The 72,089-nt window shown below is 33.4% G+C and overlaps 1 protein-coding gene across 1 annotated transcript; it reads right to left on the reverse strand.

Annotated features, from left to right (window-relative positions):
* Positions 1 to 23,335: 23,335 nt before the first annotated feature.
* Positions 23,336 to 31,050, reverse strand: LOC116422544 (dolichyl-diphosphooligosaccharide--protein glycosyltransferase subunit 1-like; the record flags this gene model as incomplete). Its single annotated transcript, XM_031961244.1, is given in 2 exon segments — positions 23,336 to 23,418; positions 29,316 to 31,050. Coding segments are annotated over 2 exon segments (1,818 nt in total), but the record flags the coding sequence as incomplete, so codon positions are not given.
* Between the last annotated feature and the right edge of the window lie 41,039 nt (positions 31,051 to 72,089).

The raw sequence follows: 72,089 nt of genomic DNA on the forward strand, positions 1-72,089 counted from the left end.
TTATTACATTACAAGGATGATATATTGGGGTGTGCAACTGAGGAGCAAATGTTAGAAGCATGTCTACAAAAGACCATGGAAACACTAAGGTACTACAAATTGCACATAGTTCCAGAAAAAATTCAAAGACATGTTCCTTTTCAATATTTAGGATATGAAACATATCCTAAGGTGCTCATAGTATAAAAACTTTTTTTAAGAACAGAGAAGTTAAACAACTTAACTACCTATAAATTACAACCTTTATATGACATTTTAAGGGGGACTCAGTGCTTTAAACTCATCATGACAGCTAACAAAACAAGCTCAAGAGGCTTTGAGAGAAGTTGAACTGGCTTAATCCAATGTGGTTGAAAGGGTCACTCAAAAACCCTTGGAAATATCAGTTTTTGCTACACAAGAGACACCCACAGTAGGCCTTCATCAAGGAGACAGTGTGATGGAGTGGGTGAACCTCCCGGCATAACCAGAACAAAGTCTTACTTCTTACCCAGTGCTTGTGGCTAGAATTTTATTAAAGGCCATTAAGTGAGCAGTGCAATTATCTGGGATAAGACCTGACAAGATATACACCTTTTATACTAATGCACAAATTAATGTATGCTGTGAAACCATCCCAGAGTGGAAAAATTTATTAGCCGTGGCTCCAAATTTTACACATGGGTCTCCATTAAAGATAACCAGACTGTTACATAATTGGTGATGGATTCCTGAAGAGAAGGTTTCTAAAGTTCCTCTTAAAGGACTAACTATCTTTTTTTTCCCCAAGACTGCAAGGAGTGTGCCCGGTGCATATTAGAGCTTTAATAAATGCTTTTTTTTTGTAACTTTTTATTGACAGAATCCATGCCAGGGTAATTTTTACAACATTATCCCTTGCACTCACTTCTGTTCCGATTTTTCCTTCCTACCCTCCACCCCTCCCCAGATGGCAAGAAGTCCTATATATATTGAATATAGGACTAACTATCTTTACAGATGCATCCAAACATAATATTTGCACTGTATACTTTTGTGACTTAACTATAAAGAGAGTAGTCAGAACTCCTTTTCAGTCCATTCAGCAAAATGAATTGTATGCAATGATTCTAGATCTTACTTATTATCCAGGAGATATAAATATAATATCTGATTCGGCCTATTCAGTAGGTGTGGTACAAAGAATTGCCACGGCCCAAATTATATTTGTAGCCTCTAATATATATCAGCTCTTCAAGGAACTTCAAGAGCAAATGAGAAAGCATCCAGGGAAGATTTATATCTTGCATGTCCACTTCCATAGTGGACTTCCAGGTCCTATTTTTGATGGCAATTCAAAGGCAGATAGCCTTCTAACTATGCTGGCCAATACTCCCTTATTTCAAGAAGCCCAAGAATCTCATTTTAAATATCATCAGGCTGCTCGAGCTTTATGTGGAATAACAAGAGAGGAAGCAAGGAGTATAGTAAAGACCTGTACAGATTGCCTTCCTTTCCATGCTCCTATACTGCCTCCAGTGAAAAACCCTACTGGTTTGAGACCCAATAAAAGTTGGCAAATGGATGTGACCCATTATAAATCCTTTGGTCGTTTTTCTTTTATCCATGTTGTGGTAGACACTTTTTCAGGATTAACTTTTGCAATACCAGCAGCAAAAGAGGCAGCCCGAGTGGTCACTGAATTCCTTATACAAGCATTTGCAATGTGGGTGTGCCACAAGCAATAAAAACAGACAATGAACCTTCATATACTTCTAAACACTTTGCACATTTTTGTGCACAGTATAAGATTTTACACACCACTGGCATACCTTTAAATCCTCAAGGACAGGCAATAGTAGAGAGGAGAAATAGAGACATTAAGACACTCTTCCAAAAACAAAAGAAAGGAGGAGCCACAGGTAACCCTAGAGAACTTCTAAAGCTCTTTATACTATTAATTTATTGATTTTTGGCAAAGATGTACTGGCTCCAGCCGACAGGTTTTATAATCCACTGGAAGGGCAGTGTCAAGTGCGAGCAGCTCCACTATCTTTAGATAATCACCAGCTGATGTGGAGAGACCCAGAAAGTGGTGAATGCAAGGGACCAGATAGGTTAACTGCTTGGGGGAGAGGGTTTGCTTGTATCTCCACAGGTACAAAAGGAATCAGATGGGTGCCAACCAGCCATATTTGCCTTGTCCATTGAAGAGAGACAGAGCAGACCTTTGAAACGAAGGAGAAGACCCAAGAAACACCAGGTGTTTCCATTGCTGACTGTGTCCACCACTGAAAGAGCATTTCAGTTATGGTGTTTGACTCATGGACATCAAAATTTGTTAGATTTCAAAACCCTCAGGAATCATTGGATTCTCTGAAACATGATAAGATTGTTGTAGGACTTCAAAACCCTCAGGAATCATTGGATTTTCTGAAAAATGATTAGACTGTTTCAGGACTTTGAAACCCTCAGGAATCTTTGGATTTTCTGAGAAACGATAAGACTGTTGCGGGACTTAAAAAACTTGCGGTGATCATTGGATTCCCTAACACATGAAAAGACTGTTGTAGGACTTCAAAAACTTGCAGGGATCGTTGGATTCCCTGACACATGAAGCAATGGACAATAGATTGGTTTTGGACTATTTCTTGGCTGCTGAAGAAAGCATATGTGTGTCTGTTGTTTACATACCCTCCTTCTAGGACTTCTAGAAATCTCTTATAATACCATATTGATTTATATTGTTTGTTATATCCCTACTTGCATATACAATTCATGTTTGTTGCACTACATTGAACCTGCACTGCTTGTGGGGAGAGTCATCACTAATAGCCTGTGCATTATTGCCATGTGCTTGTGTAATACTTCTCATGCTGATGGATTTGTGCATACCTGTTTCTAATAATACTCTTCAGCCCAGAAACCTGCTAGTAATCCCCACTTCCCTTTAGTGCTTTTCATCTCACTTCCTGAGATGTCAGGGATGGAGTGATCATCTCCTTTTTAGTGCTTTCACTTCCCTTCCTGAGAAGTCGGGGGAGGAGGGGTGATCACTTCCTTTTCGGTGTTTTCACCTCCTTTACTGAGAAGTCAGGGATGGTGTGACCACCTGGGTTCTAAAACAAAAGAAAGGGAGAGATGTAGAGGGCTGAAACTCTTGAGTTGTTGCACTGAGGTTGGTTCAAGCACTTAGGGCTAATTACTGATTGGATAATACTCTATAAGCATATGCTTGGAAAATGGTTCTTCCCACTATCCTGTGCTTGGAATAGAGCAGACTGTATACAGAGGATTGTAGGAGGGACCAGGGGGTGGAGTAAGATGAGCCAGGGTCACTTTTTGCAGTGGACACGGAGATTCTGCTTCCATCCTGTTCAATCCAACATCTAAAGACCAAGAATAAAGACTAAGGACTTTTGCTTATCCTGACTCTAGCTGATTCTGGAGTGTCCTGGGTGCTAGCGTGGTCGTCACATATAAACACTAACATGTACATGTAAATATATGTGTAACTATGTATGTTGGCTATACAAGTTAATATTGAAACATAAACACATATTGGCTATCTATGAATTCATATAAAATGGAAGTCATGTTATCAGATATCTTGAGAGGATATGATGGTACTAAAGTGTCATGCATTCTGATTAAATCAAAACTGAGCACTCACCTCAACTCTAAATAAGATAGAAAATTAAAATAAAAGCAAAGCACTGAATTCATAAGAATTGAGCAACTAGCTTATACGAGACCACCACATATTTCTGAACATCTTATTTTTTCAAGGCCAATTTACTGAGCTTGTAGCCATTGAATATCTATAGAAATCAGAAGAACCTTTGGGAAGCTGTGGAGTGAAAAGAATTTAGTATATTTGGTTAGAAATTGAAAAATAGATGGTCTAGCTCCTATTTTGTTGTATTTATTGGCATGCACTTGGGTATTTCACTGAACTTTTGAGTGTATATTTCCTCTTCTAAAATAAGATAGGTTGACATGATTCAATTTAAGGTCCACTGAGCTATTATATTCTGTGAGTCTTGCTCCTAATTCTCTAAGAAGAGATGTGTTTTCTGTAATATCAGTAGTGGTTATTAGGACAAAGATTTTTTCTTGGATTAATACCTACATTTTTAAACTTCTGAACTATCTATATTTCAGACACCAGAAATTCATGTAGAATTCTTTCGACCTTCTGTCTCATCTAGCAGATATGGAAGAGTTAATGATTTTAAATGATTTTGAAACTCATAATTAATCACTCATTTTTGTTTTTAGAAGATATGCCTCTAGATTCCAGTTCTTTGGTCAGTAGAAAGAGCATAAGGATTGAAATCATATTTGATTTCCAAGAGAAATACTAGCAATAATTTAGATGATGTAAAAATCAAAAGACATAAATAAAAACTTATTAAAAAACAAAAGGGAAAAAAAATAAATGTGGTTACCAATCTTCTCAAGGATTTAATGTCATAGGAAGAGTGAAACCAGTGTTTCTATTGCCAGATTTGTACTATATAGGTTCACAGCAGTAAATCAAACTGACCAGGTTTTGTGGTGCAGAATTGTGTTTGCCTCAGATAGATCGTGTTTAGAATTTTTTAGATTATGTAACTTCTGAATGCATTAATTGGAAATAGGGGATTTTTAAAGACATTTTAGAAAAGTAAAAGGGACAACAACATTTTTACAGTCTATATCGAGATATTGTAGAACTACATATTCTGAGCAGCAGTACCAAATTATTTTATGAAAGATTTAATGCATTAATTTATGGACTTTAAAAGTAGTTTTTCTGTTACTGTCAAGACAAAGTATGAAAAAGTTTAAAAACAAGAAAGTGAATGAAAGTTTTACATCATCTGAAAAGCAATTTGATCAATTTCCAAAAATATACACAAAATAGAGAAAGAGAGAAAAAGAGTTGCATTTGCAATTTAATGCTATCGGACAGGTGTGTGATGCCACATGTCTGCAGAATCCTATTTATAAATGCACATTTTAATATCAACTCATTGGCCCTATTCATTAAGAGGGAAAGTGCTGATTAGAAACAATTTGGATTTTTCAGTGCACCCCAAGAGTTCTACTGAAAAAATTAATTTTAATTAGTAGATTTGGGGAAGCAGTTTAGCAATGTATTCATAGGTATACTTTTTTTCTAAACTTGGAGCTTAAAGAATAAAAACATCTAGTTGGAAAAAGGTAATGTTTCATTTTCTGTAGAAAGGATTAAAACAAAAATGACAAGGAACTTGGTATCAAGTTCTTCATTCCTTTAAAGTAAGCTATTTGGTTTTCTTTATAAAGTTATGGGGTCCAATAACTAGGCTAGGACAAAAAATATTTTTTGTGAAGAACATTGTGCCTATAAGTAATCAACTTTTTTCCTAAATGTAATTTGATTTTGATTTCACATATTATTTTCCTCATTTTTATGACTGATGATCATAATAAACAAAGAAAAATAAATGAAAAATGGTTTGAGTGCTGGAAAGTCAGAGAATGAATTTTTACACTAATTTATATGCTGGACCTTACATTCACCTGCTGTCTCCTGATTGCCCAAGGTATTCTACATTTATCATCTCTTCTAGGTACAGCTACATTTAATGATTCCACTATTCTTATCATAACTTGTCTATGCTGAAGATATTATAGGTAATTTGTGAACTAAATTAATTAAATGTTAAAAATCTAATGTATTATTTCTTTAGATAAAATTTCTATTTTTCATATGTAAAAATAAGTTAAGTGACAGATGGCTGGAATTTTAGACAATAAAGTTGTATTGATGGTAAAAAAAAAAACTTGTTGAAACAATAGAAATATCTGCATTCATTAAACAAAATCATATATGTTGCTGACTTTTGATTATAATGAAATATTGTAGAAGCAGCTGGTGACATAGTAGATGGTGATAGTTTAGAAGACATGAGATGAAATATAGCTCCTCATATTTATTAGCTATATGATTACTTAAGTTACTTAAGTTACAAGTTACTTAAACTCTGTCTGCCTCAGTTTTCCTAACTACAAAATAATAGCACCAATTAACAGAGTTATTCTAGCAAATGAGAGGGTATTTGTTACACAACAACAAAAAAAATCTTAGCACAGTACCTGACACATTGTAGATGTTATTTATATTTATGTAAATATAAATATAAAAATAAATTTATTCAATTCTCTTACCCTTTTCTATAAATCCTCCTACTCAAAAAATCTAATAAACAACTACATTTCACATGAAACTTCAGTATAAAAATAAATGTCTTTGAAATGATAAGTCACAACCAGGTTTAGCTAGCTGGATATATCCTCCTTAAAATTTGTCTGCTGTGGAAGACATTTTCCACAATATGGCAACATTTGGCAACACACACCTCACAAAGAACCTGACATATTAGTAGTAATGATAGTCACATCTTTTCCCCCTAGGGTAAACTATAGAACACCTCATTTTACTTTTTCTAAATCTAAAGATTAAAGGATTATATATATATATATATATATATATACATATTCATATTTATATTGCTTTAGACACATTATAGGCAATAATATACATTCTCTATATGAAAGAAATCTTCAGATCAATCTAATAAAATATCATGGTCTGAAAGGCCTGAAAGTAATCAAATAATGTTAATGATGATATTATGATAATTCAATAACTTTGTCATATGTAATGTCAATTCACTTCAGAAAATCTTCATGATTATTATCTATCATCAATAATTATCACCAATAAAATCATCTCCCAATTACCAATATTCTGATTATCACTCAGACAAAAGGCAAGTCTAAGTTTAAAGAAAAGAAAACCTAAATCCTAACCAAAGACTTTTCTGCTCCTTCTACTATTTAACGTCTTTTCTGCAAATCTGTGGTGTAAGTCTTCTTATAATGATATCTTGTTTTTCAGGCTCAGCATCAGAGAACAAAGGTATGCCAGATTCCAGGAAATCACAAGGAATTATGCTATAGATATCACTCTGCCCCCATATTGTTAGTCTAGAGGAATAATTTTTAGATTTAGACTAAACTTGATGACTATTCCTGAGTTATATGTGGGAATCTTGCTTTGATTTTTTTCTCCAATAAATGCCAGTTCCACAATGAATACAAATAGCAAATAGTCAATAAACCCATTTAGCAAGTGAAAAATCAGAGAAAGCATATGCATATACTTGTGTGTATGAATACACACAGAAGTATGTATATATGTTTCTGTATATAATTTCATCTCAGCAAAGAGAGGCTATCAATATTTCACCCAAGGAGATATTTCCCAAAATGTCTAGTTAAGTAGTTGGCAACAGAGACATAATAGAAATACTGGCTCCTCCACTTACTGTGTCTTCATAGAATCTTTCTTTTCAGGCACCTAAAGAGAATGTGGAACTGAATGTTTTTCTTCTCAAAGCTAGAAGCTAGAAAATCTTCTGGTTTTACCAACTCTATTCATGCAAGTCCAGAGTATTTTCATAATTGATTTCTACCAGTAAAAATGCCCCATGTAAATGGCCATTTACTGAAATTTACATATGTAGTATCATGTATGTTATTTTTTTTATAAAACAATCCAGGTGGTAAGTTCTATAGTATCCTTATTTTGTAGATAAAGAAAATGGCCCAGATTTATATAGCTAATGAGTATTAAAGAAGAGCTTTGAACCTAGGTCTTCTTAACACTAACATCTACATTTCTACCCACTACTTCATTCTCATTTCATATAAGCTGTGAGCCTCAGTTTCTTCATCTATTAAAAATGTCAATAATAAATACATATATTGCCTCTTACCCAAGAGTTTCATGAGTAGTGCCTTGTGAACCTTGAATTACTATGTAATAATGAACTAATTATGTTAAAGAACTATAAAGTTCAATCTTCTATCATATTCTAACATACATGAAATTCTTTCCTCTTCACAATTAAGGCATTTAAGTATTTTATCTTGAATTTGGCATATTTGAAAGCTGAGGCTCAAATAAATGAAATATATTGTCTAGGGCCACAGAGTTCCCAAGTGGAATTAGGATTTTAATCTATTTTTCATGACTGTAGGGCCAGCACTCTTCTCTATACAATATTCAACAAGTCCCTATCTCTAGGCAGGAAAAAATATTCTCAAGTATCAAGAAAGACAAAATAATATGGTTGGGATAGAATTTGGTATGTGTATAATATAAATATTTTTGTTTCTTGGTCAAAACAGTTAAAACACTAAAATCCCAGTTTCCATATTATTCTGTGTGATTTTGAGTATTTAGGAATAAGCATCTGGATTCCTATAACATATCTTTTATATTCAAGTGATGTCTTGGGAAAAGAGATAAAATGACCAAACAACTTTTTTGACCACAGAGAACTAAGAAAAAATAAATAACATTTTACTGCAAGATTTATTCATATATAAAAGAATAATGTAGTTGTTCCTCAATTCTGTCCTCCTAAAGGCATATGCAAATCCACATAAAATTCATTAAAATCATATCCATATGTAGATCAATTGATTGTTCATCTTTTAATGAAGTTCTTAACAGTGTTGTACAGGCTTTTAGAATTCTTCAGGATAATTAAAACTCAACCAAAGTCATGGGTAAGTTTATATTGTACTGGCAAGGACAGTAGATTGAAAGTCATTAAGACCCTAACTTTAATGCTATCTTATATACTTTCTACTTCTGTAACCCTGAACAAGTCTCTTTTAATCTCTCTCTTTTAATTTCCTCATCTATAAAGTGGGGGAAGAGGGGGTTTAAGTGAATAACCTCTGTGATCTGATTCTAGTTCTAAAGTTATGGTCCTGAGAATGTTCCCACTAGGAAAAGGTGACCTATGTGAATATGTGCTTCTTGTGGGGATAGTAATAGAGGATAATGACAGGAATATGTGCCAGAGGAAGGAATTTGAAACTATCATCATAGAGGGTGTAACTAGAGATTAAATAGTTCACCTGGGATGTAACTATTTAGTAATCTTTAAATTTTCAACATGGTGACCCCAACCTAGTTTGGGTTCTAATTGCAGGAGAATTAAAAAGAGGCAAGATTCCTGCCTAAGAGAAGCTTACCAACAGAAGTTCAAGGACAGTATATAGTGATCTACTGAGAACAATAAAACATTAAATCCAATAATAAAATAACTAGTATTCCTAAAAGGCCTTAAGGATTTACTACTTCATTGAGGCAGCAGATAGGCTGATGATAGAAAATAGGTTGACAAGGTAAAGTGGGTAAGTATAAGGTCACACAGCTAGTAAGTTTCTGAGATTGGATTTAAACTTAGACTTGCCTGACTCCTAAATCTAATGGTCTATGTACAGTACATCCTAATCAGAGAACATATAGAAGCAAAAAACAATCAGGAACCAAATTAACTAAAATACAAGAGTTAAAGGAGCAGACTAAAGAAATGAGGGCAGATAATTCTCCCAAACTGTAACAGAATTATCAATATCCAAATTACAGAGAAAACAGACAAGATTATAATTATCTGTTACTGGAGAAACATTGTTGATACATTACTTGTTTTTCAAAAGTTCAAAATATCATTCTTAAAGCGGTGTCCTGAAAACAATAAGGACTTTGAAATATAGCTTATAATAAGGTGATTGTCATGTAACTTCTGACCATATTTCTTCCTGAATCACATATTAAAGAAACAAACACTTCCATCCATGCAGATTGTTAGCTGAGTGCAGCTCTTCAGAGGACTATGGGTTTTACCTGTTATTACATGATTAGTTCACCACAATCAATTCATTCCAGGTAGGGAGAAGAGAAATATCGTGGATAAAAAAAGAGACTCTAGAAATACTATAAAAAAAAAAAAGGCTTTATGTCTGGTGGAAAGGAAGAAGAACCATCTTTATACACCCTGTCATTTTCATTCCTGTGATTTAATCCCTTCTTAGCTCCTGATACTCCTACATATCTTTGTATTTATCCAAAGCACTATTTCACTATTTCTGAAGTATGATACCCAGGACTTCCCTACATCAAAATGCTCCATGTTCCAAAATTACAACATGACTGTTATGCAAATGTTTCAATGCTGCACATGTATAACCTAATTCAAATCACTCACTTTCTCAATTGGGGGGGTGAAAAGGAGAGAATTTTGAACTCAAATTTTTAAAATGAATTTTTAAAAAATTTTTACATGAAATTGAGAAAAATTGAATTTTTTAAATTAATTCTCAGTTGCCTTCTAGTGTCAAATTAAAATCACTTTAGGTTTAGTAAGATTTAATTCATGAAAAGTAACACAAAGTAGTCAATGACTAATAGCCACTTCATATTATTTCCCCACTTAAAATTTCCAAAGCTGTATTTATTTAATAAAAGTGAATATCTGATTGATAGGATTTCAAAAGGATCCTAGTTTAACAACTGTACCTATAATTTGGGGACAGTAATTTTTTTTTGAGAAGGGATTCAAATTGTTAGCTAACAATTAAACTTTTAAGTTTCAGTATGTTTCATCATGCTCCCTAAAACCTCATCATAAGATTATGAGGCAAGACAGCATCCAGCCTTGAAATTCATACTTTGTTATTATTTCCTATCCCTGGAGCTCCTTGTTCCCTCTGTTGCAGAAAGTGAAGAATAACCAGCTGATCTAGGATCTTGAAATGGTTTCAATCATTCTGCAAAATAGTTTCTTTGGATTGTCATCATCCTGGAAAAGAATCTAAAAATCAGGTGCATCTAGGTTCAAATGGTGAGCTAATAATCTCAGGCTAAAATGGAAAAGGCACAGACATTTCTTCTTATTTTTTTTTACCTTTGTATCTGTCACTTGGCATCCAAGATATGAAAGAGTGAGATGTTTTTTAAAGGAAAAGTCTAACCCTACACCTAAAAAAATGAATTAGAGAGCTCTCTCTGCTCAGATGAATAGTAAAAGAGAAAGTGGTTAGACAATGTTCAGGTTGATCCTCTGTCTAATATAATGATTGGCATACAGATTCTTCTCACTTCTTTTGTATTCTGGTTCTTCTTACATCTGGCTATTAGATCCCTAAAAGCTTGGAGACTCTACCACAGGTTGGGTATTAATAATACATATAAACTTTTAGAGTGGAAATATCTCTATATATGTGCATCTCATATTTCTTTTGAGCTGCTGCATTCTTCTTTGTTTATAGAATGCAGCACCTTCTTTGTTGTGAGCATATCACGCTGCATAGTTCTATATTAGTATCCACAATCATTTTGAACATTCTTCTGTGTGTATTTGGTAAAATAGTCTTTAGGAAAAACAATCATTTGGAATTTGAACAATATGCACAATCCAGTAGAGAATGCTGGACTGTTTAACTTAAGAAAGAACCCCATTTTAATACTTTATCTTGCCAGGTGATCTTCAAATTCTTCCAAAGATAATCCAAATGAAGGAAATTTATGGCACTGGTATACTATCCTTCATAAACATAAGGCAATGAAGTCAGTACAATAGCTCTGGGGATCTGAGCCTTTGGAAAATTTTCACAAGAGTGATTCTTCTTCCAGGTCTACTGGAGTTCTTGTTGTCCATAAACATGCACACATTATATATACGAATGGTGAGTGGAATTTAATAAAAGTTTTTGTTCATTTTGTGTTGTGTGTGTGTGTGTGTGTGTGTGTGCACGTGTGTTGACCACAGAGTATCATAAGTAACCCAAGATTAGCTCAAGTAAAGCAGGCAATTTTAGGATATGCTTCTTCATGCCTGGAGATAAGCAGAGGGATTAAAAAAAAAAGGCTCCTCAAACAACCAGTGGACTGCATAATACCACTGCTGCTTAAGTTCAGTGAAAAGATGCCTCTATATTCTATGTGTTGGGTTGTAAGTATATCTTTCATAGTCTGTAGTTGCTTCATCACTTACCTGTCAGCACAGGCTTTAAGATAGTAGAAGTGATAAAAGGTTCTGACTTATGTCTTTTGAGTCGCATAAATTGTATTTAAGTAAGGCAGAGTTTCAGTCATCAGCCTCACTCCTTCTTCAAGTCAGTGAAGTCCAATAGCAAGGTGGAAGACAAATGACTAGCAGAGGTTTGGGATGCAATAGAAGATTGTGGCATCTTGAATGTCTAACTAAGCTCTACATGTTCCACAATGCTTCTTCAGCTGCTTTCATGGTTATGGAAACAATTGTTCTCATCTGTCCATTCTGCCAGGGGAGGTCTTCACATTCTTGAGATAGATCACCAATGTGTTTGAGACCCTAGTATGACTATAGTGCATGTTATAGCTTCTTGGAGTCAAAAGTAAGAAGTAGGTGAATAAGCTGAACAGTAAAAGTGAAAAGCAGTCTTGTAAAAAAGAGCTCCACAAATCTCACACCATATGTACTAGTTTGCACTGAGCACCCATACACCCAATAATAAAGGTATTCATTTATCCATTTGGCTGTTAAAGTTTCTTTTTTAAGCTGTTCTGCTCTTTTATATTGTGTGATAAGTATATCAAGACTATAAAGGAAATCTGAGGGATTTATTTAGGAAAAACTCATCACACTCTAAATTATATACCATTCTAATAATGAGGAGAAAAAATGTTTATGACTCCCATTCCTAACTTGCATCTCAGCAAAAGATGAGAAAAATAAGATCCTTGACAGAATAGAAAAATTACTTGAAGGTCCTGAGGTAAGTCTGAAAGATGTTAACTCTTGTCTTTTAGCTATAGACTTTATTCTAGAAGTATTATTTGTGATGAAACTACCCATACGTCAGACATCACACTAGAAACCAGTATAGAAGTAAAGGAAAGGTAGAAAAAAGACACCCTCCTCCTAATTTGCCTCTTTCACTAGGAAAGAGTATCAGAAAGCAACTCCAGAAAAGGCAATAATGAACACAAAATATTTATGGCATTTAAGTGAAATCCTCAAAAATCACCCTGGGAAATCATTAGCTCATTGTCAGAGTCAAAGATGTTAGTTTGTTAGAGAGTGGTCAATTCACCTTGTGATTACCTACATATCATAAAGAGAAAAGGAAAGATCTGGAATTCAATTTATTATATTATTATATACTAGTTATGTCACCCATGATGTATGTAAATGGAGATATCAGCCATAGTTTATAACTTAAATAGCTGTTGTGTGGGTAAAATGAGAGAATAAATGTAAACACTTTATTAATTTTGAAATTCTTAATAATTATTAGCTACTAATATTTCATGTATCTTAGCTAATTCCAAAATTTTTTCTTTAACTTTGTATTAGTGACGAAAATTACAGCCATTTGAATGAATTACTTCACTCAACTACCATGCAACAAAATAATTGTGCACACCATTACTATTTCAGATTAACTTTGTTATAAGATTTATTGGATGTTAACACTTAAATCTGTTCACAAAAGGAATGTATTAATACTTTTTTGGTAACTTCTGTAACTTAGGTCACTTTTTATAGCCCTTTCTTGATACAATTTAATTACATTGTACTTTTAAGAATATTTGTAATAAATCCTACTGATTTTTTATGCGACCTAGCCAGATGACTATGAATTCAAAGCAAAAATATTTTATCTAGCAATAATAAAGCAATAATGAACATTTTAATCATATAGTAAGGGTTTTTAGCACCTATTCCCAATGACTGCTGCTGCAACATCCTCTCCCCTTCCCCCAGCACTCTTCTTAGTTCCTAATTAACTATTTTATCTCTCCAGTATAATGGCAGATCTTAGGAACTCATTCACAGGAACATGCTATGACTAAAGTATATGGCAATTTCACTTTAATTATGTACTTCTCTTTTCATCTCATTATAGCAGCAAGTTTTTGTAGTATTGTTTTCCTCATACTGCAAGCTGATCAAGTCTTTTTTGATACCACAGAGAGCATTAAGGAGAGCACTAGCACTACTTCTGTAATCTTTGGAAGATTTCAGCACCTCCATTTCTAAATTTCTTCTTTTTCTCACCCTTCTCAGTTACATGTACTTTACCTTTTATGATATATCCCCCAAATCATCTTGAAAATCCCCATCCCCAGAATACCATTCACTATGTTTTGAGCTCAGGTACAGCTTGCCAGGTTATGAGTTCCAAACAAAGCATAGTGTCTTTACCTGAATATGATGCCTAAACTTCCTCCAATGATTTTTCCCCAAGTAGACAAGTACTTTTTTTTTCACAAGTACTTTTTATAAATATATATAATAAAGATTTATCATTTAGCAAACAGAATAATCATAGGTAACATTCTCAAATCTTCAGCACATATAAATCAAAGACAAAAAAAGAATTATATAATGGTAGCAACCTTTAGAATATATGTAGGTATGTGATCTTCAAGAATAGAATAAAAGGTACATAAGTCAATAACATATAAAACAAATTTGAAATACTATAAATCAAAATCCCTTTGGAAAATAGAATTTGAGTTTAACTTTGAAGAAAACTGAGGATTCTAAGAGGTACATTCCAGGCATGTCTGACAGCATATACAAAGGCATGGAGGCAATAGTTAAAATGTCATGAGTGAAGAACAGCAATAGTGTCAGTATGGCTAAATTGTAGAATGCATGATGGGAAATATTTTATAATAAAGTTGAAAAGATGGGTAAGAGGTATATGTTAGGTCTTTTTATTCAATTATCCAATTTTCCATGATCCCATTTGGGGTTTTCTTGGCAAAGATATTGGAGCAGTTTGCCATGTTCTTCTCCATCTCACTTTACAGCTGACAAACTAAAATTTTAAGTGACTTGCTCAGGGGTCCTTAAGTGCCAAATAAAAGTGTGAAATTGAGGATATTTATGTTATAAAGTAAATTGTATTATAAAATAAATTCTATTATTATAAATTATTATAAAATAAACACATATTATTAAACAAAGAAATAATATGGTCAGACCTGTGCTTTAGCAATTTCACTTGGACAGATGTTTGAAAAATGGATTGGAGTAAGGAAAGGCTTTAGGCAGTAAAATCATTTAAGAAACATTTGTAACAATCCAAGCAAAGAGGAAGAAGGTTCTGAACTGGAATGGTAGCCCCATGAACAGAAGGAAAGAAATAAATGGAGAAGTTGTATAGGTAAATAATGATTTGAATGAGATTAAGGAGTGGAGTGACTCCAGCTTTTTGTGCTCTTGTGATTAGAACAATGATGGAGTATCTTAACAAAAATAGAAAAATTTGGAAGGGGACTGGATTTCTGTTTCACATATATTGTGCTTGAGATGCATAAAGGACATTTAGTTATAAATATCTAATATGGGGTGATGTAGAATTGGTACTCAGGAGAGGAATTACTTGATATACCTGTGTGTGTGTGTGTGTGTGTGTGTGTGTGTGTGTGATGTTTAACTACCATTTTTCTGAGAGGAAATTTACAGATAACATTTTCTTCATTGTTTAAAAATAGCATCCATTTTTAACATTCTTTTTTTTTTAATCGAGTTCCAAAATGTCTTTCCTCCATTCCTTTTTTATCCATTGAGATGGCAAGCAATATGATATCAATTATGCATGAGAATCATGTAAGACATATTTCCATAAAAGTCATGTCTCAAAAAAACAAGAAAATATAAAAGTTAGAAATGTATACTTTAATTTGCATTCTGAATTTAAAAGGAAATCAGGTAGTATTGATTTAGTATTAATTATTTGTTTTTAGTATGATTATAGGATTAAAACCCATTCTTAAGGAAAAGCTATCCCTACTAGCATAAATTACCTATAGATCTAATTAATAGATAGTTAGATAAGACCATGTCATTAAGTAGTAGATAAATTAGAATGAAAACTATATTGTAAAGGGCAGAAAGCTGAAGAAGTTTACTTGAAACAAGGTGTTAACTCAGAGGAATTGATAAGACAATGTTTATCCAGTTTAGTATGGTGATTAATAGTTCTTTAGTTCAGTATGTTTGATTTAATCCAACAACAAGATGTTAACTCAGTGAAATTAAGATAATGATTCTCTAGTTTGCATATACTTAGTACTTAGTATAGTTCTACAAGTTGATGCCTATTCTCCAAGGTTGACACCTATGATGATGTACTTATAATGGAGTATATAAGAGCTAAGAGATATGGGTATAAGACAGACTCAAAGATAAAGACCCTTGAGGTGTCTGTCCTTTCTCCATCACTCCTCCAGGAAACCTCCAGAAAGCTAGCCTGGCCTCAGGGAGAGGAGACAGACTGTGAAGGAGATAATAAAGACTTTGGACTTTATCCCTGACTATTCTCATGGTGATTATTCTGCTGAGACCAAGGCTGATCAGAGACTTCCAAAAAGCTAACCAGGATATTATACTATATCTTTATGAAATAAAATAATCCTAGGTATGAAACTTTTTAAAAGGGGCTAAATTTTCCTTTCTAATAAACTATAGAAAAGGGGTGGACCCTTTGGTCAATGTTAAGGTCAAGGTTAAGTTCCTCTCTCCAGTACATGTAAATTAAATAATCTAATCTCCTGAAGTTGTTTCCCCTTCTGACAGTTGGGAGCATGAGGATTGACTGCTAGTTTATCAAACACCAACCACATGTCCCTCTTTGTCAGTTTTGTTTTTCTCCTAGACGTTCTGAAGCAAGTTCCCCTATCTAGAAGCTGAGAAATCATGTTATTTGATCTGTAGCTTCTTATAGTGGCCATTCTGGTTTCAAAATATAACAGAAGTAAAAAATATCCAATTTCTCAGAATGAATTAAGAAAGTCTAATTATTCAGTTGACTTATTTAAAAGAGTGATGTTCAAAACAAGTTTTTATCATATGTTTTCCTCTTTTTTTATAAAAATCTGTTAAATCACTTAGGGTTATTGACAACTGATGTGTCAGGTGACCTGATTTATTATACAAATGCTATTTTCATAAATTAAATAATAGTGGCTAGGTTTGTTCTCAGTTTCCTTTTATTTCAAATACTTAATTTTAGCAGAGTTTCTAAGTTCTTCTGAAGGAAGAAATCATTTTTTTTTCATTATGAATATTTCAGAATTGCATTAGTTAAGTGTATTGTTCAGATTAGCTAAATTTTTCATGATTTATTATCATTATGATATTGCTTTTACTATAAATCCAATTATTTCCTGGTTCTGCTCACTTTACTTAATATGAAGTTCACATAGATCTTTCCAGAATTTTTTGAAACTACCACTTTCAGCATTCCTCATAACAAAGTAGTATTCCATCACAATCATATGCCACAGTTTATTTATCCCTTTCACAATTAATGGCTATTCTCTCAATTTTCAATTCTTTGCCACCACAGAAAAAAGAAAAAGAATTGCTGTAAATGCTTTTGGGCATTTGGCCCTTTTCATTTAAGAAAAAATTCTCTTTGGGATGCAGATCCAAATATAGTTATATTGCTAGATCGAATGATATGAACAGTTCCAAATTGTTCTCCACAATGGTTGGATAGAGCAGGTCATGGCCCCCTTAACAATTCTTTTTCTCAACTCTCCTCCAGAATTTTTCATGTTATAGATGTGAGGCAGCACTTCAAAGTTGTTGTAATTTGCATTTCTCTAATTGAGAATAATTCAGAGCATTTTTTTTTTTGTGGTGACTATATGTGGTTTTGATTTCCTTTTAAATTTGTATGTTCCTTTCTTTTGACCAGTTATCAATTGAGGAAAGGCTCTAACTTTTACAAATTTCATTCAGTTCCTTATACATTTGAGGAATGAGAACTTTATCAGAGAAACTTGTTTTAATGTTTTTAAAAAGTATTACTTTATTATCTATGGAAACTTTTAAATAATTTCCCTGATTAGCTCTTTTAATTATGTATATTCTTTTGCTTCTGCCTCATCTGAGATCACAATTACTATCATTACTTTTTTATTTGTTTGTTTGTTTTTTGCTTCAGTTGAAGAAAACAGATTTTGTTGTAGCCCTTTATTTTAATTTTGTGTATATGTCTTTTTGTTTCAAGTGTATCTCTTGAAAACAATATACTATTACATTCTGACTCCTAATTCATTCTGCTATCCACTTCCATATTATGGATATTTGTCCCATTAATATTCACAGTATGATTATTATGAATTTTCTCCCATCCTATTTTTTTGTTTATTCTTGTCTTTCTATATTTAATTTGTCTCTTTGAAAAGTCTGTTTTGCTTCAGTCTAATATTTCTTTCAATACACTCTCCTTTTTATCATTCTCTTCTCTTATCTGCTTCCCCTCTTACTTCTGTATTGGGTAAGATCTATTTCTGTATCCAGCTTAGTGTAAATATATAATATTTCTGCTCTGAGCTAATTCTGATAAGAATGATTTTTGAGCATTACCTGCCACCTTCCCCCATTTCCCCCTTCTCTGTGAAAAATAAAATTCAAGCAAACAACAATAAAAAGTGATAATGCTATGTTGGAATCTACATTCAGTTACCACTGTCCTCTTTCTGAAAATAGATGGCTCTCTTCATCACAAGACCTTTGAAACTGGTCTGAATCATCTCATTGTTGAAGACAGCCACATGGACCAGAATTGATCATCATATAATCTTGTTGTCATGTATAATGATCTCCGGGTTCTGCTTGTTTTACTTAGCATCAGTTCATGTAAGTTTCTCCAAACTTCTCTGAAGTCATCCTGCTGGTGTTTTTCTTACAGAACAATAATATTCCATAACATTAATATATCGTAATTTATTCAGCCATTTTCCAACTGATGGGAATCCAATAAGTTTCCATTTTCTTGCCACTACAAAAAGGGCTGCCACAAACATTTTCCCACGTGTGTCCCTGTGTCCCTTTCCTTCCTTTAAGATCTCTTTGGAATATAAGCCCAGTAGAAACACTGCTGGATCAAAGGGTATGCACATTTTGATAACTTTTTGAGCATAGTTCCAAATTACTCTCCAGAATGGCTAGATCTCTTCACAAATCCACCAATAATGTATTAGTGTCCCAGTTTTCCCACATCATCTCCAGCATTCATCATTATCTTTTTCTGTTATCTTAGCCAATCACCCCAATTATAAATGAATAATTTTCTTCAGTTGGCTTTTGTAATCTCTTTTTTAAAATGTAGCCAGTTCTACTTTTTAAGGAATTTTCATACCTCTTTTTCCATTTGACCTACTCTTCTTTATAAAGATTTTTTTTTCTGTAGTGAATTTCTGTGCCTTTTTTATCATCAGTCCAATTCTACTTTAAGCGGGTATTTTGTTTTTGTTTTTAGTACTTTTGTGCCTCTTTTGCCAATACTATTAATTCTCTTTAATGGGTTTTTTTTGCTTTTTTCTCATTTTTTCTTTAATTTTTCCTCTACTGCTCACCACTTTTTGTAAAACAAACAAACAACTTCTTTCAGGAACTCTTTTTGGACTTTTGTCCAATTTGCATTTTTTTTAAAGCTTTGATTGTAGCTGTTTTCATGTCTGAGTTTCTTGGTCTTCTCTGTTTCCTTAGTAGCTTTTCATGGTCAAGTTCTAAATTGTTGCTGCTGTTGTAATTGCTGTTGCTTTTGTTATTCTTATTGTTGTTATTGCTGTCATTTTAATTTGGTCTTTTTTCCAGTCCAAAAGATGCTACTCAACTTCAGGCTTTGTTGGCCTACTATTTTCAAAGCTACTTCTGGAAATCTACAAGTTTTCAGTACTTTCAAGGGAGGATGATTAGTGTAGTCTCTGCTCTCTCTTTTTTTTAATGAAAGTGAGCTTGTACACATATAGTGTATCTAGGATATACTATAACATATTTAACATGTATAAGACTGCCTGCCATCTAAGGGAAGAGGTGGAGGGAGGGAAGGGAAAAGTCAGGACAGAAGTGAGTGCAAGGGATAATGCTGTAAAAAATTACCCATGCATATGTTCTGGCAATAAAAAGTTATAATAAAAAAAAGAAAGTGAGCTTGTTCCTCTACAGCCCCAAAGTGGCTGTCCTTAGATAAAAGCCTCTTTCCTGTCCCTAAAATTGTGATTGTGTCAGTACACCTCTCTGCTTTGACACTGTGGCCAGGATTCCTGTGACTGATCACAAAAACTCCTCTATACCCTGCAACTTCAATCCATAACTGTATATAGGCAATAGAATGACAAGCAACAGCAAATCCTGCACATCATGTCAGCGGAGTTCCCTATAATCTCTTTCTGACTAGTTGTCAACTCCATTAACATATCAAATATATATGTATGAATGTATGTATGGATATGCATTTTTGGGTGGCTCCTCTAATTTGGTGTCACAGATTTCTCTTGCCAACTTTCAAAGTTGTCTTCAGCAAGAAAAAATGTTTCACTCTGACCTTTTTGTTGGAGTGGCTCTGCCACTCCAGACTTCAATTTAAGACATTATTTGAAATTGGTTGAAGGAGAATATTGAGAGTTCAGCTGAACCAATGCCTCTGCCATGTTCCATATAACACTTTTAAATTTAATCCACACTATTAACGGTTTCTCAATAATTTTCTTAATAAAAAAAACAATAAATCAAGCCTGGATTTGTGCTATGATTTTCTGTTCCAATCAGTTCCCTAATGGAGCTGTGAATCCATAGACATAAGTCTTTTCCTCCAGTCATGCAAATCACAAGCCATCTGTGCCAGCCCAACTATATAAATATCATCAATGTCATCACATATTTGCAATAAGGAGCACACCAAACAATTGCTGGGGGTGGAGGGGAGAAAGGGAGGGAACTTGTACTTTTTAACATCAAAAAGATAACAACGGAGTAGTTTGTTTTTTTTCTTCAATGTTACTTTCTCAATATTGCTATGTGACCAGAATATCTTATTTTAAATCATACATTTTGATGTCATCCTTCATACCAAATATTCTCTGTAATTCCTGTTTATAATGCATTTTATTAGATAGACACAATATGCCTCTCGATTGCATTTTGAGGTCTTCAATTTCAGTTATTTAGGAAGAATAATATTCTATGGTTCTTAATTATATAACCATATATGATATATGCCAAAAGATTGTTTATGTTAAAAATGTCTTTTTTTAGAAAGAGAATACAGTATTGTCTCTATGTACTATTTCAGTCTTAGTTCATTATCAATACAGATTGTACATACATCTTGCATATGCATATTAATTCATATAGAATATTTTATATATGTGAATGCATTATATATGGGTTATAACATGTAAATACATATCTATGCATATATCACCCATCTAAATGAATCTCATAGTCTGAAAAATAGGAATACTTTATTTGGTTTTCTTTTCTGATTGGATCATTGATTCCTTTGGGTGATAATAAATCTAATTTAGAATGCTTTTAAATGTTTCAGATATTAATTCAATGAGCACAATGACATACAGAAATAGAAAATAGATAATTTAACAATCAATAAATTATCTCAATTGAACTGAAACTTTATGCTTGATCTCTTTCATGTCAGTGATTATGCACCTTTGATGAGTATATGCCTTGTATTTGATGTTTTGTTTGATTTTCATAATCATATATGGCCATTATTCAAAACTTTATTCTTGTGATGCTTTTCAAAAACTCAATTTTTATTTGTGAGTGGAGATATCTTATTGGAAGAGAAATTTCTCTTTTTTTCACAATTGAATTGAAGTCTTTTCGAATCAACAAATAATAAGCATAATAAAATGCTGTCTTCTTCATTAGTCAGTAAATTTTGCCAACAGGTATTCTGTTAATTGACTATCAATTGAGAAATCTTATTCTTTTTTAAAGAATGCCCTCAGTGAGTGTTTAGAATAAATAAAGTTATCTGTATGTTTATATATGTACTCACTTATGTGAGCACTTGTACTCATATACTATTATACATATATGGCCATGTTAGTATTTTTAAAATGTGAATATTATTTAGTAATTGATGATATATATTCTATGTCATTTTTTCAGAAATAATATGTTAAAATGTCTTTAGATAAACTAATGGTTGATTATTTAATCCTATTAAAATTATGTGGGATCTATCATGGATCTTTTTAGTGAATATTTGATCTACTCTAGTGGTTTTTCTTATGTTTATTTTCTTCAGTGCCATTTCTGTTTCTTGAAGAAACCTATCTGGTACTATGATATATGTAAAAATGTAAAACATCCACTCCCTTTGATAATAAAAAGACTTTTGTACAAACATATTTTATCCATTGACAATATTTAAGAAAATATTATAGTTCTTTCACTTGTGAATACATTTAAGAATGTATTGTATGTACAGTGGACTAAGCATGGAATCTAAAGCCAAAGCATGTAGGTTTAAACCCTGTTCTGATGCATGTACTACCTATAAGGCCTTACCCAAATTCCTCTGGCCTCAAGTTCTTTATGTGTAAAATTACTAAATGACCTTTGAGTTCCTTCTGGTTCTAAATTTATTATGCTTTTTATCAAATAGGAAGTAAAAGGCAATAAAGTCAATTACTACTTGACCATGCTTTCATAAATAAATACTCTTAAAAATAGGCTAAACAAATCTTGTTATTTTGGGAGCATTGAAGAACAATTAAAGAATTTTTTGTTTGTTTTGTTTTGTTTTGTTTTTAGAAAGGACATATATTATTAGGTCTACATAATGGCAAAATTAATTTGACACAAGACTAGTTAAACAATAAAATAAGGTACTAAACTAATATTCCACTATTAAAAGTAAAAAGTGAATGAAAAAGAACAAGAAATGATGGTAAATATGTCACCCTGTCTCCTTGCTGGTTCTGCTGTTCCAGAACTTGTCTTGGGGTGCTATTTTATGATTGTCTGGAGGTAAACACAGAGGAATTATAGTGATTCACTGCTTATTCTACCATCTTGGGGCCCAGAAGTGGTCCTCCCTACAATTAATATGAAAAAATGAGAGAAGAGAGAAAGAATGCCTTTCTATTTCTCTATTTAATTGAATTCAATATTTCTGAATTATCATTTGATCTCTTTTGAGACTCAAGAACCACAGAAGTTTCCAGAAAGAAGCAAAAAAATAGAATTTGTGTAATCTCAGGAGTAAGGCAGCAAAGAGGTTGAATTGATAGTCAAGACTGGCCTGAGAAAGATTCCTTTTCCTTATCTCATATTTGGCCTCAGACCTTTATTAGTTGTGTGACTTTGAGCTGGTTACCTAACTGTTTGCCTCAGTTTTCTCATCTGTAAAATGGTCTAGGGAATGAAATGGCAAACCACTCCAGTATCTTTATGTGCCAAGAAACCCCCAAATGCAATTATAAAGAGTTGTTCAACATGACAGAAAATGATTGACCAATAATGATCTTCAATAGGGCAAAGAAAGGACAAGGAAGTTAAACTGTAAGAGATATGCTCCAAATGGGGAAATAATGTGAATGATATGTTGTGATATACATGTTTGAAGGCTTCTTTTTCTTCTTTCTGCTGCCCTCAGAACCCAATTTTGTGATTGTTATGTGAGCAATTGGGACAGAGGCCAATTTTGAGTTTCACTTTTATAAATTTGACTGGAGCCACTGACTGTCACTATCACTGCAATATGCTATCATCTGGTGACCAAGAACACTAGAGCTGGAACCTGAAGAGAAACATTTGATTCAGAAGCTCAAAGATAGATTTCTTAATAGAAGTATTGATCACCATAACTGTCCACTAATGTGAATCTACTTCAGCTGGTTAGATGGGAAGAAGAAGCTCATTTCAAAAATTTTCTTCTCTGCTTTTCCATTTTACTGTGTGAGCCACAGATACAAGACAGACATACATGCCTTCCTTTATCCTTTTACATTAGTTACACAAACTGATGGTTTGGGCATTCTCACTTCCATTCCATCACTGTCACTCCAAAGATCTGAATTACTTTTCATTGTACCTTCAGAATTAACTCATTAAAAGTAAAATTTCAATCTGTCTCACTATATTTTCATCAGTTTATAGAATTTTCTTGATGGGATCAATTATTAAAGTGCCTACTATATGTTATGTACTTACAAAGTATTAGGAATGTAAAAAAGGCCCCCAAAAAGGATATTATCTATTTTTCTGCTGAACCTTGGAAATCTATTTTCCCAAAATTTAGGACACATAATAAGCTTTTCTCAGCTCTTCTCTCTTATATCATAAGACTTGGAAGGGAGAACTCCCAAAATTTTCATAATTCCAATCATAACAACAAATTAGTACCTGTTGGTGAAAATTAGGTCCACTACTATTTTTTTCTATTTTATTCCTCCTCCTATTGAAGGATGAAATTAGTATTAAGGCAAGTTGAGTATTAGCTGCTATATTTGGGGAAGACAAATTGTTCCAACAGATGTCTGAACACTTGAAGTTACCCATCACTATTTACACAGGCTTGACAGGCTTGTGGTCTGTTTCATGAACTTTGCATCTATTATCTTTTTTTTTCTTCCAGGTGGCCTATAGCAAATTGTGAGGACAAAAAAGTACTTTTCTTTTCCTCTGATATTTATCCAAATGTTCTCTTTTCTTCATTGTGGCTATTCTCTATGGTATCTAGTTTGGTGGTTACATGTAGACAGTTTTATCTCTTTCCATTCTTATTCATTTTTAAAATGATTTTAATTAGATTTGCAAGACTCTAGTCAAATGCGTTCATACAAGTATCATTCATTCCTGGCAAAGGGTCTATCATTTTTTATATTTTAAGCTATGATCCTTTCTTAGCTTGTGGTTCATTCCCCAAGTTAACATTTTTCCCATGTGTCCCTTATTGTCAGTGGTAATGATGAAAATATCATCTGTGTCCTTGGGTCCACAAGGTCTTGTGCATATGGATTCAAAATCATAATTTTTAAATTTCTCACAGAATTATTACCCACATGCCTCACCAAGAAATGAATAATATTAATCTTTCTTGAAAAACTAAAACATGATAAATCAGAAACCAGAACTGCTTCTTAGAAAATTTGAAATAATATATGTGGAGAAAGCAAAGTGGGGGATTGCAGTAATATAAATTCTTTTCAAGTACACATTGAGCCCTTGTTTAAACAAATAAAAAAAAGTATTCATGTTATTCTTTTATGTTAATAAAAGAAACTGGAAATTGAAGTTTCTTTAATAAAGATCCCTCTGTGACTTTAATATGCATTAGAAAATCCATATTGGAGGAGAGTTTTTATAGTTGCACTTTACCATTTAAAAGCTTTTTTTTTTTTTTACAATCAACAAGCAAACCAAAAACTGATACTTTGTACATTTAAGTGAATTTTGTGACCATAATAATGGAATTACTTTATTTCAAAATCATTAACCTACTCATGATTAAAAGGATATGTTGGGTGTGACAGAAAAGCTGATGAGACTTCTGTGACATCATAGATTTTCCGAGGGGAAAAACAATGATAATTGCCACAGGATGTATCAGAACATGTGACACACCAATGCGTGTATTTATAAACATAAATCATGTTTATGATTTCAAAAACAAGCAAGAACAACATCAAAAAACATTAAAGAACCATGCCTGTTGTCTTCTCATATTTTGATGAGGATAACTTCAATTCTCATATACCCAGATAAATGAAAAAGTTGGTCTGTAGGTAAATAGTTATTGATACTTTGTTACTTTTTTTAATGAAATCATGTCAACTATGCTTTCTTTTGTTTTCCTTTGAGTAGTTTCCCTTCTTTGATAATGTGTAGCTTTTTGAGTGTAGTCATCTATGTTTTGAAGATTGCTTCTTCTAAAATGGGTTCTAGCATGCATATCTGATCTGGTTCAGGGAATTTCCCTCATTCTGTTTTCCTAAATGCCATTTCTATTTCTTCATATTGCACAGGGAGAAATGAGGTGTTAGGGTCCATGTGTGATGATTCCCTCTGTCACTGTTGATGAAAATAGATTATATAAAAGTTGACAATTTTGTTCAAATTTACATCTACTTGTCTTCCTGCCAGTTATATCTACAAATTCTCTTGGGATGATGTTACTAATTTAGGTTACATGCCAAGATTTCTATAGACTTGTTATCAATTTCACTTCTTTTGCTTGTTTTAAAAAGAGCTACTGCTCATAATTTTCTACCTCCTCTGCTATAGTGGATCACAAATTAATGTAATATAAAATGGCATTGCCTTTGACTGTCACCTCTCTCCATTTCTCAAGGAGATAAGTGTTCCCTGGTGAAGAAAGTTTCTGAACTTTTTTTTTTATCCTCCTACACACTCATAGAGTATGCTTCCTCTTGTCTCACTTTGCTTCTCACCAGTTTATAATGTGTTTTCTGACCTCATCAATTGAACTGAATTACTTTCTTTAAAGTTGCTAAAAATCTTTTTTATTGATTTTGTATGGCTTTTTTCTTTCTTACTACTCTGCTGTTTTTGACATTGTTGGACATTCTATCTTATAATATCCTGTATTCTATGCTAAATCATTATACCACTCTCTCCTAGTTGAAATCATTTCCATATTTCTATTTTAATTATTTATTTTTGCTGTGAAATCATTCAAATCACAAACTCTAACTGAGGATATACACCATAGGTTTATCCTGGGAGGCATTTCTCATCTCTCTACACTCTATTGTTTGATGATATCATTAACTTTATATCAAGTTCCAATTTTTGAAATCTAGTCCTACATAATTAGTTGCTATTGGACAGTTCAAATTTGCTTTTCAATAGCTATTTAAAAATAAATATGTTCAAAAGAAAATTATCATATTTTCTCTCAAAACCATGCTCTAATGAACTTATTTATATAAGAACAAGAGCACCACTATCTCTCAAGTTTGTAAATTCATTATTGTCCCTACATCCTACATCTACCTTATGCAATATATCCAGTTTCCAAATCTTGCCATTTCTATCTCTGCAACATCTCTGAAATTTGCACCTCCTCACTATTCATAGGGCCTTAATTAATAGCCGGTTCATCTTTCACCTGAACTATTGTGATGTCCTTCTAATTGGTTCACATAACTCAATTTTCCTTCTCCTTTGTTGGTCAGATTATAAAGTCACTGTCTTACATAAAGATATGACCAAGTCACTCCTCTGCTCATTAAAATCCGGTGGCTTCTTATTACCACTAGAATAAAATAAATGGATCCTTCTTTAGTTTTAAAAACCCTTCTTTTACACATTACTAATCTTCTCAAATTGTATAATTCAAATTAGCCTTCTTTTTGTTTCTCACTTAAGTCGGTTCATCTTTCATCTTATAGAGCTTTGCTTCCTCTTTCTATCTAACCAAATGATGAAGTTGGTAGCAGAGTAGATAGACAATTATGTCTAATTTTGCATATATTAAAGTGATCTATAACTACTAACTATCCTTATTACTTTCTGTCATTTCTACCAACTTTCAGAGGCCTTCTTTCCTATATATCTTTGAGTTACCTTGAATTTATTTTGCAGTTATTCTGTATATACTTATTTTTATATGCTTATCCATGTACATATATCTCTTAATAGAATATTTATTGTGATTTTGTATCCCCAGAGCCTAATATAGTGCCTGATGTACAGCATTTAATAAATACTTGCTGATTGACTAGATGGTTACAGTGACAAATGTTTTATAATAGTTAAATTTTGTTAAGAAAAGATAATGACCAAAACCAATTTTCATTTCATACTCCTTCTGTGGATATTACTGGCTCCTTAAAATATGCCAGGGTAAAGCTATTAAAATTGTTTATATAGTCTTCTTATCATTATCCTTTTTTTCCATTTTGATTTCAAACATCATTAAAACTAGAGAGACAAAAAGCTGATTCTGATTTTGCTTCTCCATCTAAAACCAAACATTTCTTTTCTGTTTAAATGTATTCAGGTTCATTTTTCTATGGTTTTATCTTTAATATTTCTAATAATTTTGAATTCTATTCAAAAAGGAAGTTATTTATAATATAATGGTACAAGTTTTCTGCCAAGTCTATATCAGTATCCATTATTATCTCACTATTCTAAACCATGTTTTATAACGTGATTTTTACCATTTTCCCTAGTTTGGTTTTATTATTTATCAAAAAATTTAATGATGAAATTGTTGATATGACTAAGCATTTATTACAAAAGTTTTGTATTTTTTTAAGGAAAAGATCCTCTATGCACATAATTAGTTATAGGATCTCTTTTCTCAGGGAAAATAATTGAAAATTGAGGGGATGCCCATCAATTAAGGAATGACTGAATAAAATGTGGTATGTAAGTATAATGGAATAATACTGTGCTATAAGAAATGTTGAGCAAGATGCTCTCAGAGAATCTGGAAAGTCCTACATGAACTCAAGAAAAGGGAAATGTACTGTGTACAAAGTAATAACAATGTTGTGGGATGATCAGCTGTGAATGACTTTATTATTCTCATCAATAAAATGAGCCAAGACTATTCTGATGGACTAATTAGAAATTCTGTCCACTCTCAGAGAAAGAACTGATTGAGTCTGAATACTAATTAAAGAATATGTGAAGATCGCGTATTTTTAAATCAGCAGGAGTCAGGAATTCAGGTTAGGGGAAAATGGTCAGTCTTTATTCTCAGTGAAGAAGGATCAGAGGTGGAAGAGAATCGGCGATAGCAATGTGTGCAGCTGAGTCAAGAAGCTAGCTAGACCAGCAGCCATATGACCAGCAGCTAGAAGAATTGAACCCAGGCCCAATCTCTCCCAGCTTCTCTTCCTGTCTCTTTCTGCCTCCACCCACCAAAATCGTCATTTCCTATACAACACATCAGGACATGCACGGAGAATGGGCGGGGGCCATTCTTTATCCAATCATGTATATTAATAGAGTATAGCCCAATTACTATTTAGCCTCATGTACTTGGGACCTCAGTGCATCAACTCAAACCTCAACCCATTTCATCTCCCGCTTTCTTTTATTTTAGAACACAGGTGGTCATGCCATCCCTGACTCCTCAGGGAGGTCAGAGCCCCCAAGGGGAGGTATTACACAAGTACATAGCAATAACACAGAGACTATTAGGGATGACTCTCCCCACAGTCAGTGCAGGCTCGATGTGGTGTAACAAACATGAATTGTGCATGCAAGTAGCGGAATAGCAAACAATATAAATCAACATGGTGTTGGAAAAGATCACCAGAAGTCCTAGAAGGAGGGTATGTAAACAACAGTCACACATACACCTTCTTCAGCAGCCAAGAGATAGTCCAAAACCAATCTATTGTCCATTGCTTCACATGTCAGGGAATCCAATGATCCCCCTGAGTTTTTGAAGTCCTGCAAAAGTCTTTTTATGTGTTAGGCAATCCAATGATTCCAGCAGATCTTGAAGTCCTGTAATAGTCTTATCATTTCTCAGAGAATCCAATGATTCCTGAGAGTTTTCAAGTCCTATGTCTCAGAATCCAATGATTCCTGAGGGTTTTCTAGTCCTATGTCTCAGAGAATCCAATGATTCCTGAGGGTTTTCAAGTCCAACAATCTTTGATGTCCAAGGCAAGTGCAAGTGCCCAGTGGGCCACTTTTGGTAAGCAGAACTGGCGCTGTGGGAGAGGGTCTTCTCATTCTCAATATAGGCATCTTTCTTGAGCTTTCCTGCCACCAGCCGTTCTGCCTCCAATGACGATTTGAGCACAAGATCTTTCACCTAACTGTCTAGTTTCTGGACATAGCTAACTTTGTCACAAAGATCTGAGCCCTCAGTCTTCAATCTGGACTGCAGAGATGCAATCTCATTAGTCAAGGACTTATGCTCCATTTCCAAGGTCTTCTTGCCACTGTTGAGGGTGAACACATCACATGACTGCTTGTACTTGTTGACAGCTTCATCAAAGTGACTGTACAAGCCTAATCTCTTGTTGACCAGAGTTAAAACCTGTTCAGTGATGCAAGCCACCTTCATCCTGGCTTGAGCAGCTGGATCCTTTGTGATGGAAAAGTCAAGCCTCACATAGATGATCACTGTGAAGAACAAGATATAAAAGGCTGCAACAACCAACAGAGGCTCCTGCAACATGAGGATCTTGTTGAATGTGTAATGTACCACAATGTCCTGGATGTGCTGCTCCACCAAGTTGTTCTGGGCGACAATCACTGTGCGGCCAAACGTATCCAGGTAGGTGTAGTGTAACTCATCTGGGGCTCTGCTGATCTCTTAAGGACTGTCTACTTAGATGTTCTTAGCCCCTTCTGGAAGTATGATCTTCACTGTCAAAGAATCTGTCACTTGTTCGTCAAACACATGGTCCATAAACCTCATCTTCAAGGCATACTGGTCACCTAGATTATAAAGGTACTCATAGCTTGGAAGATTGTAGCCAATAATGTAATGGGTCTTCCATCCACCAAAGAGTGGAAAACGGGGATGGATTTCCATCTCCACAGAATCATCCAAGATAAGAAGGTGGCTGGTGGAGACATTTCCAATTTCATCCCTATAATAAACATCCTGAGCAGCAGCAGGGAGTATGGTCTTGAAAGACCTGATGGAAGAAATCCCACTGTCTGCCTTTCTCTGATAGTCATAACAAGAAAAGGGCCCTTTAAGGACAGCACCAGTATGTTTTAAGTCAACTGTTTCCTCTACAGCAATATTGACCCAGTGAGAGACTTCAATGACCCAGGTCATGCTAGTGATGGTCAAGAAGGGGCTATTGTTCTCATAATGCACTTTAAAAGGATCCTGACTGAAGGGAGGAATGTCTTTGAAGGGGCCATAGTCCAGCATGTCCTCAGAGGGGATAGGATTGCCAAGCTTGGTATAGCTCTCGACATTTCGAGAAGCCAGCTTCACACGCATGGTCTCTGTCTTGGTTGGGTAAGGTGAATAGAAATAATGGTTCCCCTCAAAAACCACAAACTGCTTTTCTGACTGGGTAATCTGGGTAGGATATGGTTGCAGAGCATGAGTGAAGACTGTTTCAATGACCACTTGAATCTTGGCACCTCCAGCTAGGGAATATGGAAGTTTTGCCGTGAATAATTTCCCACTTTTTACTTTAAGCTTTATTTCTCGTACTTCCAAATGATTTTCTTCCTCTTCTCCCTTTAACTGCACGCCGAGGTGGGCCAGCCGAGCCTCGAGCACGGGCTCCAGGGCCAGCATGAAGGAGGAGACGGGCGAGGCCGAGCCGCCTGGGTGCGCCAGCAGCACATCGGCCATCACCTTGGCCAGGTGGCTGCTCAGATCCACCGTGCGCTTCACATCCTCATTCACCAGCTGTGTCTCCGAGGCGGCGGCAGCGGCTGCCCCGTGGGCCACCCCCACGGCCCACAAGAATATGTTTTAAATTTTATTTTATTGAGGTTTTTTTTGAGGGGGGTTCTATTTTTCTTTCACAACACTACTTTTATGGAAATATTTTCCAAATTTTTACATATGCCTTGAAGAGTGAGAAGGGACAAGGGAGAGAATTTGGAACTCAAAGTTTTAAAAATAAATGTTAAGAAAATATTTTAAATGTAACTGTGAAAATAAAATATTTTTATAAAGAAAGAAATTGTTCAGTTTTTAAAGTATTCCAAGATAGATAAAAATCATTTAGTGTATCAAAAATTTGACTTGTAGTGTATGCTTGTGTATGAGTTCTCCATACCCTTTGTATTTCAATTATGCTGTCAATATTATAGAAATCAAAAGTGATATCACAGGATGGAGGATCAGACATTATTTTTATTTCACAAATAGCCAATGGCAAAAATGACCATATTTTGACCAAATTGAATGATAATAAATCTCTCTGTACATTACTTATGTGGATCCTCAGAAACTGAATTCAGTCTTTTGTTTTATTACTTAAAGCCATTATACCTTTCTTGAATCCACTAGAGTTTATCTACCAGCATTGCTTTGGAAAGCCCAGCTAACCTCATGTTACATTAACATACTTTACTGTACAATATTGTAAAATATTGATTAATATTAATTTTGGCTTTATATTAATTACTAGAAAAGAAAATAATAAAAAGTCAATATAATGCTCAAAGCAGAATTTGAAAGAAGCAAAAAGAAGTGAAATACAAAATAGAGGTAAAAAGTTTAGTTTCAAGCAGGAAATCTTGAGCTACCAAGATGGAAGAGTTCATAGTCATGATTAATTGAAACTTCTTTCATAACTGAAAAATAAAAAATGAACCAAATTAAGAAAAAAGAACAAAAGACTTTAAAAAATAATGGTAAAGGAAATTTTCACAGAGGTAATCCTTCAGAAAATGGAAATGAATAGTTATTTTTTTTAATTTAATGAGGATAATTTAATAAAGTTAAACATTTAATGGGCATCTAGGTGACACAATGGGAAATAGGAAAAGATTTGACAGTTATAAAAAATAGATAAAAAAGGATTGCAATTTAAAAAGTGATAAGAAAGGTTGTAAAGACCTTCTACCTCTCTCACATGAACTTCAGAAAATATTTGAAAAGGAACCCATTTGAAAAAGAATAATTTAATGTTATTCTTCAATATTTCATTAATAGAGAAAAAGAAGTAAGGTTCTCTATTAAGTCTACACAAGTATTTTTTTTTAAATGAATAAAAACCATTGGAGGCTAGGATAAGGATTATAACACAGAAATGTAATCAAATTTTTGCAATGGTTTCTGAGTCTTTGAGTGTTACGGTTCAGCTAACATTAGCAAAGTTAGTGCAAACTTCTAAAAAACTCTTAAATGGGTTTGCTGCCAGCAGTTTCTCTGGAAAACAAAAACACTGAAGTTATGTTGCAAATGATACCTGGTCCTATAATTTGTCCCTGAGGTAAAATCCTGACCCTGACCACTCATAACCACTGACCTACAGATCACTGTAGTGATAAAGAACCCCTATATACACTCCATGGATCACTGTACATAACAAGAAGAGGTGAAGCTTCATGTCTGGATAAAAAAAAAACTACCTTCCTCACCAAAAACAAACAAAACCCAACAACAACAACAACAAAAAGAACAACAAAACTTCCAGGAATGTTAAAGCAAATATCCAGTGTTCTTAAGTCAAATCTAAATTATCGTAAGCAGCCAAAAAGAAAGAGTTCAAGTACCAAAGTCCCACACTCAAGTTCGTACAAGACAATTCTATTGTTAGACAGATAAAAAGATAGATATAGAATGAAAAGATCTTTATTAAGAATTTATAATGAGATAGGTATCATACAACGTGCTGAGGATTCAAATAATAGCAAGGAAAAATATTCTCTGTTTTAAAGAAGGAAAAAGTTAATACTGAAATTGAAAAAGTAGAATATAAAGAGTAGTTATGAACTTAGGGAATTCTGAACCATGATAAATGTAACTCATTCAGAAGGGGTATAGAAACTTGGGAACCTGAAACATAAGGTGAAATAATAACTGATGCAGACAAAATGGAAGTGATAGCCAAAGTATATGTCTTGGGTCTCACACTATGTTTCTCTATGTCTTTGATCAGTAAGTTGAAGAAAACATCTTGGAAAAATAATATTCAATTATCAATTATCAAATGACATTTCAATTATGAGGCTTACCACAAAGAAGAACTTCTTTATAAAAATGTGTAAAGATTTTAAATATTGTTAATGAAAAGACCTGAAGCATATAGAAACCTTAAATGTGAAGGCAAGAGGTCAGAAAAAACTTTTTTTTTAATTATAATAACTTTTTATTGACAGAACCCATGCCAGGATAATTTTTTACAACATTATCCTTGCACTCACTTCTTTTCTGATTTTTCCCCTCTCTCCCTCCACCTCCTCCCCTAGATGGCAAGCAGTCCTATATATGTTGAATATGTCGCAGTATATCCTAGATACATTATGTGTGTGCAGAAACAAACAGTTCTCTTGTTGCACAGGGAGAATTGGATTCAAAAGGTAAAAATAACCTGAGAAGAAAAACAAAAATGCAAAGAGTTTACATTCATTTCCCAGTGTTCTTTCTTTGGGTAGCTGCTTCTGTCCATCATGGATCAATAGAAACCGAATTAGGTCTCTTTGTCAAAGAAATCCACTTCCATCAGAATACATCTTCATACAGTATCGTTGTTGAAGTATATAATGATCACCTGGTTCTGCTCATTTCACTTAGCATCAGTTCATGTAAGTCTCTCCAAGCCTCTCTGTATTCATCCTGCTGGTCATTTCTTATAGAACAATAATATTCCATAACATTCATGTACCACAATTTGCCCAACCATTCTCCAATTGAAGGCATCCTTTCATTTTCCAGTTTCTAGCCACTACAAACAGGCTGCCACAAACATCTTTGCACATACAGGTCCCTTTCCCTTCTTTAGTTACTCCTTGGAGTATAAGCCCAGTAGTAGCACTGCTGGATCAAAGGGTATGCATAGTTTGATAACTTTTTGGGCATAATTCCAGATTGCTCTCCAGAATGGTTGGATTCCTTCACAACTCCACCAACAATGCATCAGTGTCCCAGTTTTCCCACATCACCTCCATCATTCACTGTTATTTTTTCCTGTCATCTTAGCCAATCTGACAGGTGTGTAGTGGTATCACAGAGTTGTCTTAATTTGCATTTCTCTGATTAATAGTGATTTGGAACATTCTTTCATATGAGTGATAATAGTTTCAATTTCATCACCTGAAAATTATGTGTTCATATCCTTTGACCATTTATGAATTGGAGAATGGCTTGGTTTCTTATAAATTAGAGTCAATTCTCTATATATTTTGGAAATGAGGTCTTTATCAGAACCTTTAAGTGTAAAAATGTTTTCCCAGTTTGTTGCTTACCTTCTAATCTTGTTTGCATTAGTTTTGTTTGTACAAAAGCTTTTTAATTTGATGTAATCAAAATTTTCTATTTTGTGATCAATAATGGTCTCTAGTTCATCTTTGGTCACAAATTTCTTCCTCTTCCAAAAGTCTGTGAGATAAACTATCCTATGTTCCTCCAATTTATTTATAATCTCGCTCTTTATGCCTAAATAATGGACCCATTTTTATCTTATCTTGGTATTCGGTATTAAGTGTGGATCCATGTGTAATTTCTGCCATACTAATTTCCAGTTATCCCAGCAGCTTTTGTCAAATAAAGAATTCTTATCCTAAAAGTTAAACTCTTTGGGTTTGTCAAACACTAGATTGCTATTGTTGACTATTTTGTCTTATGAACCTAACCTGTTCCACTGATCAACTAATCTATTTCTTAGCCAATACCAAATAGTTTTGGTGACTGCTGCTTTATAATAGAGTTTTAGATCAGGTACAGCTAGGCCACCTTCATTTGATATTTTTTTTCATTAATTCCCTTGAGATTCTCGACCTTTTTTTATTCCATATGAATTTTGTTGTTATTTTTTCTAGATCATTAAAATATTTTCTTGGAAGTCTGACTGGTATAGCACTAAATAAATAGATTAGTTTAGGGTGTATTTTCATCTTTATGATATTCGCTTGGCCTATCCAAGAGCACTTAATATTTTTCCAATTATTTAAGTCTGACTTTATTTCTGTGGAAAGTTTTTTGTAATTTTGTTCATATAATTCCTGACTTTCCTTTGGTAGATAGATTTCAAAATATTTTATGCTGTTGACAGTTATTTTGAATGGAATTTCTCTTTGTATCTCTTGATGTTGGATTTTGTTGGTGATGTATAAAAATGCTGAGGATTGATAGGGATTTATTTTATACCATGCAACTTTGCTAAAGTTATGAATTATTTCTAATAGCTTTTTAGTAGAATCTCTGGGGTTCTCTAAGTATACCATCATATCAACTGCAAAGAGTGACAGTTTGATTTCCTCATTGCCTACTTTAATTTCTTTATTCTCATTTTCGACTATTATTGCCAAGGATAGTGTTTCTAGTGCAATATTGAATAATAATGGTGATAGTGGGCAACCTTGCTTCACTCCAGATCTTACTGGGAAAGGTTCCAATTTTTCCCCATTGCATATGATGCTTACTGACAGTTTTAAATATATGCTCCTGACTATTTTAAGAAAATGTCCATTTATTCCTATCCTCTCAAGTGTTTTTTGTTAGGAATGGATGTTGGATTTTATCAAATGTTTTTCTGCATCTATTGAGATGATCATATGGTTTTTTGTTTATTATTTATATAATTTATTCATAGTTTTCCTAATATTGAACCAGCCCTGCATTCTTGGTATAAATCATAATTGGTCATAGTGTATTATTCTGGGGATGATTTTCTGTAATCTTTTTGATAATATTCTTCTTAAGATTTTAGCATCAATATTCATTAGGGATATTGGTCTATAATTTTCATTCTCTGTTTTCAGCCTACCTGGTTTAGGTATCAGTACCATGTCTGTGTCATAAAAGGAGTTTGGTAGGACTCCTTCAATCCCTATTTTTTCAAATAGTTTATATAGCATTGGAGTTAATTTTTCTTTAAATGTTTAGTAGAATTCACATGTAAATCCATCTGGTCCTGGGGATTTTTTCTTAGGGAGTTGGTTAATAGCTTGTTCTATTTCTTTTTCTAAGATGGGACCGTTTAGGATATTTACTTCTTTCTCTGTTAATCTGGGCAAGTTATATTTTTGAAGGTATTCTTCCATTTCATTTAAGTTGTCCAGTTTATGGCCATAAAGTTGGGCAAAGTAATTCCTAATTATTGCTCTAATTTCCTCTTTGTTAGTGGCGAGTTCTCCCTTTTCATTTTTAAGACTAACAATTTGATTTTCCTCTTTCCTTTTTTAATCAGAATTACTAAGGTTTTGTCTATTTTGTTGGTTTTTTCATAGAACCAACTCTTAGTTTTATTCATTAATTCAATAGTTATTTTACTTTCAATTTTATTGATCTCTCCTTTTATTTTTAGAATTTCAAGTTTAGTGTTTGACTGGGGATTTTTAATTTGTTCCTTTTCTAGCATTTTTAGTTGCAAGCCCAATTCTTTGACCTCTTTCTCTATTTTACGCAAGTAGGCCTCTAGAGATATGAAATTTCCCCTTATTACCGCTTTGGCTGCATCCCTCACATTTTGGTATGATGTCTCATTATTGTTTTCTTGGGTGAAGTTATTAATTATGTCTATGATTTGCTGTTTCACCCAATCATTCTTTACTATGAGATTATGTAGTTTCCCATTATTTTTTGGTCTACTTTCCCCTGGCTTTTTGTTGAATGTAATTTTTATTACATTGTGTTCTGAAAAGGATGCATTTAGTATTTCTGTCTTACTGCATTTCAGTTTGAGGTTTTTATGTCCTAATATATGGTCTATTTTTGTATAGGTTCCATGAACTGCTGAAAAGAAAGTGTACTCCTTTCTGTCTCCATTTCATTTTCTCCAGAGATCTATCATATCTAACTTTTCTAGTATTCTATTTACCTTTTTGACTTCTTTCTTATTTATTCTGTGGTTTGATTTATCTAATTCTGAGAGTGCAAGGTTGAGATCTCCCACCATTATAGTTTTGCTGTCTATTTCTTCTTGCAGCTCTCTTAATTTCTCTTTTAATAATTTAGATGCTGCACCACTTGGTGCATATATGTTTAATATTGTTTCATGCTTCATTATCTATGCTACCCTTTTCGAAGATATAGTTTCCTTCCTTATCTCTTTTAATTAGATCATTTTTTGTTTTTGCTTGATCTGAGTTCAGGATGGCTACCCCTGCTTTTTTGACTTCACCTGAAGCATAGTAGATTTTGTTCCAACCTTTTACCTTTACTCTGCATGTATCTCCCTGCTTCAGATGCCTCTAAACAACATATTGTAGAATTCTGGCTTTTAATCTATTCTGCTACCCGCATCCTCTTTATGGGGGATTTTACCCCGTTCACATTTATGGTTAAAATTACCAATTCTGTATTACTTGCCATCTTGTTAACCCTTGTTTATGCTTCTCTCCCTTCTTTCCCTCTTACACCCCCCTTCCTAGTATTAAACTTGTGACCACCATTTGCTTCTCACAGCCCTCCCTTTTTACTATCCCTCCCCCCCATCTTAGAGTTCCTCCCTCTGTTCTACTCCTTTCCCTCAGAGTTTCCATATTCACTTCTGCTTAGCTTATTCCTTCCTTTTTCCCTTTTCGCTTCTCACTTTTCAATGAAATGGGAGAAGTTTCACCATAAGTTGAATATGTCTAAAATTTTTCTGCCATGTCTACAATTGAATATGTCTGCCAATTCTGATGGCAGTAAGATACCCACTATATTCATCCCCCTCTATTCTTTCTCTCAGATATAATAAGTTTCCTTTGCCTCTTTGTGAGTTGCAGTACCCCCACTTTACCCTTTTTCTGGTACAATGTCCTTTCCACCTCTAGTTTCTAGAACAAGGTATACATGTATTCTTTATACATCTTTACAGCAGAAATATAGTTCCCAAGATTTCCTTTTACCTTTTTAGGTTTCTCTTGAGTTCTATATTTGCAGATCAAACTTTTTGTTAACTTCTCGTTTTTTCATCAAAAATAGGTGAAATTCGCTTATTTCATTGAATGACCATCTTCTTCCCTGGAAAAAGATGTTCATTCTGGCTGGGTAAGTTATTTTTGGTTGCATACTGAGTTCCTTAACCTTTCGGAATATCATACTCCAGGCCCTTCGATCTTTTAATGTGAATGCTGCTAGATCCTGCGTGATCCTTATTGTGGCTCCTCTATATTTGAATTGGGTTTTTCTAGCTGCTTGCAGTATTTTTTCCTTCATTTGAGGGTTCTGGCATTTGGTCACTATATTCCTTGGTGTTTTGATTTTAGGATCCCTTTCAGTAGGTGATCGATGAATTCTTTCAATGTCTATTTTACTCTCCGTTTCTATGGCTTCTGGGCAGTTCTCTTTGATAATTTCCTGGAAAATAGTGTCCAGGCTCATTTTTTCATCATTTTTTCTGGAAGTCCAATAATTCTCAGATTGTCTCTCCTAGACCTATTTTCTAGGTCTGTTGTTTTCCCAAGAAGGTATTTCACATTTTTCTCCATTGTTTGATTTTTTGGTATTGCTTGATTGATTGTTGTTGTCTCCTCGAGTCATTCAATTCCATTTGTTCAATTCTGATTTTCAATGAAGTGTTTTCTTCACTCACTTTTTTATATCTTTTTCTAATTGTCCAATTGAGTTTTTAAGTGAGTTGTTTTGTTCTATTGAATTTAGAATGGATTAAAAAACAGAATCCTAAAATATGTTGCCTATATGAAATATGGATAAAATAATCTGATCTCATATAAAGTAAAAGCAAAAATAGATATAATTAAAAGGGGTAAGGAAGGAAACTACATCTTCTTAAGGTGTATCATAGATAATGAAGAGGTATTAATACTAATAGGCACCAAATGATATAGCATCTAAACTCTTAGAGAAGTTAAGCCAATTGCCAGATGATATAGACAACAAAATTATACTAGTGGGGTACTTCAACCTCCTATCAGAACTAGATAAAAGAATCTAGTCACAAAACAAACAATAATGAAGTTAAGGAAATTACTAGAATCTTAGGAAATTTAGGTATGATAGAGAAAACTTGAGAAAATTTGAGTGCAGATAGAAAATAATATGTCTTTTTCTCAGTGGTACATGATAACTACACAAAAACTGACGATGGGTTAGGGTATAAAAACCTCACAATCAAATGCAGAAAGACAGAAATTGTAAGTCCTTCCTTTTCAGATCATGTTATAACAAAAATTACATTCAATAAAGGGTCAGGGAAAGTAAGACTAAAATCCAATTGAAAGTTAAATAATCTAATAGTAAAAAATGAGTGGGTCAAACAAGAAATCATGGAAACACTAATTTTATCCAAGAGAATGACAATATCAAGACAATCAAAATGCCAAAAACTATGGGAAGCAGGCAAAGCAGTTCTTTGGGGGAAAAATATTTCTAAATAGTTATATGAATAAATAATAGAGAAAGGGGAAATCACCAAATTAGGGATAAAATTTAGAAAAGCTATAAAGATATCAAATTGAATTCTCCAATTAAGTAATAAATTAGAAATTCTGAAAATCAAAGAGAGATTAACAAAATGGAAAGAAAACTATTGAGCTAATTAATAAAACAGATTTGGTTTAATGGACAAAACAACAAAATAGATAAACCTTTGGTAAATTGATTAGAAAAAGGTTAGAAAAGAAACAAATTCACAGCATCAAAAATTTAAAAAAAAACTTAACAACAATGAAGAAGAAATTAAAACAATAAATTAGGAGCCATTTTGTTCAACCATATGCCAACAAATTTAAGAATCTAATTGATTGGGTGAATATTTTTTAAAATATGTATAAATTTCCCAGATTAACAGAACAAGAAATTATTTAAATAGTCTGATTTTAGAAAAAGAAATTGAACAAGTCATCAGTGACCTTGCTCATAAGTACACTGAGCTAATATAATAAAAATGAAAATTCTACTTAAATTATTCCACTTGTTCATTGCTATATCAATCAAATTGCCAAAAATATTTTATAGAACTAGAAATAATAATAACAAAATTCATCTGGAAGGATAAAAGATCAAGAATATCAAGGGAATTAATGAGAAAAAAATACAAAGGATGGTGGCCTAGACCTAAAACTATTATAAAGCAGCAGTCATCAAAAGGAGAAGAAATAGAGTGTTGGATCAGTGAAAAGGTTAGGTACATATGATGCAATAGTCAATAACTATCATAATCTACTATTTGATAGACCACAAAACTTCAGCTTTTGGGATAAGAATTCACTATTCCACAAAAATTTCTGGAAATACTAAAAAATAATATGTCAGAAACTCAGAATAGGGCTACATCTCACACTCCATAAGAAAATAAGGTCAAAATGTACACATGATTTAGTCATAAAGATGATATTATAAGGAAATTAGGAGAGCAAGAGATAGTCTATCTATCACTTATGTGGAGAATGAAGGAATTTATGGACAAAGAAGAACTGGAGAACATTATGAAATACAAAATGGACAATTTTGATTACATTAAATTAAAAACTTTTTTGCACCCCCCCAAAAAAAAGCAGCCAAGTGATATCAGAAAGGAAGAAGAAAGTTGGGGGAAAATTTTTTGCGCCAATGTTTCTCTTTTCTAAAATATATAAAGAACTGAAATCCAGTTGATAAGTGGTCAAAAGATACGAACAGACAATTTTCAGATGAAAAAATTAAAATCATCTATAGTCATAAAAATGTAGAGTATAAAAATGTTCTCAATCACTATTGATTAGAGAAATGCAAATTAAAACACCTATGAAGTACTACCTCACACCTCTAAAATTGGCTAACATGACAGGAAAAGATAATAATAAATGTTAGAAGGAACCTGGAAAAACTTAGATACAAATTCCTTGTTGGTGGAATGGAACATGATCCAACCATTCTGGAAAACAATTTGGAACTATACCCAAAGGGCTATGAAACTATGAATATCCTTGGATCCAGCCATACCACTACTAGAGTTGTATCCCAAAGAAATCATAAAAGAGAGGAAAGGACCCACGTGTACAAAAATGTTTCTAGCAGCTCTTTTTGTGGTGGCAAATAACTGGAAATTGAGTGGATGCCCATCAATTGGGAAATGATTGAATAAGGTGTAGCATATGAAAGTAATTGGAATATAATTGCTGTATAAGAAATTAGGAAAAGACTGATTTTAGAAAAAGCCTGTAAATATGTACATGAACTGATGCTGAGTGAAACAAGCAGAAACAGAAAAATATTGTACACAATAACAGCAAGAGTGTGTGATGATCAACTATGATAGATTTGGCTATTCTCAGCAAATCAGTAATCCAGAATATGCTATCTATATTCAAAGGAAAAACCATGGAGACTGAATGCAGATTAAAACATACTTTTTTCATCTTTTTTCTCATTTTTTATGATTGTTTTGTCCCAACATGCCTCATATGCAAATATTTTTAAATGAATGCATATCAATAACCAAAAAGAAAGAAAGAGGAAAAAAGGAAGAAAGAGTGAAAGAGGGAGAAAGAGACAAAAACAAATGACAAAAGAAAGAAAGAAAGAAAGATGCTTCTAGATAGAAGACAATTCTAGGCAATTAGAAGACAAAATGTGGTTTTAAAAATAACACATGAAAATAAAAAAAAATAAGTGTATAAAAATAAATTATAGAGCATAAGAATAAAAGAAGCATTTCTTAAAATGATAAGTAGTATTTATTTGAAATTATCAGCAAGTATTTTCTGTAATAAGGATAATCTGGAAACCTTCCCAATAAAATCAGGAAGAAATAATAATATACATTATTATCACTATTATTCAATATAGTAATAAATGTGTTAGCTTTAGGAATAAAAGAAAAAAGACATTGAAAGAATTAGAACTATCTTTATTTGAAGATGACATGATTACATACTTTCAATAATTAGCAACTTTAGCAAATTATGGAATATAAAATAAGCCCAAATAAATCATCAGAATTTCTTTATGTAAACAATATAAAGGCTAGCATCAAAAGATAGAATGAGAAATTCCATTTGAAATAACAAAACAATACAAAACACTTAGGAAGCTACTGTATGAACACAAAAAACACTTTTCCACACAGAGTCAGATGTAAACAATTGAAAAAATATCATTTAGATAAATGGTCAAATGATATGAACAGACACTTTTCAGATGATGAAATTGAAACTATTATCACTCATATGAAAGGGTTCCAAATCACTATTAATCAAAGAAATGCAAATTAAGACAACTCTGAGATACCACTACACACCTGTCAGATTGGCTAAGATGACAGGAAAAAATAATGACGAATGTTGGAGGGGATGTCGGAAAACTGGGACACTGATGCTTTTTTGGTGGAGTTGTGAATTAATCCAACCATTCTGGAGAGCAATCTGGAATTATGCCCAAAAAGTTATCAAACTGTGCATACCCTTTGAACCAGTAGTGCTCCTACTAGGCTTACATACCAAGAAGATACTAAAGAAGGGAAAGGGACTTGTATGTGCCAAAATGTTTGTGGCAGCCCTGTTTGTAGTGGCTAGAAACTGGAAAATTAATGGATGCCCTTCAATTGGAGAATGGTTGGGTAAATTGTGGTATATGAATGTTATGGAATATTATTGTTCTGTAAGAAATGATCAGCAGGATGAATACATAGAGGCTTGGAGAGACTTTCATGAACTGATGCTAAGTGAAATGAACAGAACCAAGAGATCATTATATACATCAGCAACAATACTGTATGAAAATGTATTCTGATGGAAGTGGATTTCTTTGACAAAGAGACCTAATTCAGTTTCAATTGATCAATGATGGACAGAAGCAGTTACACCCAAAGAAAGAACACTGGGAAATGAATGTAAACTGTTTGCATTTTTTGTTTTTCTTCCCAGGTTATTTTTACCTTCTGAATCCAATTCTCCCTGTGCAACAAGAGAACTTTTTGGTTCTGCACACATATATTGTAACTAGGATATACTGCGACATATTCAACATACATAGGACTACTTGCCATCTAGGGGAGGGGGGGAGGGAGAGAGGGGAAAAATTGGAACAGAAGTGAGTGCAAAGGATAATGTTGTAAAAAATTATCCTGGCATGGGTTCTGTCAATAAAAACTTATTATTAAAAAAAGAAAAAGAAAAAATATCAATTAGTCATGAGTAGGCAGAGCCAGTGGAATAAAAATGACAATTCTGCCTAATCTAATTTAATTATTCAAAACCATACCAAACAAACTACCAAAAAAAAATCTGACAGAGCTAGAAAAAAATTCATCTAGATGAACAAAAAGTCAATTACATTAAGGCAAGTAAAGAAAAAAAAACACAAAGAAAGGTAACCTAAAAATATCAATTATTGGACTAGATTATAAAGCAGTAATAATCAAGAATAGTACTGGCTATTTCTTAGTACTGGTTAAGAAATAGAATAGTGGATCAGTGCAATAGACTTGGTACACAAGGTATTATAGTCAATGACCATAGTAGCTTAGTGTTTGATTAACCTAAAGACTCCAGCTTTTATGGGAAAAATTCACTCTTTCACAAAAAAAATTTCTACAAAAACAGGAAAACAAAAGAACTCAAAATAGCCATGGACCAACATTTCATCAACTTATCCTAAAATAAGTTGCAAATGAATGCATGAATTTAAGAGTGATACCATAAACAAATTGGAAGAACAAGGAATAGTCTCCATATGGGAAAGGAGGGGAAATCATAATAAAAAAATAAAAAGATAGAGAGCATTAGCTTTGGAACTAAGAGAAGAAAAAGAGATTTAAGGAATTAGAGTAGGAAATGAGTTTTATCATTCTTAGCAGATGATACGATGGTATACTAAGAGAACCCTAGAGAATCAACTAAAAAACTATTAGAAGCAATCCACAACTTCAGCAAAGTTGCAGGATACAAAATAAATCCACATAAATCATCAGCTTTCTTATACATCACTAACAAAATCCAACAGCAGGAGATACAAAGAGAAATTCCATTTTAAATAACTGTCAAATGTATACTTATTTTGTATTTAATTTATACTCTAATATATTTAACATGTATTGGTCACCCTGACACCTAGGAAAGGGGGTGGGGCGAAGGAGGGGAAAAATTGGAACAAAAGGTTTGACAATTGTCAATGCTGTAAAATTACCCATGCATATAACTTGTAAATAAAAAGCTATTACAATTTTAAAAAATAACTGTCAATAGTTTAAAATACTTGGGAATCTTTCTGCCAAGGGAAAGTCAGACACTGTATAAGCAAAACTACAAAACATTTTCCACACAAAGTCAGATCTAAACAATTGGTAAAATATAAAGTGCTCGTGGATAGGTCAAACAAATATAATAAAAATGACAATACTACCTAAACTAACCTGTTTATTTAGTACTATACCAATCAAATTCCCAAGAAACTATTTTACTGACCTAGAAAAAAAACAAACAACAAAATTCATCTGGAAAAACAAAAGGTCAAGAATTTCAAAGAAATTATTGAAAGAAAAGTAAATGAAGGTGGCCTAGCTGTATCAGATCTAAAACTACATTATAAAGGAGTGATTATCAAAACCATTTGGTACTGGCTAAAAAATAGAGAAGTTAATCAGTAGAATAGATTAGGTTCGCAGAACTAATTAGTCAATGACTATAGCAATCTAGTATTTGACAAACCCAAAGGTCCCAGCTTTTGGGATAAGAATTCACTATTTGACAAAAATTACTGGGAAAATTGGAAATTAGTATGGCTGAAAGTAGACATAGACCCACACCTAACACTAAGGTCAAAATGGGTTCATGATCTAGACATAAAGAATGATATTATAAATAAATTAGAAAAACATAGAATAAGATAGTGTAACTCTCAGATTTGTGAGAGAGGGAGAGGCACGGAGGGTCAGATTCATGTCGCAACTGTTCTCACTTCATATCGCCATTTTCCCCTTCATCTCCCCAAAGAATAAAGATCAAGGATTTTCCCTTAACCTAAATTCCTGACTCTGGCTGATTTTAAAATACATGGTCATCACACTTGGCACCCAATGTGGGGCCCAAGGACCCTACTTTCACTGAAGAAGTCTCCAGTGAGCAGGAAATTAGGTGAATATTTTAATAGACAAACAGGGAACTAATTTTGTTAAGGGCTAAACTAGTAACCTTTTCTGGCTAAAATGGGACAGATGTTAGGAAAAGATTCTCCTCCACCTACCAAATCCTCTATGCAATCTCCTATACAACACATCCAACTTGCACTGAGAGTGGGTGGGGCCATTCTTTCTCCAAGCATATATTAATAGAGTATTGTCCAATTGCTAATTAGCCTCAAGTGCTAAAAGGGATCTCAATGCAATGAGAGCATCAAGAGTTTCAGCCCATTACAATTTGTAGATTTGAAATTTATTGTTTTGTGTTCTAAGATCTAAACCCAGTTAAAAAAAAAAAGTCAAAATCTACTCTATCCAACTGGCCATGTCCAGTTGTCCTGATCTATCTTGTCACTATACCCAGATGACTCCAAAGGAGAGAGTGAGAAAAATGACCTCACACAGTCCTCCCTTACTTAAATTCAATTAATTTGCATGTCATGGCATCACCTCCCTGGTGCTTATGGTGCTCTTCAAGAGTGAAGGACAAACAATAACAAACCAAATGGTCATCCAAATTAAGTATAATACACCAATTAAAAACAGCGTTTCCCATTACTTTATATTCTTGCTTTTTTTTTCTTGAATACCAAATATTTTATAGTCTTCCTTCCACATAATGCTTATCTAATCACTTTTAGTTATCTATTTTAGTTTTTTTATCATTACCATATGTTTTGATAATTATTACCAACATTTTCCAACAGAACTCTATGACTTTTTCTTGAAGATTTTGACAATAAATTTTAATATTATTCAATTATTTTGTGCCAGAGCTCCTCTGAACTGAATTTATATTTTGATCATAAGTATTATGGACTTTCTTTTTTCACCCAAAAGATGTTCTAATTGTGATTCTGAATTAACTCTATTTCCAGTAAGTTGGTATAGCTCTTGTCCTAACATCAGCAGAAATGGTGAAAGTCTAGTGATCCTAAGATCACTCATGGCAGAATTGAACATATGTTCTAGAAATTCCACAAGTATATATATCTTCTCCTAAGATTTTTCTCCTTTTTTTTTTTAACATTCTGAACATATTCAGCACTATGCAGATGAAAATGCTTAAGCTTTGGGTATCAAGATGGCAGAAGGAAAGAAAGAATTTTGATCAAGTTCACTCAGCACATTTCCCCCACAATAACATGGAAAATATGTCAGACTGAGTTTCTACTGAAAAGGCCAAAAAATAGTCATTGTGAGTCATTTTTCTGGGTAATAGAAGTTTAGAGAGAGAGTGAGAATTGGCCAGAAGCATGTCTACTGGCAGTGGCTACAAAAATCATTCCAATAGGTTTGGAATTCCATCCAACAAGGATGGAAAAGGAGCCAAGACAGAGCCCCAATACAGAAAGCACCTGTGCATAAAGAAATCCCAGAAAATTCTGAATTAGCACTGGGCACAGAAATGGGTGCCATCTGGCAACTCTATCACCCATTACCTACTTCCAAGTTGAATATTCGCAGCAGACAAAAGCAATCATAAATGAGTAGGGCCCTAGATAAGTAATGGATGGACAAGGAACAAGTTCTGGAAATACAGCTGTGTGGCTTTTAACTTAGGAGCAAAGCAGCAGTTCAATTCCAGTCTTTAGTCTTGCATGTTAGCATGAAGTGGAATAACCAAGAAAAGGTTTCAAACTAAAAAGTAATCAACAGTTCAGTGACTCTACACTGGTTGGAACTCCCAACAGGATAATATAGAATAAGCCCAGGATAAGTCCATGGAAATTCAATCATATACAAGCCAATTGATGAAGATCTGTGTCAGGAATTTTCTGACCAAGAGGGCAGTAAGTAGACCTCTTCCTGAACACAACACTATGGAATCATTTGAAAACTTACAGGCCCCCAGAATGAGCAATAAAAAGAGAAGAAAATATATAAGCACAGAAGCTTGAGTCAGACTCCTCCCAACATCCCCCCCAAAAAAGGGTATAAAACCCAATATTAACCTAAAGTCTATAGTAAAGAAGGAGGCTGTAAGAAAAAGCAGACAAAAATTAACCAGACTATTAAAGTCTATTATGGTGATAGGTAAGGTCAAGTAACAAACAGAGAAAAAGGAAATTAATTTTAAGCAAAGCCTCAAATTTTTTTCAATTAAACACAAGCCCAGTTATAATTCTTGGAAGATTTAAGAAGGAAAAAAATAGGTTTAAAAATCAAATGAGAGTAATAGAAAAATAAATGGAAGGAGAAAGGAGAGCTTTGTAAGCAAGACTTTTAAAAGAGAATTAAAAACTTTATTAAAAGAGGTACAAAACATTATTGATGATATAATAGCCTAAATAGAAGTTAATGACTACATGATACAATAAGAAAAAATAAAACAAAGTTAAAAAATTGAAATTAAGTACAGAATGGAATGTTCCATAGGAAAAATTACTAAAGTAGAAAATGGATAGAAAAGAAGTAATATATGAATCATTGGATTATCATGATCAAAAAATGTCCTTAGATGTCATTTTTAAGAAGTATTAAAATCTTAGAACCAGAGGTCAAGGTAAAAGTTGAAAGAATCCATTGGTCACCTCCTGAAAGACACCCAAAATGAAAGCTCCTGGGAATACTAAATTCAAAACCTAGGTCACAGATCAAGAGGAAAAAATATTTCGAATAGCAAAAAAAAACAAAAAACAAATCAAATACCATGCAGCATCCCTCATGATCACACAAAATTCATTCACTAGGGAAAAAAAAGCAGAAGAGGTTTCAGTTCAGAGTAATAATCACTTAAAATTCAGTCAGGAGTTAAAGTCCAATATTCTTTATTTTCTCTTTTCAAGTATTGTTTCCTTCGTTGGGCCCAGTTAGCTTTCTTAGAGGTCTATCTCTTTCCTTGGTTCCCAGAGCTCTTGCCACTAGTCCTTTGCCTCTGCCAGCTTCAGCCTCTCTTCCTCCGAATGTCTCCAGCCAGCACAAAGGTGAAAGTTGGAATGAATGTGACTTGGCCTCCAAGAGTGGGCTTGTGGGTTTCTGTGTCTGGCCCTGAGAGCTTCTTGCTTATAAGCTGTGCACTGAATATACTCCAATCATTATATCACTAGGAAATCATTATTTGTTGTAGGATTAAATCAATGCTAAATTAGATTTAACCACTGTCTCCTCAATTCCACTTAGTACCTTGTTTCAAGTTCCGGCCCATAACATCTCCTTGTAGGATCAGATCAATCATACCAAACCATGTTAAATTACATAATTACTGTCTCTATCGATTCCATTTTCTTAATACCTTATAAGAATCATAATAGTTTACAAATAGTGTAATCCTATGGAGTGAAAATAGATATTTAATGAAATAAAAAACTTCAAAATATTCTTTAAAACACAAAACAATAGCCAAGTATTAAAAAATGGTATTAAAAAAGGACTTCGGCCATTAAGCTATTGCAATGTGAACTCAATATTCAACAAAAACATTGCAAAAAGTAAAAAGTAGTCTGTCAGAAATTAGTTATGAATGAACATATTTTGTATATTAATACCAAATTAAGTTCAAAATGGGTAGATATGGAGTGGCATCATTAGCAAATTAATGGAGCATGAGAGAAATCAACTGTCAGGCCTAGAGACATCCCCAAACAAAACATTTAAAAAATTGAACTTAGAAGGGAACAACAACATCAAAACACCTAAGGTCAAAATCCTAAAGAAAAATGAGAAGTGCTCTAAAGTCCGGAAAGGACTCATGGAAGAGCTGAAAAAGGAATTTAAAAATCATAAAAAGAGAGGGAAAAGAAAAATTGGGAAAAGAAATAGGATGATCCAAGAAAATTTTTGGGGAAAGAGTCAAGAGGTTGAAAAAAGAAAACAATTGCTTAAAAATGTAAAATTGGCCAAATAGAAAAGGAGATATACAATTCCACTGAAGAAAACAACTCTTTGAAAAGCCTATTTGAACAAATAGGAAAACAACATCTTAAAGTTTAGAATGGGGCAAGTAGACGCTAATGATTCTATGAGTCAGTTGAACAAATTCAAAAGAAAAAAAATGGAAGGAAATATAAAATACCTCATAAAAAAAGACTACTGACCTAGGAAATAGTTTCAGAAGAGACAATCTCAAAAACTTTGTACTATGTAAAATCCATAATTAAATGAAGGACCTGAACAGAATTTTCCAAGAAATTATATGCTCTGATAAGCAGAGAAGAAAACTGCTTTGATGTCCTGGAACCCAGAGGAAAAATAGACATCGAAAGTATTTACCAATTACCTCAGGAAAGAAATCTAAAGATTAAAACTCAAAGGAACATTATAGCCAAATTTCAGAATTATCAGATCAAGGAGGGGGGAAAAAGGGCAAATGGCAAAAAGAAATAATTCAAATATCAGGAAGTCACAGTCAGGATTACATGGGATTTAACAGCTGCAACATTAAAGGACTGAAGGATATGAAATGTGATATTACATAAGGCAAAAAAGCAAGAACTGCAGTCAAAAATTACTTACTAAGCAAAATTAAATATAATGCTGCAAGGGAAAAAATGCTCATTCAATGAAACAGAAAGATTTCAAATTTTCACAAGGAGAAAACCAGAACTAAACCAGAAATCTGACTTCCCAAATCATGAATCAAGAAAAACATAAAAAAGTTTAAAAAGAGCAAAGAAAATATTAGGGATTCAATAGAGCTAAAATTTAGCAAATGATACTTAATATTTCTTAAAAATTAGACCATTAATAGTACAGCTAGAATGAATATCAATAGGCAGAAGACAAAGGTGTAAGATAAATTTGAGGGAATAACATTAAAAAATTAAGAGATGAGAAAGAGGTGCAGAAGTAAGGGAGAGGTAGAATGATATAAATTATTTCATATAAAGAGGAGTAAAAGTGGAAGGGAAGATAGGAGTTTGGGTAATCAGCATCACTTGAACCTTATTCTCATTAGGATTGGCTCAAAAAGGTAACAATATACACAATCAGTTTGAACATAGAAATCTACCTTACCTGACAGGGAAATAGAAGGGGAATAGATTAAGTGAAATGGTGAGGGTGACTGACAAAATGAGGACACGTGGGAGGAAAAAGACAGAACCAAAACACTGGTAAGGAGAAAAAGGGTAAAAGGAGAGAGGACAAACAGAAAAAAAAATGGAATTCTGAAAAATGCACAGTAATCATAACTATAAATATGAATGGGCGGATTCTCTGAGAAAATAGAAGCATATAGCAGAGTGCCTCAAAATCCAGAATGCTAGAATATGTTGTTTACAAGAAACACACACATAAAGTAAAGAGAGACACATGATAGTAAGGATCTGGAGCAAAATCTCCAGCTAAAGTAAAAAAAAAAAAAAAAAAAAAAAAAAAAAAACTAAACTAAAGGTGGTACCTATGAGCTAATAAATAAATCCAAAAGCTGGCTTTATAGAGGGGAAAATAAGATGGAAAGAAACCATTAATTAATTTATTTTTTAAAAAGAAAACCAAATATTTAGTATAACAAATGAAAAGGATGAATCACCACCAATGAAAAAGAAAACAAACATTAGGACATATTTTGACCAATTATATGCTAATAAAATTGACAATCTGATTAACATCAATTAATATTTATGAAATACAAATTACCCAGATTACAGATCAGGAAATAGAATTTCTAAATAACTGCATCTTAGGAAAAAAAGGATATGATGCATATATTTAACCTATTTTAGATTGCTTGTTGTCTTGGGAGGTGAGGCGGTTGAAGAGAGGAAAATGTGGAACATAAGATTTTGCAAAGATGAATATTGAAAATTTATTCTTTCATATATTTGAAAAAATAAATTACTATTAAAATAAAAAAATTGAAGTAATTGAACAAGTCATTAATAAATTCCCTAAGGAAAAAAAAATTTCCAAGGCTATTGGATTCACAAGAGAATCCTACCAAACATTTAAAAAATAATTAATTCCTAAACTAAACAAACTATTTGGAAAAATAGATAGAGTTCTACCAGACTCATTTTATGACACTAATAAGGTCACTTATACCTAAAGAATATCAATGCAAAAGTGTTGAACAAAATACTAGCAAGGCAATTATAGCAGTATTTCATAATATTGTCATTAGGCGGGATTTATACTAGGAATGTAGAGCTAGTTCAAAATTAGGAAAACTATTGATATAATTAACATATCAATAAGAAAAGGAACAGAAAGAGTATGATTATCTCTATAGATGATGAAAAAGTTTTTGACAAAATGGCACCATCCAGAAAACCAGGTGAAAATAGTTTGCTTTGATACACATTGAGTTTCCATAGTACTGTCTCTGGATGTGGATAGCATTTTCCATCTGAAGTATATTGTAATTATTTTGAATCATTGTATTGCTGACAAGGGCTAATCTGTCATAGTTGATTATCCTACAATCTTGCTATTGCTGTGTACAATGTTCTCTTGGTTCTTCTCATTTTAATCAACATCAGTTTATATCTTTTCAAGTTTTCAGAAATCAGCTTGCTGCTCATAATTTCTTATAGCAAAACACTATTGCATTGTATTCAAATACCACAACTTATTCCCAGTTTATGGGCATTTATTCAATTTCCAATTCCTTGACACCACAAAAAGAGCTGCTACAAAAACACAATTTTGAACTTCACCAATAAGGCATTAATGTCCCAGTTTTCCCACATTGCCTCTAACATTTAAGACTTTCTTTATCTGTCATTTTAGCCTATCTGAAATAGGTTTGAGATGGTACCTTAGATCTGTTTTAATTTGCATTTTTGTAATCAATAGTGATTTGAAGCATTTTTTATATGATGATAAATAGATTTAATTTCTTCACCTCAAAATTACTGTTCATAACCTTTGACCATTTGTCAATTGGGGAATGATATGTATTCTTATAAATTTGACTCAATTCTCTACATATTTTAAAAGTTTTAAATATTGTGTCCCAGCTTTCCATTTCCCTTCTAATCTTGGCTACACTGGCTTTAGTTGTTGTGTGTAAAACCTTTTTAATTTAATGTAATCAAAAATATTCATTTTGCATTTCATAATTTTCTCATTTCTTGTTTGTTCATAAATTCGTCCTTTCTCCAAAGATATAACAGTTAAACTCTCCCTTATTCTCCTCTTGTGTTTACAATATCACTATTTGTATTTAAATTGTGAACACATTTTGATTCTTATCTTGGTATAAGGTGTGAGATGTTGGTCTATATCTAGTTTCTATCATGATATTTTTTAATTTCCTAGCAAATTTGGTCAAATTGTCACCACTATAAGGTTTCTGTAGGTTTATCAAAAAATACATTACAATCATCATGGATTATTGTGTCTAACCTATTCCACTGCTCCATCATCCTACTTCTTAGCCAATACCAAATTATTTTGATGACCGCTACTTTATAACACAATTTTAGATCTAGTACAATTATGCCATCTTCCTTGTCTTTTTTTGTTAATCCCCTTGATACTCTTGACCTTTTGTTCTTCAGAAGAATTTTGTTATTTTTTCTAGTCATTTCTATTATATTGACTTGGTCAACTCATAAGCAGTTGATATTTTTCCAATTATTTAGATCTGACTTTAATTGTGTAACGTGTTTGGTAATTGGGCTCATATCATTCCTGGGCGATATATATATGTGTGTGTGTGTGTGTGTGTGTGTGTGTGTGTGTGTGTGTGTGTATGTATGTATTCAAATGGAATTTCTCTTTCTATCTCTTGCTGCTGAGCTTTGTTGGCAATATCTAGAAATCCTAATGGTTTCTGTGAGTTTATTTATGTATCTATCCTGCAACTTTGCTAAAGTTAATTGTTTCTAGTTGTTTTTTAGTTGATTCGCTATGATTCTCTAGACATACCATGATATAATCTGCAAAGAGTGTTGGTCTTGTTTTCTCATAACCTATTTTAATTTCAATTTATTTTTCTTTTGCTATTGTTAACCTAGAATTTCCAGTACATATTGAATAACAGTGTGGATAATGGGCATCCTTGTTTCACCCCTGACCTTATTGGGAATGCTTTGAATTAGTCTTCATTATATATAGTGCTTGTTGATGGTTAGATAGATGGTGCTCATCATTTTAAGAAAAACTTCATTCATTATTGTGCTCACTAGTGTTTTTAATAAGAATGAATGTTGTATTTTGTCAAAACCTTTTTCTGCATCTGTTGTGATAGTATGATTTCTGTTAGTTTTCTCATTAATATTATCTATTATGATAATAGTTTTCCTCATATTGAACTAGCCCTTTATTCCTGGTATAAATTCCATTTTGTCCTAGTGTGTTGTCCTTGTGAAAAATTGGTATTATCTCTTTGCTATTATTTCATTTATTTTTTTGCATCAACATTTATGAGAGAAATGTTCTATATTTTTCTCTGTTTTTACTCTTCCTGGTTTATGCATCAGCACCATATTTGTGTCATAAAAGAAATTCAATAGAGCTCTTCCTATTTTTCTAAACAGTTTAGATAATATTTTAATTAGTTGTTTTTTAAACATATTATAGAAATCACATAAATCCGTCTTCCCTAGAAATTTTTCCCTTAGGACTTTGATAACTTCTTCAATTTATTCTTCTAAAATAAGATTATTTAAGTATTTTATTTCCTCTTCTGCTAATCTGGGAAATATGTATACATATACATATATCATTAAATATTCATCTATTTCAATTAGATTATCAGATTTATTGCATACACTTGGGCAAAAAAAATTCCTAATTATATCTTCAATTTCCTCTTCATCAGTGATAAATTCAGTTTTCATTTTTATAACTGATAATTAGATTTTTTCTTTCATTTTTCTAATCAAATTATTTTTTCATAAAACCAACTTCCATTTTTATTTATTAGTTCAATAGTTTTCTAAATTTCAATTTTATTAGTCTCTCCTTTTATTTTCATAATTTCTACTTTGGTATTTAATTGAGGAAGTTTTTAATTTGTTCTTTTTCTAGTTTTTTTTTAGTGACATGCCCAATCTATTGATCCCTTCTTTCTCTTTTTTATTTTTGTAAGCATTTAGAGATATAAAATTTCCCTTAAGAACTTCTTTGTCTGTGTTTCATAAGTTTTGGTATGTTGTCTAAATTGTTCGTTGATTCTACAATTTATTATTTGGCCCACCAATTCTTTAAAATTAGATTATTTAATACCCAGTTAATTTTTGGTTTATTTTTCCATGGTCCTTTACATGTAATTTTATTGCATCATGATCTGAAAAAATTAATTTAATATTTATGTCTTTCTACATTAGATTATAAAGATTTTATACCTTAATATATGGTCAAATTTTGTGTGGGTGCCATGTATCACTTAAAAAAAATATTCCTTACTATTCTTATTTTTCTCTGGTGTTCTATCACATCTAGTTTTTCTAAAATTCTATTCACTTCCTTAATTTCTGTATGTTGTAGTTAGATTTATGTCGTTCTGAAAGAGGCAAGTTGAGATCCTTCACTAGTATGGTTTTGCTTTCTATTTCTTCCTGCAACTCACTTAACTTCTCCTCTAAGAATATGGATGCTGTATCCCAATATTTAGTATTGATAACACTTTATCATCTGTGGTATCCTTTAGCAAAATGTAGTTTCCTTCCTTATTTCTTTTCATTTTAATTGCAGGATTCTGATTTATAATCCACTCTGTTACATACTTCCATTTGATGGGAAAATTATGATTAATATCTGTGTTTCTCTCCTTTTTTTCACATTTATATTTTTCTTTTATCTTCTGCCCTCACCAGTGTTTTGCTTCTGACCTCCTCTTCACTCAATCTTCCCTCCCCTCTATCAACTTTCCCTTTCCTTCCCCTTTTCTTTACTCACCTACTTCCCTATATGGTAACATAAATGTCTATACTGAACTATGTGTATTATTCCCTCTTTGCATAAAAACACATGAGATTAAGGTTAAAAAATGCTCATCCCTTTCCCTTCTTTCTCTTTGATACAATAGGTCTTTTGTGCTTCTTTTACCTCCTCTTTCCTCTTCTCCCATACAATCCTTAATTTCTTTTTTTCATATCACATCAGACTCAATTTATACTCACACCCTCTGATTATACCTCTTCTAATTGCTGTAATAAAGATACAGTTCTTGAGAATAACAAAGATCAACTTCCCATCTAAGGATATGATGAGTTTAATCTTTAAATAACTTTTTTTCTTTCCTTTCTTTCCTGTTTATTTTTTAACGCTTCTGTAGGTCTTGTATTTAAAGACCAAATTATCTGTTTAGTTCTGGTCTTTTCATCAGAAATGATTAGAAGCCCCCTATTTCAATGAATGTCCATCTTTTCTCCTGAAAGTTTATGCTTGATTTTTCTGGGTTGTTTATTCTTGGTTGTAGTCAAAGCTCTTTTACTTTCCAGAATATCATATTCGGGTCCTAAATCCTTCAATATGCAAGCTGTTATATTCTGGGTAATCCTAACTGTGGGTTTTTGATATTTTAATTGTGTCTTTCTTGCTGCTTGCAGTATTTTCTCTGTAATCTGATAATTCTGGAATACAATACAATATTCTTTGGAGTTTTCATTTGGGATCTCTTTCAGGAGCTGATCAATGAATTATTTCTTTTTTAAGCTTTTTATTTTCCAAATATATGCACAGATAAATTTTCAACATTGGCCCTTGCATAGCCTTGTGTTTCAGATTTCCCCTTTCTTCCTCCCACCTCCTCCCCTACATGGCAAGCAATCCAATATATGTTGCACATGTTAAATTATATGTTAAATCCAATATATGTAAACATATTTATACAATTCTCTTTTTGCACAAGAAAAATCAGATTAAAAAGGAAAGAAAATGAGTAAGAAAACAAAATGCAAGCAAACATCAAAAAGAGTGAGATTGTTATATTGTGATCCACATTGAGTTCCTCTGTCTGGATGTAGGTGGATGTATCTTCAATACAAGATCACTGGAACTGGCACTAGTCATCTCATTGTTGGAAAGAGTCATGTTCATCAGAACTGATCATCTTATGATATCGATGTTGCCGTGTACAATGATATCCTGGTTCTGCTCATTTCACTTCATATCAGTTCATGTAAGTCTCTCCAGGTCTCTCTAAAATCATCCTCTTGATTGTTTCTTATACAACAATATCCCATACATACATATACCTTAACTTATTCAGCCATTCCCCAACTGATGGGCATTCACTCAGTTTCCAGTTTCTTGCCACTACGAAAAATGATTATTTTATCCTCTAGTACTAGGATAAGCTAATTTTTCTTGATAATTTCTTAAAAGATGTTTAACAGGTTGTTTCTTTGATCATTGCTTGATCATAATTTTAAAATTACCTCTCCTATATATAATTTCCAGATCAATTGTTTTTTCAATGAGCTATTTTACATTTCTTCTATCTTTTCATTTTTTAAAATTTTTGACTGATTTTTGAAGTCCCTTTGAGTCATTAATTTTCACTTACTTGATTGTAATGTTTAATGAATTATTTTCTTTAGTTAGCTTTTTAACTTCCTTTTCCATTTGGCCAATTTTAATTTTAATTTCTTTTGAGAGTGGCTTTCTTCAGTACACACACAGATGCACACATGTGTATATGTATAAATGTGTGTGTGCGTGTGTGTGTGTGTATGTGTGTGTGTGTATAGTATCCATTTAAACTTCTGATTCATTGGTTTGCTAGGGGAGAGGGGAAATAAGATGAGAAGTGCTTTTTCTTCTTAGTATTTCAGAAACATATTGTATATCCTTTTCTATAGAGTGTTTGGCATGTAGATGACTGGATAAAACACTGTTACTGGAATCAGGAAGAGGTATTCAAATTTGGCCTCAGAAATTTACTAATTATATGATTGTGTGCAAATTACTTCCCCTCTAGCTTAACACACTGGAAAAGGAAATGGCAAACTACTCCAATGTTTTGCTGAGAAATTCCAATGAATAATATTGGTACATTATAACCTATTAGGTCACAAAAAGTTTGACATGATTGAATAACTCGATAACAATACATTAGCTCTTATAAGACAGAGATTGTTTTGTTATTGTTGTTGTTGTTTTGTGCTCTCAAAGTATCCATAAAATATCAGCTTTGTTTAGTATATATTTATAAAGGAAGGGAAAGGTTTAAATAAGATATCATAGGACAGTAGGCGAAGCTATATTCCAAAAGAAGCACTCTGATATAACCATGCCTCCCCTACCATAGGGCTGATCTCTTTGTTGAACTTTTCACTGGGTTTCCATTTAGAAACTCAATAGAAATTTGGTGGAACATTCTTAAAAATTTTAAAAGTATAAATTTCTCTCTATCTATTTCTAATAACCTGGTGGGCAGTTTTTCCCCAAGAGAATATTGTCCCTCTCTTTTTTTATTATAGCTTTTTATTGACAGAACATAGGCATAGGTAATTTTTCAACATTGTCTCTTGCACTCACTTCTGTTCCAACTTTTCCCTTCCCTCCCCAAGATGGCAGGCAGTCTCATACACGTTAAACATGTTAAAGTATATCTTAGATACAATATATGTGTGCAGATCCATACAGTTCTCTTGTTACACAAGAAAAATCTGATTCAGAAGGTAAAAATAACCTGGGAAGAAAAACAAAAATGCAAGTAGTCCACATTCATTTCCCAATGTTGTTTCTCTGGGTGTACCTGATTCTGTCCATCACTGATCAAATGGAACTGAATTGGATCTTTTCTTTGTCGAAAAAAATCCACTTCCATCAGAATACATTCTCATATAGTATTATTGTGGAAGTGTATAATGATCTCTTGGTTCTGCTCATTTTACTTAGCATCATTTCATGTAAGTCTCTCCAAGCCCCTCTATATTCATCCTGCTAGTCATTTCTTACAGAATAATAATATTCCATAACATTCATATACCACATTTTACCCAACCATTCTCCAATTGATGGGCATTCATTCAATTTCCATTTTCTAGACACTACAAAAAGAGTTGCCATGATTTCTGGACTTCTGGCCAAGATGGTGGAGAGGAGGTACACAGCTCTGTAAGCTCCGCGTTTTCTCTCAGAACCCATTTCATGACAAGCCTCTGAATTAATGCTTGACTGAAAAAAAACCCACAAACAGTTACCAAAAGAAGACATACTTGAAATTTGCCAGGAAAGGTCTGTTTTTGCTTTAGTGCGGGGATGGTTTTGGATTGGGCACAGACCCATGGCAGGCGGTGAGAGCACAGGAGGTAGCTCACAGCTGAGCAGACTGGAAAGGGGTGGGGTGGGATCTCAGCCATCTCTTTGGGGAGAGCTTTGCTACAGACTTGGATACTTTGCCCTGGCAGCAAGTCAGTAGCCCAGCAGAGAAGCTAAAAACACCGGGGATGAAGAATATAACCCCAAACAGCTGGAGTTTCTTGGGACCTGGCCACCCCTCCCCCAGAGCATCTCAGCACGCTCTCAGAGTCTCAGAGTACAGGCACAGCACAGGACAGATAGTGCCTCATTGCTGCCCTCGCAGTAGTAGGAGGAAGTAGAGGAAGCTTGGTAACACCACCCAGCCCCTCCCCCAAAAAAAGCAGATTCCATTTTGGGTTTTTTTTCTTTTTTTCTTTGCCAGATTGTCTCTGACTCTTCTCTGACAAAATGAGCAAAAAATTGAAAAGGATCTTAACAATAGACAGCTTTTATACTGAGAGAGAGCAGACTCTAAACCCTGAGGGGACTAAAAACAGACTGTCTCCAGGTGAATCCCCACAGGAGGAGATCATCTGTTCCTCAGCACAGATGAATCTCATAGAAGAAATTAAAAAGGCTCTCACAAGAGAGCTAGAAGAAAAATGGGAAAAGGAGAGGGAGGCTTGGCAAGAGAGTCTGGAAAAGTCATCCCACTCATTTAAAGACAGAGTGAATAAAGAAATCAAATCCTTGAAAAATAGGATTAGTGAACTGGAAACAGAAAATAGATCTCTAAAAAATAAAATTGGTGAAATGGAAAAAAATTCCATAGAACAAAACAAGACATTTGGACAATTAGAAAAAGATATAAAAAAATGAGTGAAGAAAACACTTCATTGAAAATCAGAATCGAACAAATGGAATTGAATGACTTAGGAGACAACAAGAATCAGTCAAGCAAAAGCAAAAAAATCAAACAATGAAGAAAAATGTGAAATACATTCTTGGGAAAACAACAGACCTGGAAAATAGTTCTAGGAGAGACAATCGTAGAGTCCAATCTTATTGGACTCCCAGAAAAATATGATGAAAAAATGAGCCTGGATACTATTTTCCAGGAAATTATCAAAGAGAACTGCCCAGAAGACATAGAAACGGAGGGTAAAATAGACATTGAAAGAATTCATCAATCACCTACTGAAAGGGATCCTAAAATCAAAACACCAAGAAATGTACTGGCCAAATGCCAGAACCCTCAAATGAAGGAAAATATACTCCAAGCGACTAGAAAAACCCAATTCAAAAGGAGGAGCCACAATAAGGATCATGCAGGATCTAGCAGCATCCACATTCAAAGATCAAAGGGCCTGCAATATGATATTTTGAAAAGTGAAGGACCTTGGTATGCAACCAACAAAAACTTACCCAGCCAGAATGAGTATCTTTTTCCAGGGAAGAAGATGGTCATTCAACAAAATAAGCGAATTTCGCCTATTTTTGATAAAAAAAAACCAGAACTTAACAAAAAGTTTGATCTATAAATATAGAACTAAAGAGAAACCTAAAAAAACAAAAAGAAATCTTGGGAACTATGTTTCTGCTACAAAGATGTATAAAGAATACATGTATACCTTGTTCTAGAAACTAGAAGTGGAAAGGACATTGAACTAGAAAAAGGGTAAAGTGGGGTTACTACATCTCACAAAGAGGCGAAGGAAACCTATTATATCTGAGAGAAAGAATGGAGGGGGATGAATATAGTGGGTATCTTACTGCCATCAGAATTGGCTCTAAGAGAAAAATTTTAGACATATTCAATTTATGGTGTAACTTCTCCCACCTAATTGAAAAGTGAGAAGGGAAAAGTGCAAAGGGAAGGAATAAGCTAAGCAGAAGGGAATATGGAAACTGTGAAGGAAAGGAGTAAGATGAGGGAGGAACACTAAGGCAGGGAGGGAGGGATACTAAAAAGGGAGGGGTGTGAGAAGCAAGTAGTGATCACAAGTTTAATACTAGGAAAAGGGGAAAGAGGGAAAAAAGGGAGAAAAGCATAAACAGGGGTTAACAAGATGGGAAGTAATACAGAATTGGTAATTTTAACCATAAATGTGAATGGGGTAAACTTCCCCATAAAGAGGAAGCGGTTAGCAGAATGGATTAAAAGCCAGAATCCTACAATATGTTTTTTACAGGAAACACACCTGAAGTAGGGAGATACATGCAGCGTAAAGGTAAAAGGTTGGAGCAAAATCTACTGTTTCAGATGAAGTCAAAAAGCAGGGGTAGCCATCCTGAACTCAGATCAAGCAAAAACAAAAATTGATCTAATTAAAAGAGATAAGGAAGGGCACTATATCTTGCTAAAAGGTAGCATAGATAATGAAGCAATATCAATATTAAACATAAATGCACCAAGTGGTGTAGCATCTAAATTCTTAAAAGAGTAATTAAAAGACCTACAAGAACAAATAGAGAGCAAAACTATAATAGTGGGAGATCTCAATCTTGCACTCTCAGAATTAGATAAATCAAACCACAAAATAAATAAGAAAGAAGTCAAAGAGGTAAGTACAATACTAGAAAAGTTAGATATGATAGATCTCTGGAGAAAACAAAATGGAGACAGAAAGGAGTACTCTTTCTTTTCAGCAGTTCATGGAACCTATACAAAAATAGACCATGTATTAGGACATAAAAACCTCAACTCAAATGCAGTAAGGCAGAAATAGTAAATGCATTCTTTTCAGACCGTGATGCAATAAAAATAACATTCAACAAAAAGGCAGGGGAAAGTAGACCAAAAATAATTGAAACTAAACAATCTCCTACTAAAGAATGATTCGGTGAAACAGCAAATCATACACATAATTAATAACTTCACCCAAGAAAATGACAATAATGAGACATCATACCAAAATGCGTGGGATGCAGCCAATGCGGTAATTAGGGGAAATTTCATCTCTCTAGAGGCCTATTTGCATAAAATACAGAAAGAGAAGGTCAATGAATTGGGCTTGCAACTAAAAATGCTAGAAAAGGAACAAGTTAAAAACCCCCAGCCAAACACTAAACTTGAAATTCTAAAAATAAAAGGAGAGATCAATAAAATTGAAAGTAAAAAAAACTATTGAATTAATTAATAAAACTAAGAGTTTATTCTATGAAAAAACCAACAAAATAGATAAACCCTTAGTAAATCTTATTAAAAAAAGGAAAGAGGAAAATCAAATTGTTAGTCTTAAAAATGAAAAGGGAGAACTCACCACTAATGAAGAGGAAATTAGAACAATAATTAGGAATTACTTTGTCCAACTTTATGCCAATAAATTCTACCACTGAAATGAAATGGAAGAATATCTTCCTTCAAATATATAGCTTGCCCAGATTAACAGAGGAAGAAGTAAATAGCCTAAACAGTCCCATCTTAGAAAAAGAAATAGAACAAACTATTAGGCAACTCCTTAAGAAAAAATCCCCAGGACCAGATGGATTTACATGTGAATTCTACCAAACATTCAAAGAACAATTAGCTCCAATGCTATATAAACTATTTGAAAAAATAGGGATTGAAGGAATCCTACCAAACTCCTTTTACAACACAGACATGGTACTGATACCTAAATCAAGTAGGCTGAAAACAGAGAAAGAAAATTATAGACCAATCTCCCTAATGAATATTGATGTTAAAATCTTAAACAAAAATTATCAAAAAGATTACAGAAAACCATACCCAGGATAATACACTATGACCAAGTATGATTTATACCAGGAATGCAGGGATGGCTCAATATTAGGAAAACTATGAGCATAATTGACTATATCAATAACCAAACTAACAAAAACCATATGATCATATCAATAGATGCAAAAAAAGCATTTGATAAAATCCAATATCCATTCCTAATGAAAAACATTTGAGAGGATAGGAATAAATGGACTTTTTCTTAAAATAGTCAGGAGCATATATTTAAAACCGTCAGTAAACATTATATGCAATGATGAAAAACTGGAACCTTTCCCAGTAAGATCTGGAGTGAAGCAAGGTTGCCCACTATCTCCATTATTATTCAATATTGTATTAGAAACACTAGCCTTGGCAATAAGAGTCAAGAAAGAGATTAACAGAATTAGAATAGGCAATGAGGAAACCAAGCTATCACTCTTTGCTGATGATATCAGAATAATCTTATACTTAGAGGACCCCAGCCATTCTACTAAAAAGCTATTAGAGATAATTCATAACTTTAGCAAAGTTGCAGGATATAAAATAAATCCCCATAAATCCTCAGCATTTTTATACATCATCAACAAAATCCAATAGCAAGAGATACAAAGAGAAATTCCATTCAAAATAACTGTCGACAGCATAAAATATTTGGGAATATATCTACCAAAGGAAAGTCAGGAATTATATGAGCAAAATTACAAAAAACTTTCCACACAAATAAAGTCAGACTTAAATAATTAAGTGGTCTTGGATAGGCCGAGCGAATATAATAAAGATGACAATACTCCTTAAACTAATCTATTTATTTAGTGCTATACCAGTCAGACTTCCAGGAAAATATTTTAATGATCAAGAAAAAATACGAACAAAATTCATATGGAATAATAAAGGTCGAGAATCTCAAAGGAATTAATGAAAAAAAAAATCAAATGAAGGTGGCCTAGCTGTACCTGATCTAAAACTCTATTATAAAGCAGCAGTCACCAAAACGATTTGGTTTTGGCTAAGAAATAGATTAGTTGATCAGTGGATCAGGTTAAGTTCATAAGACAGAATAATCAACTGTAGCAATCTAGTGTTTGACAAACCCAAAGATTCTAACTTTTGGGATAAGCATTCATTATTTGACAAAACCTGCTGGGGTAACTGGAAATTAGTATGGCAGAAATTACGCATGGATCCACACGTAACACCTTATACCACAATAAGATCAAAATGGGTCCATGATTTAGGCATAAAGAATGAGATTATAAATAAATTAGAGGAACATAGGATAGTTTATCTCTCAGACCTGTGGAGGAGCAAGAAATTTGTGAACAAAGATGAACTAGGGTCCGTTATTGATCATAAAATAGAAAATTTTAATTACATCAAATTAAAAAGGCTTTGAACAAACAAAGCTAATGTAAACACAATTAGAAGGGAAGCAACAAACTGGGAAAACATCTTCACAGTTAAAGGGTCTGATAAAGGCCTCATTTCCAAAATGTATAGATGATTGACTCAAATTTATAAGAAATCAAGCCATTTTCCAATTGATAAATGGTCAAAGGATATGAACAGAGAATTTTCAGATGAAGAAATTGAAACTATTTATACCCATATGAAAAGGTGTTCCAAATCATTACTGATCAGAGAAATGCAAATTAAGACAACTCTGAGATACCACTACACACATCTCAGATTGGCTAAAGTGACAGGAAAAGATAATGATGAATGTTGGAGGAGATGTGGGAAAACTGGGACATTGATGCATTGTAAGTGGAGTTGTGAATGAATACAATCATTCTGGAGAGCAATCTGGAATTATGTCCAAAATGTTATCAAACTGTGCATACACTTTGACCCAGCAGTGCTACTACTGGGCTTATACCCCAAAGAGATACTAAAGAAAGGAAAGGGACCTGTATGTGCCAAAATATTTGTGGAAGTCGTGTTTGTAGTGGCTAGAAACTGGAAAATGAATGGATGCCCTTCAATTGGAGAATGGTTGGGTAAATTGTGGTATATGAATGTTATGGAATATTATTGTTCTGTAAGAAATGATCAGCAGGATGATACAGAGAGGCTTGGAGAGACTTACATGAACTGATACTGAGTGAAATGAGCAGAACCAGGAAATCATTATATACTTCACCAACGATGCTGTATGAAGATGTATTCTTATGGAAGTGGATTTCTTTGACAAAGAGACCTAACTCAGTTCCAATTGATCAATGATGGACAGAAGCAGCTACACCTAAAGAAAGAACACTGGGAAATGAATGTAAACTGTTTGCATTTTTGTTTTTCTTCCTGCGTTATTTTTACCTTCTGAATCCAATTCTTCCTGTGCAACAAGAGAACTTTTTGGTTCTGCACACATATATTGTATCTAGGATATACTGCGACATATTTAACATATATAGGACTGCTTGCCATCTAGGGGAAAGAGTTGAGGGACAGAGGGGAAAAATCGGAACAGAAGTGAGTACAAGGGATAATGTTGTAAAAAAATGACCCTGGCATGGGTTCTGTCAATAAAAAGTTATTATAATAAAAAATAATAAAAAAGAGCTGCCACAAACATTTTGGCACACACAGGTCCCTTTCCCTTCTTTAGTATCTTTTTCGGATATAAGCCCAGTAGTAACACCACTGGACCAAAGGGTATGCCAGTTTGATAACTTTTTGAGCATAATTCCAAATTGTTCTGCAGGATGGTTGGATCCATTCACAACTGCACAACAATGCATCAGTGTCCCAGTTATCCTGCATCCCCTCCAACATTTGTCATTATCTTTTTCTGTCATCTTAGCCAATCTGACAGGTGTGTAGTGGTATCTCAGCATTGTCTTAATTTGCATTTCTCTATTCAATAGTGATTTGAAACACTCTTTCTTATGAGTAGAAATAATTTCAATTTCATCATTTGAAAATTGTCTGTTCATATCCTTTGAATATTGTTCTCTTAATTTTAAACAACAGACTTGTTAAATTAAAGAAATCATTCAGTCACAATGTATTTTATTAGGTTTGAGAAAAGGAAGGTATTTGGTGTAGTTAATAGGGAAAACTTGGTTCTGAAAAACTTGCCTTTTAATACTCCTGATGCACTCTGGCTATTGACCCAAGGCAAGAAATTTAACTTTTTAGTTTCCCTAGGGAACTTTATAAAATCATAAATTGTAGAACAGGTGCTAATTTGCATTATTTGAGTAAATTTCTCACCAGAAGTGTCCAATACAGACAGTTCTCACTTTTAAGTTAGATTTCTACATAAAGCAATTTGTACATAATGTAAATTTGCCTAAAGACATGAGTAAGGGATGGAGAAAGTGATGCATGTGAACTACCACCTATGAAAGTGGGTGACAAATGCTTCAAGGTTATGTGGGGGCTGGGGAGAGAAAACAAGCGTAGAAAGAGAAACATGGGGGCCTGGTCAGAACCAAGTAAAAGAACATGTGGGGGGCAGTTTTGGGTCAAGAGCTGGACCTGGGCATAGACAAGAAAGGAAAGGCAACATGAAGGAGCCAGTCAGAGAAATCTGGTACTAGAGCATAGAGAGATAGAAAACATGAAAGAAGAACAACACATTCAGATGGGTCATAAATGTGGTGATAATTCAACTTTCATTCAGAGATTTTTTTGTTTTATTTTTTTAATTGGTAGATGAAGTCCCAAAGCACCAAGATGAGAATGAGAAAAGGAGAGACTAGGTGGTTAGTTCTATATAGATGCTATATAGTAAAATTAGCATAGGTTTTTGGGGAAAGGAGTTGGAAAACAGATTTCTTTTGAGAATTATTTACATGAAGTCAAATTTATGTAATGTGAATTTATATAAAATGAGAGCTGTCTATCCTGATGAAATAAATTAGAGGTTTGGGTGGAAAATAAATTAGTATTTAAAAAAGAGAAGGCATAACAGGTTGTGATAGTGATCACAAATAGATTTAATTCCTCCTTCTATTCTCATCCTTCTTCCCATCTGGCTTAAAGATATAAAAGGCAAAGGATAGAGATTAAAAATCTGGGTGGAAATTTTCAACTAGCACTGTGGTTTGGGTAATTAAGGAACTGTGAATTGTCACCATGCCAAATGTATAGGCAAAAGAGATAATGTCCAAATAAACTGATTCTGCATCACTAATGAATATTCTCTTATGCTATTATCAAGTAAAGACTCATTTGTTAAATTGTCTGTTTTCCTCAAGGGCCTTATTTCATTCCCATCCCAAGCATGTTCTCACAGGAATAAGATCAGGCCCTGTGATAAAGGTACAAATCCCCTGCAATTTCATAAGAACTACAGTCTCTTTCTGTAATGTTCTTTGTTTGCTTTTCTTGGGGTCTCTGGAGGTCTTTGGGAGTAGCCTTCATTTCAGTTCAGTAATCACCATAAGAACAGCCAAGTGTTAAAGTCCAGATTTTTTATTATCTGCTTCCTGGGGCTGGGCAACTTTCTGGAGAGCCTTTCAAACCGGCCTTTGGTCTCAGTGAGGGAAGTGCAGGAGGCCAGGCCAGCCACCAGGAGTCTGACAGAAGGTGAAAAGAATTTGTCTCCTTGGCTCCGAGAGCTTCTAGTGCGCTTGTCCTCTGTGGCTCTTGGTAACTGCTTATATGCTCCACACTGAGTATAAACCAATCATTATATCACTATGAAACCATTATTTGTTGTAAGATTAAATCAATCACACTGAACCATGTTAAACTAGATAAGCATTGTCTCATCAATTCCACTTAGGTAGTACCTTGTAAGCATCCTTGTTTCAAGTTCAAAGATCTGACCCATAACATCTTTCTCTTCAACTTTGCAGACTCCTCAGTTCAGAGGTAGGTAATAGTTGCAATTCTGAGACACAACGTTTGATATTTTTTGTTTGGTCGGTTTGTTTTTGTGTGTGTGTTGTGTGTGTGTGTGTGTGTGTGTGTGTGTGTGTGTTGTGTGTGTGTGTGTTTACCAAGAGTCCAATGAGGCAGACTCAGGATAAAACTCTGAATTTTCCCATGATCTTGACTGGCTCTCTGTCAAAAGCCTTTTTGGGGCTCAAAAATGATGTGGTCAATCTCCAATTTCAGCCCCATATTTTCCTATTTCTTTCTTCATTGTCTCTGTTAACCATTTCCTCTTTAAACCTCCTGCCTTACAGAGACTTTTACCCAAATAAGACCTTTTCTTCATTAGAGCACCATGCTCTGATCACACATATACTCTTATAAGAGATGCTTTCATACAACAAAGAATTATGAAAAAAAAAATGTATTGAAAAAAGCATACCTTTTATGGCTATATTATTCATTTAACAGAATTACTCTGAGGAAAGTACTTTTTAAACATTAAATTTCTGTATAAATATAAAATTATTATTTCTTCATTCATCAGTACATATAACTTGGGCATATTTTACAAATGGCTAATGAGTTGAAGAAGAATTTTTAAAATCGAACAGTTTTTTGAATACAATGGTGGCCCTACAATGTTGAGTGGACATTGTATTATTATTTATATAATAATATGTAAGGGGAAAAGTGAATTAACAACAAATTCAATGGGCAAGCATGGATTTCTTGCATCATAAGGAATATCCACATCTTTGAAATCCCAGTTACATTAGAACAAGGAGAGGTAAATTCTCTCCATTGGTGTAAATACAATTGGATATCTGATTTCTGTAGACGGAGAACTTTTCTTTGCATTTTAAAATAAAGCTTTATTTCATTTAAATTTTTTGCAAACAATTCTTTGTTCTAAAAACCCTACAAAGAAAAGCAACAGGCTGGATTTGGCCCTGAAGCCATAATTTTCCAACTCCTGAAGTACTACTGCCTTTTCCTATGCAGACTGATACCTAAGAGTTTGCAGTTTGATCACTGTTTGACAATTTGATTGTCTCCTCAGAAATATATTCATTGTGTATATGTAGAAAAAATGTGTGTAGGGAGAGGGGAGAAGAGAGAAACAAATCAGAGAGAGACAGAAAGAGACAGAGATAGATGATAAAAGCAGAAGTTGTATGAATTCTTAGTATATATGCATGGGGTATTTCTCATTTTATCCTCTCTGAATTTCTAAAATTGATCAATCAAATTAGTAACTAAGCACTTATTACATAACTATTATGTGCATGAAAATAAAAATAAAAATTTAATGGACATGAAATACATAAAAAGCTAGGTTCTTTCTCAGATAACTGGGCCTAATTAAGAAGTGGAACTAGAAAAGTGGAACTAGAACAGAACTAGAAAAGGTTCATTAGTGAACACTAAGTTCTTGATAAATTGGGCATTTCATCTTTCTCTATTCAGTGTACTGATTAAAAATGAGAGTGCTAGCCTTATAATGTCCAGAATCCTATTTCAATAAAGGATTCTATATCCTTATTTACTTGGCAATATTTAATAGGTGCCATGGAGGAACATGGCCACAATGACAAAGTGTATAGATTTGTATTCCCTCTTCTGTAGTACAAATTATTAATATATAACATTAAATTTTGGGGAATTTTGGATCAAAAGGCAAAAGACTATTCTGGTTCTGCTTCTTATTAGCTATTTGAATTTAAGCAACATCATGCTGACCATGAAGAGGGTCACCACTGGTTACTAGTGCCATTTATAAATTTCCACAAGCAAAATACAAATGAGAACTATCCTTGAGTCAACTAAATTCTCTCTGTGGAGGACATACACTTTCCTTAGAGCAATGACTATCCCAAACCTTACCTTACAATTTCCTGTTGACATATGCTACCAGATAGTGCAATTATTATCATGACGCCAACTTCAAAGTCCTATCATTCTTGCCCCTCTTTTAGGGTCCACCTTTCCACCAACCATTTTTGGGTGAGAATCTGATTATCTCTTCTCCCTATGTGAATATATATTTGTGGTAAGATTGTCATCTATATCATTACTCACTTCCTCCATCTTCTTTCTGTGGTTCAACTTTTTTTGTGCTGGTTTAATCTATTTCAAATTAAAGTTTCAAGGTGTCACTTAAGCACCTCAGGCTTGAATAATGGTTTATACCCTATAATAATGTGACATTTTTTTAAATGAGGTGATGGGTGGGAAAGTACTACAAGAATTATACAAGTTTGTAAATTATTATAATTCTAACTTAATGCCTTCAACTGCAATAATGCAGAAATGAAAATTACTAATGAATGACATTTTTTAAAAAAAATAAATAACGTGGTACCATAAGATAAGAAAAGAGTAAATATCTCAATTCTTTTTTTAAAAAAAGGTGAGGAAATGACATAAATAGTGTATATAAAATATAGGGTAGTGAATTTGATTTCAATTCCTAAGAATATTGCAAACTTATTAGTACAATGATGGTTGTCATTGAGAAAAGAAATACCTTCATCAAGAATTGCTTATGACAAACCAACCTCATTTCCTTTTATTTTTTACACAAGATTTCTAAATTAGTAGATGAGGAAATGGCTGAGGATGTAGCTTGCCTACATTTTAGCAAAATTTTTAATAAACTATCTCATACTATTGTTATGGAGAAGATTAAGAATTTGGACTAAGTGATAATAAATAATGTGTTGGATGGGTTGTTTTTAATGTTTCACTGTCAATGTAGTACTCTTAAGGAGGTGTGGCCCTTTAATTTTTTTTTAATCAATGATTAAATAAAGATTGAGGTGTTAATTTTTATCAGTGATCAAAGTCAAGATGTTATGATCATCCAACTTCCAAATGATATAAAGTGGGAGTAATTATTAGCTCATAGAAAAATGAAGTCAGGATCCCAAAAGAGCTGCACAAACTATCATGGCTGAGCAGAGTATTAACTGAGAGCCACATCTAGCCCACTGTTTTTTGTATAGTCTGAGTTAACAATAGATTTTGCTTTTTCAAATGTACAAGTACTGATTAAAGTTTGTTGACTCCTACACTGGGGCAATGGGCTGAATCTAATAAGATCAATTCAGCATGAATACATGTAATGTCTTCCACTTCAATAATGAGGGGTCTAAAATCCATGCTTTTTTAATAGAAGAAATTAGAACTGTGTAGTCTGGATAAGACTGAAATGGAATATGTTAGCTATTTTCAAATAGCTATCAGGCATTTGAAGAGCTATCACATGAAAAAATTAGCTTATTTTCTTTGATGAGAAGTCAAAACTAGAAATAATGGATAGAATTTGAGAGAATTTTCAGAAAGAATTTAGACAATGTAACAAAATAAACAAATAAACAAAAAAACCTTCACAAAGCTACTCAAAGGTAGAATGGTTTGTCTCAGTAGGTAGTGAGCTTCACCTCTTTAGAGGTGGGAAACACCACTTGAAGACTATAATATGGTAAAGATTCCTATCATCCATGAATTGTCCTAGATCGGCACTGAGATCTAAACTCTCAAATTTTATGATTTTGTGAAAGCATGGACAAGAGGAAAAACCTTTTAAGATAATGGACCCATTAAACTAATAAAAAAAAAATCAAATGAAAGTGGCCTAGCTCTATCTGATCTAAAACTATATTATAAAGCAGTGGTCACCAAAACCATTTGGCATTGGTTAAGAAATAGACTAGTTGATCAATGGAATAGGTTAGATTCACAGCTCAATAACTATAGCAATCTAGTGTCTGACAAACACAAAGGACCCCAACTTTTGGAATAAGAATTCACTATTTGACAAAAATTGCTGGGAAAATTGGTAATTAGTATGGCAGAAACTAGGCATGGACCCACACTTAACACCATACACCAAGATAAGGTCAAAATGGGTTCATGATCTAGGAATAAAGAATGAGATTATAAATAAATTAGAAGAACATAGAATAGTTTACCTCTCAGACCTGTGGAGGAGGGAAGAATTTATGACCAAAGAAGAACTAGAGTTCATTATTGATCACAAAATAGAAAATTTTGATTATATCAAGTTAAAAAGCCTTTGTACAAACAAAACTGATGTAGACAAGATTAGAAGGGAAGCAATAAACTTGGAAAATATCTTTCCAGTTAAAAGTTCTAAAAAAGGCCTCATTTCCAAAATGTATAGATGATTGACTCAAATTTATAAGAAATCAAGCCATTCTCCAAGTGATAAATGGTCAAAGGATATGAACAGACAATTTTCAGATGAAGAAATTGAAACTATTTATACCCATATGAAAAGGTGTTCCAAATTATTATTGATCAGAGAAATGCAAATTAAGACAACTCTGAGACAGTGCTACACACATTTCAGATTGGCTAAGGTTACAGGAAAAGATAATGATGAATGTTGGAGGAGATGTGGGAAAACTGGGACATTGACGCATTGTTAGTGGAGTTGTGAATGAATACAATCATTCTGGAGAGCAATCTGGAATTATGCCCAAAAAGTTATCAAACTGTGCATACCCTTTGATCCAGCAGTGCTACTACTGGGCTTATACCCCAAAGAGATACTAAAGAAGGGAAAAGGACCTGTTTGTACAAAAATGTTTGTGGCAGGCCTGTTTGTAGTGGCTAGAAACTAGAAATTGAATGGATGCCCATCAATTGGAGAATGGCTGAGTAAACTGTGGTATATGAATGTTATGGAATATTATTGTTCTAATAAGAAATTACCAGCAAGATGAATACAGAGAGGCTTGGAGACACTTACATGAATTGATGCTAAGTGAAATGAGCAGAACCAAGAGATTATTATACACTTCAACAAAACAATATTTTATGAAAATCAATTCTGATGGATGTGGCTCTCTTAAACAATGAGAGGATCCAAATCAGTTCCAATTGATCAGTAATGAACAGAACTAGCTACACACAGAGAAAGAACACTGGGAAATGAGTGTGGACACACAACATAGCATTTACCTTCTTTCTGTTATTGTTTGCTTACATTTTTGTTTTTTCCCCCACAGGTTATTTTTACCTTCTTTCTAAATCCAATTTTCCTGGTGCAGCACGAGAACTGTATAAATATGTACACATATATTGTATTTAACACATACTTTAACATTTAACATGTATGGG

Source organism: Sarcophilus harrisii, chromosome 3, assembly GCF_902635505.1.
Source record: "Sarcophilus harrisii chromosome 3, mSarHar1.11, whole genome shotgun sequence".
In the NCBI taxonomy this organism is placed as follows: Eukaryota; Metazoa; Chordata; class Mammalia; order Dasyuromorphia; family Dasyuridae; genus Sarcophilus; species Sarcophilus harrisii.